This window comes from Falco cherrug, chromosome 2 (genome assembly GCF_023634085.1).
Source record: "Falco cherrug isolate bFalChe1 chromosome 2, bFalChe1.pri, whole genome shotgun sequence".
Classification (NCBI taxonomy): Eukaryota; Metazoa; Chordata; class Aves; order Falconiformes; family Falconidae; genus Falco; species Falco cherrug.
Window position 1 is genome coordinate 700,822 of NC_073698.1, and position 60,948 is coordinate 761,769.

Below are 60,948 nucleotides of genomic sequence, written 5' to 3' on the forward strand. Positions count from 1 at the left end.
TGCTCCCCACACCGCTGTTGTTGTCACCGCTGCAGGGTTGTAGGAACCAGTTCAGCCCCACGTGGGGCTCAGGGAACATCCCCTGCATCACAGACAGGCCAGCCTGATGGCTTGGGCTCTAGAAACTCTGTGAGAAGCAAAAGCAGAAAGTGAGGCTTGCGCAGTCCACACTTCCACCGGAGCCCGGAAACCGAGAAAGACTGAAAGTCGCTGCAGCCTGGATGTGTTAACACCAATGCTAAGTGCAAGCATGCAGCGACAGCCTGCTCTGCCTGCCCGGGTTACAACGAGGACCATCATGCAGCTGCTTTGCCCCAAGATCCAGGCTGCTGGGAGGAAATTAAATAATAGCAATGTGAGGAAACAAAAATAAAAATGAGAGCGATAAATAAAATCACTGAGTTGGATGCTCGAGCCTTCTGAGGCTTTGCCCACCCCTGGGATGGCACCAGCCACTTTGGTGGGAGAAGATGGGTGAGCACTGGGATGGCTCCCAGTTCCCATGGCATCCCATGGTGTCCCACAGTAAGGTCCGCCCAAAGGAGCATGGGACATGCTCCAAAACCCCAGGTAAGCTCAGCCAGAGGATGAAAACAGCATTAAACCTGAGACTTGGGATGGAAAAAAGGGATTAGATTAAAGTGGTGGTCCTTAAAATAATCTCCAATTAGCCCTGACTAATATCAGCTCTTGGGGTAAAATTTGGTAAAATCTGGGCAAGTCATTGCGGGTGGGGGCCTCAGTTTCCCCCCTCTGGACAATGCAGGCAGAGGATCTCATGTAATTGATACAATACACTGCCTATTTATGTAGACCATGGGAATATTAATCCTTGTGAATTTGACAGGAACTGATGTGATTTGAGTGCTAATCTCTTAATATCTATTGCTGCTCTTGAAGTCCCAGCTGGTGGGTTCATGCCATAGCAGGGGAGTAGTGGCATATCTACATAGATTTTAAGGCACGTTCTTCCCCTCTCCCCAGAAAAAGTGACCCTGGAGGGACGGAGAGATGCAAGGCTAGTGAAGAGCAACCAAAATAGCTCCTTTCGGTGCAAAATTTAATTACATGCAGCCGAGCTCCCAGTTTGGGGGTGTTTGGGGGTTGGTACCACTGTGCAGCACATGGAGAGTGTGCGGAGGATGCAGGTACCCGCAGAGGGATGCTGCTAAGCCTGCAGACCCCGAGAGACACTCCTGGGTTCGCCTGGGGTGGGGGGACTAACATCAAGGTGGCTGTACTGGAAGGTCCCTCGCCCCGTATTGCCAGTGGCCAAGAGATGCCAAGGGTGAGTGCAAGAGCAGGGCAAGGACATGCAAAACTTCCCCGAGTTCTCTCCTGCCCACTGACCATTCGGTGCTCAGGGATGACCCGAGCTACTGATGGTTGCTGTAGCATTGTGTACATGAAGATGCTGTCCTTAAGCCGTGTGAACTTTTACCATCCACAGCACCCTGAGGCAAGAAGTTCTGCTGCGGGATGATCTCCTCCCCCTCTTTGTCCATATTAGCTTCATTCTGATGTCTCTGCTGCTTGCATTGGGAGAAGCCAAAATGCTTAAATATCTTTAAAAGTCCAGTCTGCTCCTGCTCCTTCTTCTTGTGTGCCAAGAGATGTGGGTTTAATAGCAGACGAAGCCTGCTAGGACCCTGATTCAGCATAGGATGGGTGCCCTTCCCCAGTGTCCCTCCTGGAAGCACAGGTCTTCGACTGTGGCAGGTGAGCCCTGACTGGAGAGTGGCTGGGGCTGGCATTGCAGCAACTGTTGCCCTTCTCCAGCTGCTCTCTGCCACAGTCCCACCCAGGTGACAGCTCACCCTGACGGCCCCCATCCCAGGGAAGCCCAGGGCAGGAGATCCCAGTGTGGCTGTGGGGGACAAACCCACCCGATGTCCTGCAAGCCCAAATGGGCAGCAGCTCCTCCAACTCGGCCAAGACAAGCTCCAGTGGTGCTCGGTGCTGCACACATGCAAAGGGCTGTGGGCTCTCCCAGAGGGAAGCTGTGCTTTATTCAGGAGGTGACAGCATGGGCACAGGCATGGAGTGGTTCTGCAGGCTCCTGGGAGGCTCCGGCTCCTCCACCGCAGCCTTGTCTGGGAGCAGGCTGGTGCCTGGGGCAGGTTCAAGTGGGGTTGCAGCGTGGCCAAGGGCTCAGCATCCCCTTCCCACTCCTGGCTGCAGCTGAGCAATGCCACGGGCAGCATCCCGCCGCCAGTAGCTCCACACCACCTGGATGGGCTGGGCAGGCACCTGGTGGTGGGCATGGCCAGGCCTGTATCACCTCGCTGGCACCTGCTTGATACCACCCAGCGCCCTTACGAAAGGAACCTGCCTGCGGGTTGGGTTGGGTGCTGCCTGGTGCTGCTCAGTACCCCCGGGGCAGGGACCTGTGGGCTCAGTGCAGTTCCACATTGCTCTGTGTCACCCCCTGCCCCTGCCGAAGGAACATGTTGGGTCTCGTGATGCCCAGCACCCCCCGGGGCAGGGAACTGCCTGCGAAACCAGTGCTTCCCAGTGCTGCCCTGTGCTGCCCGATGTCCCCGGGGCAGAAGTGGCTTGCGGTCCCAGCAGGACCCGCTGCCCAGAGAAGCAGCTGCCTCCGCGGGGAGCGCGGAGGCGGGCCGGGCCGGCGTGTGCCTTGTAGACAAAGGCGGCGGCCCCGCGGTGCGGCGCGGCGCGGCGGGCGAGGACGGGCGCGGCCCGCGGCGGGCGGCGGCGGCGCGGCAGGTGCGGATCCCTCCGGCCCCTCCGCGGGAGCGGCTCGGCCCCCGCCCAGCCCGGCGGAGCCGCAGCGGCGCCGTCAATCAGCCGCGGCGCGCCCCCCATCCTCCGCCCTCCCCTCCCGCGCTGCATAGGGCTCGGTGACAGCAGCGGGCTGAGACACCCTCGCCGAGCGCGGCGGGAGCTCCGCTGCCAGCCGGCCGCCTCGCTGCACGCACCCGAGCCCCGCCGCCCGCCTGGCAGGGCTGCCGAAGAATGCGGAGCCATGGGCCAGGGCTGCGGACACTCCATCCTCTGCCGGAGCCAGCCGTACCAGGCGGCAGCGTCTGACCTGTGAGTCCCTCCCGCCGGCCCCGGGGCTGGGGGCACCACGCTGGGAGGGAGGGATGCTCCGGGGGTGATGCTGGGCGAGGGAGCGAGGGAGACGTGGGGAAGGCAGGAAAAAGTTCCTCCTGCCTGACAGCTGGTGGGGAGGGGGGTGGCAGGGATATGACAAGAGGCTGGTGACCCCCAGCCGCTGCCCCCTGTTTCCCCACTAACCACCTGTGTTAGCCCAGGGCAGGTGGCTAGCTGAAGGGCTCTGTGCTGGAGGGCTGGTGTGAGCAGCATCCCCCCATTTCCCGAGCCACCCTTGCCCTGTGGCAGTTTCTGGAGGGGGTGGAAGGCTCCTGGCCCGCCAGTGGGCTGCTGGAGAGGGGCGGGGGGGGGGTGGGGGGGAGGGCAGGTGACTTTGTGGAATGCAGTTCAGGCCTCAGGATCATGGTTTCAGCGGCTCCATGCAGGGCATGAGAAGCCACCCCCCTGCGCACCCACCCACGCAACAGGTCTGGGGGTCCCAGTGGCGCTGCACCCGCTTGCATGCAGCAAGGTGGGGAAGGGGCTCTGAGGGTCACAGGGACCTCATTCCATGGTGCAGGCATGAGGGGCTTTGCGTGAGAGCATGGGGTGACCTTGCTGAGGGATGACGGTGCTCCCTGGAAGCGGTGAAGGGTGATGCTCCACAGAGCCCACGTGGGAAGAGGGGCTGAGCTGGCTTAATGCAAAGCATGTGGTGCCTGAATTCCCATCACCCACGGGCTTGGCTAGGGATGGAGGAGACCCCCGGCTCTGCGCGCGCGTGTGTAGCACTCACGAGGCTCCACAGCTGCCGGCTAGCAGGCTGTGCACAGGCGATTTGCAGTATGTGGGTGCTCTGCCTCCCGGGTACCGAGAGATCTTGGGTGCTCCCAGCCTGCCCTGGTGGTTGCTGGGATCAAATCCCACATTGCCAGAGGGTTGAGCTGAGCTGGTGGGGAAGGGATGTAGGTGTAAGGGGACAAGGAGGAAGGCTGCTTGGTGCTTGGATTCCTTTGTCTGGCGGTGCCAGCTCCACATGCTCAGGCACTGGCCAAACTGCCTGGCTCGGCTGCGTACGCCGGGACCACCGCTCCCAGGGGCTGCCTCGCTGCATGCAGGTGTGCCCGGGAGCAGCCTCAGGTCTCCTGGAGTGGGTGCTTTGGGTGATTACAGGATCATTGGGGCTTTAAGTGATTACAGGATCATTGGGGCACAAGGGAAGCTGCTGCCCGCTCCTGCCCCAGTACCACACGTCTCCCTCTGGCATCACCAGGTTTTTGCACCTTCATGTCACCTTCAGATGAGGAGTTTGCCTCTCTATAGAAAATAGCCTCCAGCATCTCTCCTACCTACATGTGGTGTGGGGCTTAGACACACCTCCAGAGGCACCAAGAGCTGCTGATCCCTCTACACTGCTGTGGGTGCTGGGTCTGATCACCTCTGCGGGCAGCATCCTTCCCCCCCAGCTCTCCTGGCTCCCCTCTGGTGCTGTGCATGCTTTGTTCCCTGAAGAGATCCTTCATGCTGCCACCAGAACATGTGCCCATGTCCTTTTCTTTAAGCAAAACACACAAAGGTCTTGAAATGCCAGGCTATCCCCATGTTTCCTCTGGCTGGAAGGCCTCTGCTGACTTGCAGCTGCTGTTTAATGGCTTTTAAGAAAGGTAGATGCTATAGAAACTTAGTGTAGCCGAGGCTGGCTATGCCCCTCGAGCCATCCAGTATGGAAGAGGCAGGAATGGTGAACCCCATTCTTCCTCCTTTTAACCAGGACGTAACCTGGTCCTTCCCAGGAGATGTTTGTCCCCATTCCTGTACACCCCAAGGGGATATATAGAGGTGGAAAAGCTTCCCAAGAGCTTTCAGGCAATGCCTTTGCCCCTGCGTTTGGCCAGAGGGGGTGTCCCCAGTGAGGCCAGCGCTGCGGGGTGATGCTGCCTGCTCTCTGCCACCACTCGAGCCCCGCGTTGTTTAATGCTGGCTTGCCTTGTGCGCTGCCGGCAGATCTTAGCAATGCCGCTGCCTGCCCTCACAGAGCATTGCTGCCTGGGTGGGGATGCTGCGTGGGGCCGAGATCCATCGGTGGGCCAGGTCTCCCATGTGCGCTGTCGATAAGCTCTGATTTATTCCAGGGGAGTGTTGGGTGGCAGCCAGTCAAGTGCCATTTTCTGTTATCCAGGTCACGTTTTAACCCATTTCCTCCTTCATTTTCCCCCTGTGGGAAACGTGTTCCCAGGCGGGCGGCTCCTGACCCGGTTAGTGGCGGGTAGGATGCTGGCGTGCCCGGAGCTGCTGCTCTGACAGCATCTGACAGCAGCCGGGGCTGGGGGAGAAGCAGCCGAGCTCTGTGGATTGAAAACACGGAGGAGGAGATGATACTCTGAGCATCCCTGCAGGGAAGGAGCAGGCTCAGAGGAGGCTGGAGAGAAGTCAGGGCTTCCATCGGAGAGCAGACAGGGCTGCCTGCTTCTCATCCAGCTCTCTCTGCTGCTTGGTTCGCTTCTGGCAGCTGCCTGGCAGGAGCAGACGTGGGGACATGTGAACTGGCCAAGTGTCACCATGCTCAGCGCTGGTCTGATGATGAGGTCGGTGCCAGGCGCGAGACGGAGGAGGGACTGTGGCTGCAGCCACAGCTGGGAAGAGGGGCTCCATCCTGCCCGGGGAGCCCATGGGCACCAGCAAAGAGCCCAGTGTCCCAGGAAGGGACAAAGATAGTTTATGCATCTTTACAGGAGCGCATTAAGTCTCTGTGCCAGTTACACCAGGACCTGGACAGTGTGTTCCCATCAAGGCTCATGTAAGGGTGATGTGTAATGCATCATCCCCATTTTACCTCCCTGATGCACCCACCTGGCAGCCAGTTCCTCCTGGAGGGGCTGATGGCATGAGGTGACATTCGTGATGATGCTGATGTCCCTACCTGCCACTGCCTGTGTGACCTGGGCACATATCAAAGGGAAACTCTGGTCCTTCCCCACCTTGTGTGTCCTCGCCATTACTCCTGCTTCCCTCCCAGGGCACGGCCTGAAGGGCAGCACTGGCAGCAGAAATATGGCATCCACTGGGGTGGGACTAGTTGACCTTTAAAGGTCCCTTCCAAACCAAACCATTCTAGGATTCTACGTCTTGCTCCCGTGCCATTAACCCTGCAGGTACCCAGGGAGCAGCACTGGCTGGGATGCAGAGGGCACGAGCTGCCTGGCGAAGCGGTTCAGCCTACTTTCGAAGGTCTCCAAGCATCCGCAAAGCTGAGAGCAGGCTGCTGAGCCCACCAGAGCCCGTCCTGAACCTCTGCCTCGTGGTTATTGCCAGTCGCTGTGTTGCATGTTTAAAGTGCCATGGAAAGTACTGGCTCCATCTCTCCATCCAGCATGGCCGGGGCAGCTCTGCTCCTCACTGGGCACCCACTTACTGGGGCCAAGGGGTTCGGTGGGGCGAAGGCAGCCTGCTCCCCCGTTGCTGGGGTCCTTGGGAGCTGCAAGTGACTGCGTGTGATGTTCTCCAGGCTTTTTCAAAGCCTTGGGCTGTTCATGCCTCTGCCTTTTGCACAGCCTGGCGCCAGCATGTCAGCTGTGTCGCGTCTGGGGTGCTTCAGCATCACCCACCTGCGTGGGCACCTAGCCCTGGAGCTTGGAGGTGCCTTGCAGAGAGGATGGAGGGGAACTCCTGGCTTCTGGCACCCTGCATGTCTCTGTACTTGGGGGGGTTCCCTGGGGGGGAGGGACACCAGCCAGTAGTTTCCCCTCCAGGGCATCCCCCCTGAGCATCCTCAGCTTCAGAGCAGCGAGCGGTTGTAAAGTGTCAGGGAATTAACCTCCGGTGCTTGCCGGCTGCCGGCCAGATGCTAGCGCAGATGCAGGCAATCAGGCTGGCCCCTGCTCCGCCAGGCAGGCTGGCACACCACGGCCTGGCCACGGCCCAGGGCGGCAGCACCGGTGGCACCGCCGTCAAGGGGCTGCACCGAGCGTGCCCTGGCCGTCATCTGCAGCCGACCCCTGCGCATCCCCCCAGGAGCTGCGCTGCTCCATGAGCTCTGGGAGGACAAGCATCCCTCCAGGGTGGGAGCCAGCTCTGCGGCCACTCCTCTGTTGGGGATACAGGATTCCCTGGGGCAGTGGCGGATGCAGCAGCAGCCGCTTCTGGGAATCCCTCCTGCCTCCCGCTCTTCTCTGACCCCGGTCCCCACTTTCGCTTTTGTCTCTTTCCCAGCTTCCACGTGGCTTGCCGAGAGCTGTGCTGGGCTGCAGCCAGAAATGCAGGCAGGGCCCGGAGCTGCCTGGGACTTTCTGCCTGTCCAGCTTTCTCCTGCAAAGGGCTGAGCTGTCCTTGTTAATGGATGGGCCTGTCTGGAGGGGGGAGCGAGGGGGATGGAGAGCACTGGGAGATGCTTTGTCTGCTGCTGCGGCTCCATCCGCATGGCAGCGGGGGGTGGCAGGGGGTGTTAGATGATGGAGAACGGGCAGAGCACATGCAACGGGCAGCTTGGCAGCTTGGATCCCCCCAGCTGAGGTGTCAAAGCTGGCTGGGGGTCTCGCCTGCCTTGCAGCAATGGGTGATGACGCCAAGATTTGCTCTTTTGTGCGGGTTGGAGCCTGGATGGAGGGTCTCCAGCTGGTCCTTGGGCAGCCATTCCCTGTTGATGGTGGTCCCGGTGCCGTGGCATCCCCAGGCAGCAGGAAGGTGTCCCCAAACCTCGTCATCCACGTAGCATCCTCGAGGGATGGGACTAGCACAGCAGCCTGTAGGACTCACCAAGTGTTGGCTCAGAAATGTCCCATGGGGCCGGTTATTTGGCAGCAGCAGCTCTTAGTCCTGCTCCCATCACCAAATCATGTGCCCTGGCTGCCCTGGCACAGCCTGGCAGCTCTGCAATGCCAGCCTGGGGAGGCAGAGGGGAAAGGATGATTTTGAGAGCTTGCAGGGAGCATTTTGGCTGGGTTCAAGCCTTCTGGGTCTTTGGCAGTTTGTGTTTTCTGTAGTAAATCAAACAGAAAAAGGAGGTCGTTTTGGATGGGTGCATTTCCCACAGAAAATATTCAAACCTGATTTTTTGTCTGGGGCTCAGGAGGGGTTCAGGGCTTGGCTCAGGTGTTGCAGCTGGCGCGGATGACCTCACAGCGTGTTTCAGCATCTCCAAAGCCCTCTGCTCCCCAGATGCAGTGGAGGACTGGTTGCACCCAAGGAAGCAAAAAGCAAACAGCAGCTGCCGATGCAGCAGCCCCGTCACAGAAGTGATGACTTAGCCAGAAAGCCTCCCCTAGCTTGTAATCACTTCCCAGCCCCTTCCCAGTTCGTTATTAGCTTGCACGTTTCAGCTGGGTGACTCAGAAGACACCGAGGAGCTATTTATAATGAGCATTTGAAAGGCTAAGACTGGTGGAGGGTTTTTTTTTCTCCCCCTCCTCTTTCCTTGAGCTGTTGCTGCCCAAATGCAGCTGCGTTCCCCTTGGCCACAGGCAGACGTGGGGCAGGCAGCTCTGGAAGGGGACCCATCCATGTCCTCTGAGGTTCAGTGTCTGGTGGCTATGGGGTGAAGATGCTGATGCTCCCCTCTGTGCGGTATGCAAAGCTCTGTGCAAACCCCTCCTCACGGACGGGCACCCTGAACCTCACCCCGTGGTGGCAGAGCCCTGATGCTCCTGCCTGTGGGAGCCAGGTGCAGGCAGGGCTGCCAGAACACGCTGCTACCTGGGAACACAGGGATCTGTAGCCTAGGATATGAGCCCTCGCTGGGGTGGCACCCAGCCTGGGACCCAGGGCATGAAGCGGTGGGATTGAGTAGCCCAGTGAGGACGTCACTGGACCATCCCAAGCTGGAGCCTTTCCACCCCTCCAAATGGAGCTGGGATGTCCGTATGGCTTCACAGCAGTTCACAGCCTGGGGTTTCTGCTCTGCAAGGGGATAAGGACAGGGCTGCCCCGTGTCCCACAGCCGGGACGGGGTCCACAGTCCCATCCTTCAGCCGACACTCAGCTGGAGCCCAGCTGGAAGGACACAAGCCATGGGTGCTGCCGTGTTTTTCCTTGCTCTCCATAAAAAGTGGGCCTTTCCCTATTGTTTTTTACCAGTGATAACACAGCCAGGTTGATGGCAGCATCCTTCTAGTGGAAGGCATGCGGCCTTTCAATAAGAAATCAGGGCTGAGCAAGGCGGCTCCGGCAGTGGGGACGGGTGTCAGTACCAGCAGAACCTTTACTCTCCCAGCTCCAGCGGGGTGACGGCTCCAGCAGGGTGACAGCACCCCACCAGGGAATTTGTTCCCAGCTACTTGAGGCAGAAAAATCTCTGCCCTGTTGCTGCCCATGAGCCCGGAGCTCCTGCTGCTGGCCGCCAGCGAAGGGTCCCATGGCACAGCAGGGGCTGGGGGGCTCTTTGGGCCTGAGCACCATCCTCCCTGGGGGGGCTGCGGGACATGGGGACCCTCCCGGTCCTTCTGCAGCACTTGGGGTTCTTCTGGTCAGGTGGGAAATGGGGTGTGGGTATGTGGGGGGAGGCTGTTCTGGTACACAGCAGGGGGGCTCAGCCCCCCTCCGGCTGCTGCATGGGTGGGCTAGGGCTGAGGTCGGGGTTAGGGTCGGTTGGGGTCAGGGCTGAGGTCAGGGTTAGGGCCAGAGCTGAGGTAGGGGTTAGGGTCAGGGTTAGGGTCAGGTTGGGTCAGGGTTAGGGCCAGGGCTAGGGCTGATGTTAGGGTTAGGGATCGTGCTGACAATGTTAGGGTCAGGGCTAAGGTTAGCGATAGGGCTACAGGTAGGGCTAAGGTTGGGTTTAGGTTCAGGGCTAAGGTTAGGTTAGGGCTAGGACTAAGTTTAAGTTTAGGGATTGGGATACAGGTAGGACTAAGTTTAGGGTTAGGGCTAGCCGTAAGTTTAATTTTAGGGCTAGGGCTAAGTTTACAGTAGGGTTAGGGCTAGAGTTGAGGTTAAGGTTAATGTTAGGTGTAGGGGTAGGGCTAGGGCTAGGACTAAGGTTAGGTTTATCCTTAGGGTTATTGCTTGGTGTTAGACCTCATCTTAAGTTTAGGATTAGGGCTCAGGTTAGAACTATGGCTAAGTTTAGGTTCAGGGTTCCTGTTAGGGTTTGAGTTATGGTTAGATCCAAGGCTAAGGTTCAGGTTAGGGCTAGGTCTGAGGTTAGGGTGAGAGCTTGGGCTAGAACTAGGAGTAGGGTTGTGTTTCCAAGGATAGGGGTCCTGGGACCCTGCCTCTGCTCACTGCACACAGCTGGCTCCTTCCTCCCTGACAGGCAGCGCCGGGCTCACCCTGCGCGTATGCTTCCACCACAGCAGAGCCAGAGCATGGCTGGGACCTGCCACCTGCGATGGCTTCATCTCCCACCCTTCCTCACCTACACCCGGGGAGGGGGCCTGGTGCTGAGTCAGCAAGTGCTGGCGGGTGAAATTCCCAAAACTCGAGTGTTTTCCTAAAGCCTGAGTGAGAAGTGATGTGGCCAGGCTGGGGTACATCCACAGCCCGGGGACAAATCAGATCTCAAGGCATGAGAAGCTGCAGTGAGCCCAAGGGTTGGCGGTGGGGCCACCTGGGTGTCAGACACCAGGGTGATGGGCACCTGGGCATAGGTGAGGCTTCTGGCAGAGGCTTCTGGTTGCTCCAGCCCACACCTGCAGCTGCCAGCAGTGCCTGTGGCTGTGTGCATGCTCCGGCTCCTCTACTCCTTGCCTCCCGTAGCTGCAGGGGGTCCCTCAGGAGGGAGAGGATCGAGGTAGGCTCAGGCAGTGCCGCAGCTCAGCAGTGTGAGCCAGGAGCACCGTGACCTTTGTTAATTACATTTTTGCTCTTTGCTTTTCCCTGGTTCCCTCCAGTGCTCTGCACCATCAGAGGCTTGGGCTCCTCCAGTGGAGCCCTGTAATGTGTTAATTATGGGGTTTCTTCCAAGCCTGATATTGCCTGCCCGCACCAGGGGTGCTGCCACTGTGCCACTGGACAGCGGGTCTGGGCTCAGTCTGGCTGTGCTGGCGGAGGGCTGGAGCAACCAGAAACTTCTGTGAGTAAATGCCAGGCTCCTGCCCCAAAGGAAACCGCAGCCCAGCTGCGGAGGGTCGAGTATCCCCCAAAATAAGCATGAGGGCACTAAGGCACCCTTTGGGTCTGGTTTCCCTTGGCCAAACCCGGGATATGAGTGGAGGCACCTGCAGAGCTGAGCAAGCACCTGTCCCGGAGGATGCTGTGGAAAAAGGGGATGGTCATGGTGGGAGCTGGGCTTGCTGCACCCTGGGGGGGGACTCAGGGAGAGGCTGAGAGGGGCTGGCTCCCATCTTGCACCCGCCAGATGGACAAGATACCCCTGGGGTTACCCAACTGCCTGAAACCCCCTGGGAGAGCCGAGGTGGGATGCGTGCCATGGGCTGGGAGGAGGGGGCAGCGGTGCCAGCGGCTCCCTATGTATCCACACCCCAGGAGCTGCATCAGGGCAATTCCAGGGGCACATCTTTGCCCCCCACCCGGGTCCAGCCACAATTACCACCTCTTCCAGGAACTGGAGCAGGCTGTCCTGCTGCACTGCATCCCGTGGGAATGCTGGGATGGAAAGGGGGTCTTCTCTCCCCCAGCCCCAGGAATAGTGTGGGAGCCAGCTCCCTGGGTGCATGGGTGGGCTGCAGCTGCGCCTGTTTTGGTGAGGACGGAGGGGCTCTGCGGTGGTGGGGGCTTGGCAGGGACCCACGGTGCTGCTGGGGACCCCTCCCCACCGCGCTGGCAGGGAGATGGGACAGCAGGTCCGTGGGCTGGCGAGCCGGCAGCTCCGCGAGAAGTGCCAAGGCAGGCACGCCTGTGTGTCACTTGTGCATGGGCGCTGGCAGCGTGCTGGGAAGCGAGCCCCCTGTTTGAGCCCAGCGTGCGGAGAGCCCGAGCTGGGCACCAGTGCGGGCAGCGGGGACACCAGCCGTGCCCCCCGCTCCCCTCCCTCCTGCAGCCCCCCAGTCTGCAGGCACAGGAGAGGCACGCCAGACCAAGGTGCTACTCTGGGGACCCTGCTCTGTCCTTCCCTGTGCGGCTCGGTGGGATCCCGGCACCACACAGCAGCGAACCAGACCCTGTCATGGGGACCCCACCTAAGGGAAGAGGATGGGGGCTCTTGCTGGGTGACACCTGGCTGCCAGCCCTCCTGCAGGTGCCCTGGCTGGGCACGGCATGGCAGAGGAGCTGGGGCCAGCGGTTCACCCTGTGGAAAAGCCATTAATTCACAGACAGTGCGGTCCACTGCTACCAGCCCGACCCAGCCCCATGCTGGTGACACCTGCAGCAGGATCTGGCCACGCTGCAGAAGCCGATTGAAGTTCATTGCTGGAAAGCTGGTGCCAAGGGTGCTGAGCAGGGCTGTGTGGGGGCTTTGGCAGTGCTGGGGATCGTCACCAGAGGATGTGGCATCTCCGTGCCCACCCCAGGGCTGAGCTGCTTGCCTTCCCATCTTTCCCATCAGTGTCAGGACCTGTGTCCTCGCTGCAAGGGACAGCAGCAGGGCTGGGGACAGCTGCCCATGCCCCACCAAAGGAGGGGTCTGTCCTTCGCCACTGCTGCCCCTGTCACCTGCCACTGTCACCTTCTCCCTGGAGAGGAAAGAGGGATGGGGGGAAAAGCGAGTTCCTTGGGTAGGAGGCTTGGTCAGACATAAAAACAGCTTCATGGCTTGAGTAAGGAGTAAGACACACTGCTGTCCCCTGGGCATCGCAGCAGCCAGGGGTACACCCTTGTCCCACAGGGTTAGCGTGTCCCTGCATCTCTCTGTCAGCTCCATCCCTCCTCTGGTGCCCATGCCAGCCCTGGTGCCTGTGTCCCCACTGCTGGCCCCTGTCCCCAGCTGCCCCCTCCCTCCTTTCAGGCAAATTAAAAACTCAGCTCAGCTCAGCCAAACAGGGCTTTTAAGCAATTGGGTGTCAGATGAAGCAGCTCTCACCCTAACGAGCCTCAAAGGCACGAGCGTCTTTTAGCCATGTCCTTTCCCTTCCCTCCTCTGATGGTCTGGATCCCTGGGCTTGCTCTTGCTAATATTAATATTATGTATTTGCATGGCGCCTGCGCTGCGTTTAATTCCTTGACATGGAGACTTGGCTTGTTTTGGAGGGAAGGCCGCCCAGTGAGTGGCTGCCACTTGCACTGTGGTTACACACAAGAGGATTTGGTGAGATATCTGGGATCTTGCAGCCTGGGACAGGATCCCTGCTCCAGGGGGGTTGTGGTTTCCAGGGAGGGATGGGGAACAGACAGCAGAGGCAGGATGCTGGGGTCCTGCTCTATTCCCATGGAATTTTGCCGGTGGCAACGGGTGAAGAAGACCCTGAACTTGCAACGTGGTGCTGAGCCCAGTTATGCGCTGGGCAGGGATGAGCAGTGGGGCTGGTTGTGCCAGTGGGGCTAGTTGTGCGTCGGGATGGGAGGAGGACTCAGGGAAGGGGGAAAAAAAGCCAGGAAAGGGAAAAAACAGCAAACAGTTCTGGGAAGATAATGAACACATGCTAAAACACCACCACCTCCAGCTGCCTTTTTTTTAATTTTTCCTCTGGTTATCAACTAAACCTACTAATTGAAAGATGAGTTGGCAGAGTCTGTAATGCTGCATTTATCCAAGGACAATTCCTCGGAGATTCAGGGTAACCGTGTGTTTTCTCTCCCTGCCTTGTCACGCCAGGCGCTGCTTCTGCCTGGCTTGATGCTGGCGCTGCGGCACGGGCATGGCTCCCTCAGGGCGCCGGTGGCCTCGCTTGGAGGTCCCCACGGTGGTGGCACTCCTGCTTTCCTCTCCTCCCGGCGCCGGTGCTGCCATGTCACCTGGCATTCCCTGTGTTACCCCCTTGGAGACAGCTTGGGGCAGGCTGGGGGATACCCTCCTGCTTCCAGTGAGCTGGGTCCTGGCATCTTGGGGCGCAGTGCGATGGGGATGGGGATTTGCAGGCTTGCAGGGCTGCCATACAACGGGGATGGGGATTTGCAGACTTGCAGGGATACTGCGCAATGGATTTGCAGGGATACTATGCACTGGGGATTTTGCAGGTTTGCAGGGCTGCCATGCAGTGGGATTTTGCAGGCTCGCAGGGCTGCTATACCATGGGGATTTGCAGGCTCGCAGGGGTACTATGCAATGGGGCTGAGGATTTGAGGCTTGCAGGGCTGCTGTGCAAAGGGGATTTAAAGGCTTGCAGGGCTGCCAGGCTTTCCAGCCCCGTCAGACAGGGCTGGGCTGCATTCCTGCGGCTCCTTGAAGCCTTGGGGAGCTGCTTTTCCAGCCTGGCAGCGAAGGCAGCTGTCTGCACAGGACCTTAATGCTTAAGGGCCAGGCAGCATCCGGGGAAGTGCGTTTGCTGTGCAAACAGAACTCAGCCTTTCTGCAGACTTATCGAAGGCATTTAGGGCTCGATGCGTTTGTTAAGCAAATAAATCGCACCCGGCAAAGCTTCAGTGACACCGTTCCCCTTTCCCCTCCCGCGCTCCTGCCAGCTGGTGTGTCACTGCCCGGCATCCTGCAGCACCTGGCCATTAATATGCAGGCCTGTAATTACCCGGAGCTGATGATGGCTCCAAATTAAACATGGGAGCTCAGCAGCCATCCCTGCCCATCCTGACCATGGATGCCACGGTGATGCTTAACCACGGGGCACCCCGTGCCTGCGCTGTGATCCGTCTCTTGGATGCGCACAGTGAAATCCTTCGGCTTCAGGCTCGGTGACTGCAGTAAACAGGCAATTTTCTGTCGCTGCTTGAGGCTGGGGAAGATGAAATCCGAGTCGGCAGGTGCCAGCGTGGGAGGCTGACTGCCTCCGGGTGCTCTTCGCTGCTGAAGGATGGAGGAGAGGTCTCCTGGCTGTGCAGGGACCCTGGAGTTGCCCATCGATGCCTACTGCTCTGCCAGCCCGAAACACCTCGAGTTTGTGCTTCCCTTGCTCCAGGCTTTCCTGTGCCCCTTTGGCATCTCCCCTCTGCCCCATCGTGCCCCCACCCCCTGTCACACGCTGCCCACAGCAAGGGCTTTATTGAGGTGAGGGCAGGCACCATCTCCCGCCTTGCCTTTGCCTGGAGCCCGAGTTATCTGATCCCAGCCAGCCCGTGGGTCTGTCTGGCCGCTGCTCCTGCTGTCATGTTCCTCTGCTTCCCATTTATTTTTCCCTTCCAGATATACTCTCGAGCCTCAGCTGCTTGCAGAGCTGGGGCTCCAAGCCTGCTCCCCCCCCGCCTCGCTCACACCAGCCTCTCCCTTTGCCTGGCCACTGGTGCCTACCCAGGGCTGTACCCCCCTTGCAGCCAGAGTGATGGCCACCCCTGCCCCTAGGGACAGCCTTTTCCTCCTGCTCCCTCATCCCTGGGGCACTGGTGGGGGTGCCTGCCATTTGCCCTTGCACCCGGTGCCAGCGGGACTGCGGCGTGGCTGCTGGCAGATGCCTGTGCTGAGATGCGGCTGTGGGTACCAATCCGTCCTGCCCTCTCCACGCACTCTAGGCATCCTCTGCAACGAGCCCCAGCTTGGTCCTGTGCCCTGCCCGAGATCGCTGCTCGCTTTTCCCTGCAGAGTACAGGCAGCGGCCAGCTCTGCAGGCACTGGGGTCACTGCTGTCACCCCATGGAGACACCAGGTCTCACCCTGCTGAGGACCTTGCTGGTGCTGGAAGCAAGCCATCCTCCAGGTTTCCAGCTCTTCCAAAGTCACCAGAGTCACTTGTGCACTTATGGGCCACTAAGTGCTGTAATTACAGACATGCTTTAATTAACATAATTGCGTTTCTACACAAATAAAACATTTGGTGTAGTTAATTCCTAGTCTGCAGCTCCAAACCGAGACTCCCCCCCCCCCCAGGTCCTGCCTCAGTGGCAGGGGAGTGAGCAGCTGCCAGCAGTGGGGGCTGGCAGGGGTAGGAGAGCAGGGCTCTTGCCCCCCAGCGGGTAAATCCCTCTGCCCCAGCCAGGGCCTGAGCTGGATACCCCCCCGCCCATTGCCCCCCAGCACTAAGGGTGGCTGGGGTCCCCTTCCCTGTGGCTTGGCATCACTGGTGCGACCAGGACATCTTGCTGGCTTGCAGGGCTCTGCGGCACTGAGCTTGCTGGGATGCGGCACTGGGATTGCTGAGATGGAGCAAGGAACTTGCTGGGATATGGCACGTGGTTTGCTGGGATGCAGTACTGGGATCGTGAGGACATGGCACTGGGATTGCTGGGTTATGACACTGGGCTTGCTGGGATGGTGGCATTGGACTTGCTGGCACATAGCACTGGGATTGCTGAGATGCAGCGCTGGGATTGCTAGGATATGATGCTGGACTTCTTAGGACATGGCACTGGGATTACTGGGATGTGGCACTGGGCTTGCTGGGATGCTGTATTGGGATTACTAGCACATAGCACTGGGATTACTGGGATGGAGCACTGGGCTTCCTGGGACACAGCTGTGGGTTTGCTGTGACACAGCGCTGGGACTGCTGAGACAGTGCTGGGATTACTGGGACACAGGGCCATGTCAGCAGGTGATTGCCGCAGCCGGGTGAGATGTGGCCAGGCTGGGTGCTGGGGATCCAGCCCCTTAAGCCCACCCCGGTGCCTCCCCAGGATGCTCTGTCCCCTCCCAGAGCCCCCCTGCGCCAGCAGCATCACCCAGGTGCTCCCGAAAGGCTTTGGCTGGAGGATGCGAAAGGAGCCGAGGAGCTGCTGGTGGAAACATGCAGGGATGGTTTGGGAAAATGGCTGATGCTCACGTGCCTGCAGGGTTTGCTAAATGCCCTTTTCATTAAAAAAATAAAAAAAGGGGGGGGAAAATATTCCATTTTTCTCGAGCTGAAAATGAAAGTGATTATGTAATGAGCAATAAATTACTTAAAGAGAATGACTCATTAGAGCAAATACAGAAAAAGTCACCATGTATTTTTAGCTCGAACACCTCGTGCTGTACCCGGCATTAACCCTTGCGGGGTGCAGCCTGGCCCCCCACCTCGCCCCCACTGTGACCGGGGCAACACCCCCAAAGGTGCCATAATTTGTTCAATAAGGATTTTGTCCCTGTGACGTATTCCCGATGGAGTGTGGAAGTGATGGGGCCAGCGTGGCTGAGCTGTGGGTCCCCCACGCCGTGCCCCCCATCCTCGGTGGGATACTTGCAGGTGGGCCAGGGGATGCTGCTCACCCTGGATCCAGGTCCCTATCACAGATGAGCTCCCTGCTCTGCTTCCCATCCCAGTCTTTCCTGCTGGGATAATTAACACTGAACCCTTCCCAAGCAGCGCAGACCCCGTGTGCCGCTGTTATTTCCCTGCCAAAGAGCCTGATGAATTAATTTGGAAATAGAAGTGACGAACAAATTAATTGGAGGAGAACAAGCAAGCAAGTGAGTGATCCCGTTTTAATCCAGGTTAAATCAGCGAGTGAGTGCATTGTTAACAAAAGAGAGATAACGAGGGGGAATTGGAGCAGGCAGGTGCCAGGCGAAAGAGTGGCAGCAGGTGCCTGAGCGTGGGATTCCAAGGGATGCCCACGGAGAGTTGTCCTGAGAGGGGGAAGATCCTGGGGACACCAGTAGGAACCTGTACGAGTGTGGGGAGGAGTGAGAGCTGCGTGTTACCCCCACATCAGGGTCCCTGGGGATGGTCCTGCCAGGTCCCTGCCTGCGCTGCCCATGTCCCCACTCATCCCTTTGCCACCCCTTTGATGAAATGGAGCATTGTTTTGACCTGATTTGCCTCCAAGGAGGAGATTTCCACCAGGAGTGGGGTAGGAAGTGCCTGAAGGTGCTAGAGAAGAGCTGGGGTTCCCTTCTGTCCCCCTTCTATCAGATGGGTCTCATTGGGTCTAGAGGGGAAACTGAGGCACAGCATGTTTTAAAGTGTCAACACAGCAGGATATAGTGCCCGGGCATCCATGGTGACCTTGGGGACATGGCTGTCCTTCCCTGGGTATCCATGGTGCCCTCAGGGACACAGTTACTCCTTCCTGGGAATCTGTGGTGCCCTTGGGAATGCAGCTCTCCCTCCCCAAGCATTACAAGGGGGTCCTGCTGACGAGGGAACATGTTGGGGAAACAGAGGCTGAGCTGTGTGCGTTCGTGTCCCTGGAGCAAGAGGAGGGCTGGAGCAGGTGGCCTTTTGGTGAAAGTGTTTGGAATTCAGCCAGATCTGCCCTTCTGCCTATGCTGGGCTGGGGGCACAGATTCTGGGGGGCATGGGCACAGAGAGCTGTGCTGGCTACACGCACCCAGGCTGTGATGGCTGTAGTGGGGTACTGAGCATTCCTGGGTCAGGCTCAGAGCCTCCCTGGCTTAAGTGATGTTATAATTCAGATCTTCTTTTGAGAAGCCCATGGGATTTGGATGTGTGCGTGGGGATGGAAAGCCTGTTCCCCCTGTGCCAAATTTCTCAGGAGTCTCCAAATCTGATGAAAACCAGCCCTGCTTTCCCGTCCCGGGGCAGAGTCCCTGGTGCTTGTGGTGGCACCTCAGTCTGCTGTCACCTGGCAGCAAACCCACCACACAAGGGGCCAAGGCGAGCAGAAGGGACTACTGGGAACACGTGGCAGAAGTCTCATGTCCTGCAGCTGGAGTAGGGTCAGTATGAAGTGACGCAGCCCATTGCTAATGGAGATCACCTATTATTCTTGTATTTAATCTGGCAATAAATCCATGTCCTCCATATGCCTGGGCCGGTCTGGGGTCTTCCTTATTGCTGCTTGGCCACCTGGAATAGCCGGCGTGGCACAGTCATTAATGTACTAACGATTTGCCTAAGTGCTTCTGGAAGAACATTGCCCACCTGGCTCAGATGCTTCGTTTATTTTTCACCTAGAATGTATCAGAAGAGAAATTTACGGTGATAAAAGGTGGGGAAAAACAAGGCAACGCCAAATGAAGTTGCTAAATGAGGTTCCCATCCCGCCGGGCTGGGTCTGCCTGCACCCCTGAGCCGTGCCTGCTGTGTGGGGCAGCCCTGCGGGCTCCGCTGGGGGGGTCAGAGCTGTTTTCTCAGCGGGAAACTGAGGCACAGGGAGGCTGGAGGCAGGCTGGGCTCTGAGCTTCGTGCTCCGGAGTTGCAGCCTGCTGTCTGTGGCTGAAGAGCTCACAGTGGGGGCTAACGGGGCTGGGGCTCACCCTGCACCTTGCTGCGCTCACAGCACACGGTGCTGGGGGGGCTGCATGTCTGGGGGGGCTGGGCCCCCTGGGCACTTGCTGTCTCCCCAGTGCATGCAGTCCCCTGAATGCATGCCGTCCCCTCCATGCATGCTGTCCCCCAGGCACCTGCTGTCCCCCCTCCTCATGCATGCCCTCTCTCTAGGTACATGCTGTCCCTCCAGACACATGCTGTCCCTTCAGGCAGCTCCTGTCCCTCAAGAACACGTGCTGTCCCTTGACACACATGCTGTCCCTGTGTACACGTGCGGTCCTTTCAGACACCTGCTGTCCCTCAAGAACACGTTGCTGTCCCTTAAGACACGTGTTGTCCCCGAAGTGTGTGGTGACCTTCCATATACATGCTGTCCCCCAGGTCATGTCCCTCCAGACACACGCTGTCCCCCTGGATGCAAGCTGTCCCCATGAGTGTCATCTGTCCCTCACCCCCCCGAGCATGCAGCAGGTGTGTGTTCTGACCCCACGAGTGCAGGATGCTCGCAGGGGACAGGCTGCATGTGACAGTGGGGCTGAGCCACCCGGGGGTAAAAGCCCTTGCAAGCCAAGCTGGAGGTGTCCGTGGCCACCATGGGCAGCGCTTGCTCATAGCCAAGGACCAGCCAAGCTGTCTCCACGCTGGGGAAAGCAGTTGAGGAACAGGAGGGAGCTGCAGCCCCGGGGAGAGAGATGGAAACGGAGAGAACAGCCCTTTACACACCTTCCAGCCGGTCCCAAGGGGGACCAGCCTTCTTGGGAAGGGCAATCAGCTGCCGGGGAGCAGAGAGGGCTCTGCCACCCCCCCCACCCCCCTAACTAGCCCTTGCTCGCTGGCCACTGCCAGCGCCAACCCCCCACCCACCCACCCACCCCCGGCACCCCGCGCAGCTGAGCTGTCTCCATAGAGACCCTCCAAGGGCTCCATCACTTATTCATCACCCTCAGCCAGGTCCCTTCATTGCTCAGCTCAAAATCCACAGTAGTAATGACAGCAGCAACAACCAGTGCAAAACCATCCCTGCCCATGCCCAGGACTCGGTGCCACCAGGTTCCCACAGCTGGCATCTCCCGGGGACTGTCCCTGCCAAGGGGCCAGGTGCCAGGACACCTGCGTCCCTGCCCAGCCCTGGGTTCGTACCATGCCTCGGTTCCTGCAGTTGCATCCCTTTGGGTGCTGGGCATCCGTGGGGCTCACGATGTGCCAGGGGTGACAGGGTGCTGTTGGCTCTTGGGGTGGCAGCGATGGCAGGAGTGAGCCCGGTGACAGCTGAGGTGGGGACGGGGCAGGTCAGTGAGGCCTTCGCATCGCTCTGGGTAAGCTGGCTGCTCCCGGCCCGTGCTGGAAAGGGAAGGGGTGTCCCCAGCCAGGACAGAGCCCATACAAATGTAGGGATGCACTGGGTGCAAACCTGGAGTGCACGGGGTGCAAATGTGGGGCTGCGCAAAACACCGAGCTGCGTGGGGTGCAAACGTGGGGGTGCACAGGGTGCAAGCGTGGAGCTGCAGGAATGCAAACACCAGGCTGAGTGGCTCCCAGCCCGGAGGCTGACCCTGGGGGGGGGCTGTGGGGCTTCTGCTGCCCCTGGGGTCGGCCTTGAGGGCTGGCTGTCAGCGACGGGACATGGATGGAGGGAAAGGTGGGGAGTGTGTGTGTACTCGCATGCATGTGCACCCCACGCACATACATGTGATGCACACAAATACACACCTCCCACACATGTGCACTCCCTGTGCATACAACCCCCATCACCACACGTGCCCCCCAAGTGCATGCACACGAACACTCCCTGTGCATATACGCACCCTGTGCCTGCACAAACGCATGTCTCTTGTGCATGCACGCTCTGCATGCATGTGCCCCTCTCCTTGCACCCCTTGTGCATGCACACACAAGCACACCCTGCATGCATCCCTGTGCGTGCAACCCCCCGCCACCGCATGCACAGCCCCATCCAGGCACCCCATGCACACGTGTACACACACAAACACAACACCCCCCCATGCAAGTCCACCTAAGCACACATCCCCATGCATGCACGCCCACAGGGAACATGCAAACTGATCCGTACCCGTGCACACACACACGCACACACATGTCGCAGCTGCCAGCAGCTGCAGGAGCAGCCTCTGCCCTGCCAGCCCCAGCTCTCCCAGAAATGATCCCCAGCAGCAATGCCCTCCTGCCCCACTCTTTCTCCCTGCCCTGCTGCAGGTCTTCCTCACTCCTGGACATGCACAGGTCTCCTTGTGGGCAGGAGGCCCTGCCTGCTCCTGCCCAGCAGCAGAGACATCATCTTTAATGGGAGGGGAAGGAGCCAGCGGCTTCTTCCTTCTGCTCTGAAGCAGTTTGGCTGCAGCCGCCGGTGCCATCGATTGTCTGGGCTCACGGAGCCTCCCGGTACCCTGAGCCTTGTCCCCAGGGGTCGGTGGCAACGGACCCTGAGCGTCACCCTGGGGAGGGACGCTGCAGCATGCCCTGCTCTGGTGGGCAATGTAACCCTTGTGGTGCAGCCCCATTTTGGCCACCACCAGCCAGGGCTGCGGTGTTGGGTAGGATTTATTGGTGAAGAAGCCATCACCGCCTTCCTCGGCGAGCAGCAAATGAGATATTGATCGGCAGCTGCGTCCAGCGCCAGGTTACACCCCCGCGGAGCAAGCGGTGAGGCTTGGCTGCTGCAGAGAGCCCCGGCCGGGGGGATTAGCGGCCGAGCGGGAGAACAGATGGATTTATTTCCGCCTGAATTTAGAGCTGGCAGAGTCACCCGGATTAGCAGCTCTGGCGAAGTAACACCTCAATTTATCTGTAGATACAGCAGTTCGATTAGCGGCCACGTCCCCAGAGCTCTGCTCCAGCCAGCTGAGTCCGGGTTGCTTCCGTGGCAGGGACCGCGCCACAGGCAGGGACACTGTAGCCCCGGTGTCCCCGCTCCCTCGTCCCCGGCCACACGTCCACCGGACGTGGGGTGCAATGAGGCATCTTCAGTGCTGGATGCGACAGCCCCAGGCATCCCGCCCTGCTCCCCCCTGCCTCCCGTGGCCATGTGCACCCTGTCCCCATGCCTGGCCACACGGTGTGCGCCCCCCCCCCCCCCGCCCCCGTCAGGGATGCTGTGGGGATGCTCAGGGAGATGTCACTGTCCTTGTCCCAGCTGTGCTTCCCTGGAGCCACTACCAGAGCCAGGATCTGGCCCGGCAATCCACCCCAGTGCCACTGCTGCCACTTAATGAAGCTTCACTGATCTGACATGATTTACAGCAACGCTGGCACAGCTGGTAACTGCCAGGCCACGCTCCCCTCCCACGTTGGGCAAGGCAGCACCCGGCATCCCTGTACTCCCAGTATACCCAGTATACCCAACAATGCTGCTCTGGGGGCAGGTTTCTGCAGCTTTCCCTCCTAAACACAACCTGCAATGGGGCCTGGGCATGGGGAGAAACGCGTTGCTGGTGTTTTGGGGCTACATGGGCTTGGAAGGCTCAGCCTTGCTTCTTACCACCCCCACTCCCCCCAAATCCCCCGGCTTTGGTGCTTTGGTGCTGTTTGCTGCCGGCACCTCCTGCTCTCCCAGGGAAAAGCTGAGTCTGTGGGTCTCAGACACCAAAGGAGGTTTCTTGAGGCGTCTTTTGCGTGAAATAAGGGTTAATATTTACTAGCTTGCATGAACTTCGCTCCCTCCTATGCCATTAAACAACCCTCCCGCTGAAGCAGGGCTGGGATGCCTGGCAGGCTGCCGCCCCGAATCCTGGGGAGAGACATGATGGGCAGCACCAGTCTATCAACCCCAGGTCAGAAACATGGAAAAAAACCCACAGTCAGAGTGGAAACATAGGAAACGTGGCTGGGGAATATGCTCCTTTGCCTCTCCCCAGCACCTGGATTTATTCCCCAGCAGCTCCCAGCCCTATGCCAGGGTTGGGACAGGGGTGGATGCTGCATGTCCCCAATCCGACTGTGACACCCTGGGGACTGCATGAGTCAGTGAGCTGGAGCAGCTCGTAATTATACCGGGTTGTTAACAAGCTGGCCAGGGAGGTGGGCTCTGTTGCATGCACGCTGGCTGAGAGGCCGGGCCTGCGTGCAACCGTGGTGCTGCAGCCCTGCGCCCTGCAGCCCTGCGCCCTGCAGCCCCGTGTCCCTGCAGCCCTGTCCCCAGGCGCCAGGATGAGCAGCTGGGGACAGGGGACCTGGGGTCAGCCCCACACTGTGCCTTTGTGTGGGCTCAGCAATACCTGCCTGTCCGCCAGGCAGCTGCACTGGGCCCGTGACCTGCTGCCTGTGTGGCTCTGGTGACAATGACATCCCAAGCTCGGCACTGATCCTGCCAGCCCGGCAGCTGCTGCAGAGCACCCAGCTCTTCGGGGGTGATTCTGCCCCACGGGGAAATGTATCAGCCCCACTGGGAATTTGCTTCACGCACAGAGCACAGGACCCGCACCTGAGCCAGCAGGATCCGTCCAGGCTGGGCAGAGCTGGGCAGGCTGAGCTGCTGCTGGGGTCCCTGCAGCAGGGTGTCCCTGCAGCGAGGTGTCCCCATGGCTGGGGAGCCCAGGGCTTGATCATGGGGACTTGGTGGGTCCTGTGGTGGCCTGGTCAGGGTGATGGGCACAGGGAGACCCTGCCCCATGGGAGCTGACTCAGAGTGCATGCCCTGGAGTCCCCGGGGCAGGAAGCTCTGCCCTCACCCCCCTGCACCCCTCATCCTGCCAGGGGGTGCTGAGCCGTGGCCCTCCTGGCTGTGCCGGTGCCCCGCTGCTGCCTGCTTCGTTAAGGACAGCGGCTGACAAAGCTGCCCACACCCCCCCTTGCTGCCATCTCTAATTATAGCCCAGCTGGAGGGTGACTCACCAGGAGCAGCCCCCGCGGGGTCCTTCCCCCCTCCCCAGCTCCACAGCCATGACAGGGTGATGCACCTCCACCCACGGGGCTAGATCGCTGCCCCTCGACCACCCCGCTCCCCCTCTGTGGAGTCCCCATACCCAGAACCCACTGGGGATGGTGGGGTCCTTCCCCAGCCAGCACAGGGGTGCTGCTCCCCAAACCCAGGGTGCCCGGCAGCTGCGGCTCCAAAGCTGTTGGTGGCATCTGCTCCCGTCATGGTGGCACTTGTCCCCACTGCCATAGAAACAAACCCTGCCAGCGCCCAGATCCGGCCGATTCCCACTCGGTGAGAGGGGAAACTGAGGCTGGAGTGGAGGAAGAGCTATCCAAAGGGTTTTTCCTCAGCAGCTGCCAGGGCTGCTGCGTGGCCAACCTCTCCTTGGTGGGAGGAGAAGGACGGGAGCCAAAGCGACGGCTGCTGGGGCCAGGAGCAGAGCACGAAGCGGCTAAGGAGGTGCGAGGTGGGCAGGGGAGCGGGCAGCGGGTGAAGTCAGGGGGTGAAGGCAGGGGGTGAAGGGGGGGGGTGAAGGCAGGGGATGAAGGCGGGGTGCCTGTCCGCACCAGGGGGCTGTGATGGCCAGGCAGGGCCTGGGGAGGGAGAAACGTTCTCCTGGCACCTGCAAGGCATGAGGAGCTGAGCCCAGTGAGGGGCTGTTGCCCAGGGCTGGTGTGCGTGGCCTCGTGCTGTCACCCGGAACGAGGTGCCCATGGCCCTGTGCCACCCCCAGGGCAAGGTGCCCATGACCCTGTGCCACCCCTGGGGAGAGGTGCCCATGGCCTTGTGGCACCCCCGGGGCAAAGTGCCCATGACTCTGTGGCACCCCCAGGGCGAGGTGCCCATCGCCCTGTGCCATTGCCCAGGGCAAGGTGCCCGTCGCCCATCACCCATGGCCACGTCACCCTCCAGTCCCAGGACAATGCCAGCACAGCGCTGAGGCTGGCCCCCCCTGAGCCGAGGCGGGGGCTGTGTCCCAGCCTGGGGCACCTCGCCCGCCCCCCGGGGCAGGACCCCCGCTCTGCCCGTGGTGGCTTCTCCTGGGGGGCTGCGGGAGGGTGCCCCGGGGCACGGTGGGGGCTGGCCAGCCTGAGCCGCCCCGGCGTGGCCCTGTCCACTAGATGGCCCTGCGGCTTCGCCGGCTGCCCTGCCTCCCCCCCGCGGGCCCACCTGCCCGGGGGTGCGGGGTGCAGGGAGTGGGGTGCATCACGCAGGGAGCGTAGGGTGCAGGGAGTGGGGTGCACGGTGCAGGGAGCCGGGTGTGGAGTGCAGGGTGCATCATGCAGGGAGCATGGGGTGCAGGGAGCATGGGGTGCAGGGAGCAGGGTGTGGGGTGCAGGGAGTGGGGTGCAAGTTGCAGGGAGCAGGGCGTGGGGTGTGGGGTGCAGCATACAAGATGCAGGGTGCATCACGCAGGGAGTGTGGCGTGCAGGGAGCAGGGTGTGGGGTGCATCATGCTGGGTGTAGGGTGCATCACAAAAGCAGCAGGGTGTGGGGTGCAGCGTTCGAGGTGCAGGTTGCATTGTGCAGGGTGTGGGGTGCAGCGTGCGAGGTGCAGGTTGCGTTGTGCAGGGTGTAGGGTGCAAGTTGCATTGTGCAGGGTGTGGGGTGCAGCGTGCGAGGTGCAGGTTGCATTGTGCAGGGTATGGGGTGCAAGTTGCATTGTGCAGGGTGTGGGGTGCAGCGTGCGAGGTGCAGGGTTGCATTGTGCAGGGTGTAGGGTGCAAGTTGCATTGTGTAGGGTGTGGGGTGCAGCGTGCGAGGTGCAGGTTGCATCATGCAGGGAGCAGGGTGCGGGATGCAGGATGTAGGGTGCAGGGTGCCACATGCAGGCTGCAGGATTCAGGGTGCAGGTTGCAGCACACAGGGAGGGTCCTGCTGTCAGGCCTCCACCTCCCCAGGGAGCCTGGCCCAGCCCCCCAGAGATGCTTTGGAGCTGCAGCACCTCCCTGGGCCACTGAGAGGGGTTAGCTGGGAGGGGGGGGATGCAGCTTCAGTAACCCCCAACTCTCCTCCGCTTGGCCATTGCCCCAAGGTGGCTTGGCCACTCAGTCACCCCACATGCCCATGGGATGCCCATGGGGACAAGGGCACCGAGGAACTTTCCCACCCTTTGGAGATGTTTCTGCCTCCACCAGCAGCAGGGCTTTTGTGGATTTGGTGCTCTCCCCGTGGGTCTCAAGACTGTGCGAGAGGGGTTGAGCCCCTGCAAGCCACCAGCGTATCCCCACAGTGCCCTGTCCCTGGGGAGCAGCAGGACCCTTTGGCTCCCAGCAGATGGGAGGCATGACCAAGGACCTGTGCTTTCACTCCAGCCAAAGCTTCCCCTGCACAAAAGGCAGCACTCGCATCTGGCTGGAGTGGTGGGTGTATATTCTCTGATGTCTGATAGCGTGGCTGTGCACACAGCATTGGCACATAGGAGGCTCTTTGGGGTGTTTTGCAGAACCTGCGGAGCAGAGGTCCTGGGGACACCCCTCTGCAGTGGGGCTGAGCCCCAGTGCCATCGGGGGAAACACGCCAGGGGCGGCCAGCTCAGCTGGGGCTGCCCCCTCACGCCCACAGCAGCTGCAGTGTGGCGGCGGAGGGGATGAGCTCCGGAGGGTGGCTGATCTGGGGGGCTGTTGGGGCCTCACAAGCTGGGACACGCTGCCAAAACATCCCCGCCAAGCTGAGGGCAGTGCCCAGCGCCGGCAGGGAGGGGGCCCAGCACCCTGCAAGGGGCCCTGCACCCCCCGATTTCCCACCCCATCCAGCCTCCCTGCAAGCCGGGATGAAGAACTGGCTTAAGATCACACAGGCGATGGCTGCTGAGCAGCCCGGGGAGAGGATAAGAGCATGAGCAGCACTTAAATGGCTGTTACTGGCAGCTTAGGCCAGTTTAGCTCTGGTTTAGCTGATCTGAGCGACAAGGGAACGTGGAGCGAGCCAAGGGGTTCATGGGCTTTGGGGGAAGAGCAGGAGGTCTTCCTCCCCCAATCCAAGCCTTCCTCCTCTGCCCGGAGGAGATGGAGGTGGGATGGCAACCCTGGCAGGCCCTGTGTTTGTAGACTTTGGCACAGTGTCTCCTTCGCTTGCACATCTGCCTACTTTATTTCCCGTTTCTTCGTGTTTTCATTCGGTGCCGCTGCCTGCATCCCTCTGGCGGGTCACATCCCGGCTGCACCCATCCTGCCCGGCTCCTGGCCCTGGCTGAAGAAACCATCAAAGCACCGTCCTCTTGATCCACCACCTCCACCACCCCGTCTCTTTGGGTGGGCTCCCCGAGCTGAGCCCCGCTGTCCTCTGTGCGTGCTGTGGCACTGGGGTCCCTGTGTGGCTCAGGTTGTGCAGGGGGAGCAGCACCCCCAAAATCCTGGTGCTTGTCCCTGGGAGGGGAGGGGAGACTCGGCGTGTGTGTGCGTCACTTCTTACCGAAGGCGATGGGGGGGGGGTGGCTGGGAGTGAACAGCATCCCTGTGGGGGGTTCCCAAGTGGGGTCTCCTCCGTGTGTACAATGGGGGTCCCTCCCTGTGCAAGCATGGGGCGGGGTGCTGTTGCGGTGCAGGGCTTGCCAGGGTGCTGGGTGGGACATTCCGTGGGGATGGGAGCCGGGGTGGGGAGGGCTCTCTGCACCAAGCCCTGCAGCAGAGTCACCCCAGGGCCAGGGGTGGGCACCCTAAAAATGGGGGGAGGCTTCCAGGGAGGATGGGGGGACGCCCAACCCAAGGGCACAGTCTTTAAAGGGGGGGAACTACATGGGGAGGGGGGGGATCAGCGGGTGACCCCTGCCCAAAAAAGGGGAAGGCGCAGAGGAGGCACCTCTCAATCCAAGCCCTCTACCCCAACCCCCATGAGGGGAGGGTTTAATGGGAGGGTGGGGACTCCCCCAGACCCAGGGGGGGATACTCAGTACCTGCCCCATAGGAGAGCACTGCCAGCCCGCTGCCCCACAGCGGGAGCACCCCACCCCCCACTGGGGAGCAACACTCCTACCCCCTCCTCACACCAGAGACCCCTACCCCACAACAGGGAGCAATGAATGCCCTGACCCCCCCACCCCATGCGGGGGGTGATGACCTGACTCTCTCCCCACACTGCGGACCTCCACCCCACCCCAGGGAGCGATGCCTCGACCCCCTCCCCACACTGGGGACCCACACCCCACCCCAGGGAGCGATGCCCTGACTCCCTCCCCACACCGTGGACCCCCACCCCATATGGGGAGTGATGCCCCGACCCCCTCCCCACACTGGGGACCCCCATGCTGACACCAGCACCACCACCCCACCCCACCCCCGATACTGGGGACCAATGTCACTATGCCTCGACCCCTGCCCTACACCGGCCTCCCCTGCCCCGACCCCCACTCCGGGACCCCATCCCGCCTCCTGCCCAACCCCACCCTGCGATGTCCCGACCCCCTCCCGGCACCGGGGACCCCCCGCCGGGCCCCCGCCCCCCCAGGCCCCCGCGCAGCAGGTGCGGAGCGGAGCGCGGGGCGGAGCGGGGCGGGGAGCGGCGGGGCCCGCAGCCCCTGCCCGGGGGCGGGGAGCCGCGGGCCGAGCCGAGCCGAGCCGAGCCGAGCCGCGGCGGGCCGGGAGCCGGCATGGTGCTGGGGCTGCAGCATCTCCTCACCGCACTCCTTCAATTTTTCAGACGGGGCCAGCAGGTTTTCTTGAAGGTGGAGGACGCCGTGCCCGGCTCCGAGGCGCTACAGGTAGGGGCGGCGGGACCCCCACCCACCCCACCCCACGGGTGTCCCCTCGACCCCCCCCCCGCTCCCCTCCCACCCGGGACCCGCGACCCTCCCCCGACCCTCCCCCCTTCCAAAGTGGGGTCCCTGTTGCCAACAGCCTTCCCTTCCACGCGGGACCCCCGCCCCACCTCCATCTCCACGCGGGACCCCCGCCCCACCTCGCCTCCCACTCGAGACCCCCATTCCAGCCGCCTCCCCTCCCGCCCGGGACCCGGTTGGGATGACGGAAGCGGGTGCCGGGGCAACCTTGCTGAGCCCCCTCCCGGTGCCGGGGGTCCCCGGCTTTATGCTGGGGGGGGGGGGGGGAGGTGCGATGGCGGAGCCTGGGCTCCCGGGGCGCCGTGCGACCCCCCCGGGAGGGCGGGGGACACGCTTCTGCTCGGTGGGGAAACTGAGGCACGGAGCTGCGGGCCCGGCCCGGGGGAGGCTGGCCAGGATGGGGAGCACCGAGGGGAGTGGGCGAAGGGCGGTCGTGCCCCCCCGGACCCGCTTCCGCAGCCGGGGGGAGCTGGCCGGGTGCGCGGCGCTGCACGGAGCCGGCCGGGGTGGGGGGCCCGACTTGGGGGGAGTCAGGATGAGACCCCCGCGGCTCGGTGGCTCCCGGGGTATGGGAGTGGGGTGGGGGCTGTCCCACCGGGGGTGCTGGGGTGCGGAGCGCCTGGCAAGCGGCAGGGAGAGGGCTCCCGGGGCGGGGGCTGCTGTGTCTGTGTGGGTCCCTCGCCTTCCCCGGAGGGGTCCGTGCGCGTGTCCCCCACAGCCCCGCAGGAAGGAGGCGGCCGGGGGGGGGGGGGGGGGGCGGCCCGGATCCCGCCAGGCCGGAGGAAATGGGCTGGACCGGGTGGCCCCGATCCCGGCCCCGATCGCGGCCGCGATCCCGGTCCCGATCCCGGTGCCGGCGGAGCCGGGAGCCGGGGCCGCACCATGGGGAGCCTCCAGGACACCGTGAGCGACCCCGGGGCAGGGGAAACGGGGAGACCCTAGGGGGGTCTAGGGTGGAGAGGGCTGGGGGTCCCTGCGTGCGGGGGTCCCTTGTGTGCAGGGGGTTTGGGGGTGCGGTGTGGTTGGGAGCACCTGAGGATGTGGGTGCTGTGTGTCTGGGGGGGTTGGGGACCCCACTCCCCCCTGTCCCCCTGCCCTGCTTGCAAAAGGAGCCCCCGGTGCGCGGCTGCAGGCAGCCCTGCCTGGCCAAGGCAGGGGCAGGCAGCGTGTCCCACCGCAGGGCCGGTCCTCGGGGGTGGGGGGGGTGGGGGGTGGGGGGTGTTGGAAAGGGGGAAGCCCCATCAGACTCCCCCCAGCAGCACCCTTCCCTGAGACCCCCCTCCCTCCTTGAGTGAGTTGCACATTTTGTGGGGACACACATGGCTGCACCCCCATATGTGGATGGGAAAACGTTTGGTCCCTTTGTGCTCCTGTGCTTTCAAACACACCCCAGTTTGGGGAGGGGGTTGCTTGGGGGGATTCCCCCTCAGACCACAGCACTCCCACCCCTTCGTGCCGTCTGTCTGCCCTCCAGGCTGGACCCCTGACCCCCATGCTGGCCGTGCCGACGGTTTGGGGTGCAAGAGCTGTGGCCATGGTCCCACTGCCCCGTGCTGGGGACTCGGGCTGGGCAGGGGCTCCGGGGGGCTCCAGTTTCAAGGCCGGAGTGAGGCAGGGACCTGAGGCTTTGCACTGGGAAATGAAGGGAAGGAAACACTTTCCGGGAAACAGCCAGAAGCTGCTGACAGAGGGAAAGGAGCTGGCTTGCGCCCCAGTGGTCGGGTGCTCACCATGGGGTGCGCTGAGCCCCCAGGGAAGGGCAGGGTGAAGCTTGGGGACATCAGAGCTGTCACCTGGCACAGGGGCAGGATGTGTGACTCCTTACCGGCCTGGGGAAGGAGCCCTCTCTGCAGCACAGGGGGGACCCTGTGACCCCTCTTAGTCCCAGACCCCCAGCACCCAACCAGCCCTGTCCCAGGAGGGTGCTTACAGCTGGGTGGGCATCAAGCCCCGGCTGCAGCCCCCCAAGGGGACCTGGAGGTGTGGGAGAACCTGGAATAGAGCTGCAACCCCCAGTTCTGGTGAAGAAAAAGCCACCCAGATGGGGGGCCGGGGGGGGGGGGGGGGGGGCTGGGGTGGCACTGAGGAGGAGAGGGACATGTGACAGGGCAGAGCTGCCCCCCAAGCCATCCCTGGTGTGCACAGGGCAAAGGGACATGACGAGGGATGTGTGGGGGATGGATCCTGCCAGGCTGGCCCACTGCAGTGCACGCCAGCCCAGGGTGGGAGAGGAACAGCTCATCCCACCCCCAGCCCCAAAATGCTCCTGGACCCCCGTCCACATCAGTGCCCTGGGTGCTACCTGCGTTTGGGACCCCCTTCCCCGAGCCTGGGGTGTGTGTGTAGGGGATATATAGGGCTTGGGGCTTTATTGCTCACCCCAGCGCCAGCCCCCACTTAGACCACCCCACTGTGGGGTGAGGCTGAAGATGTCTGTGCCTCCTCTCCCTCCCAGCCGCCGGCCCCAATGCAATTACCCATTGACTGGCCCATGAATCAAACCCTAATTGATATGTGTTAGCAGCCTGGCTAAGCAGGAAGGAGCTGGGGGGGGGGGGGGGGGGGGTTGGGGGGGGTGGGGGCGGGGGGGGGGCACACTGTGCCCAGGGGCTGGGGACAGGGGGAACACACTTGGGTACTGCCTCCCCCCTGCACCCCATCCCACCCCAGGGGATGATGCCTTTGCCGACCTGGCAGGGCTCGGGGTGCCTTGGCTGGTGCTGCGGGGCTGCCTCTGCCTCAGTTTCCCCACGTGTGGGGCCAGCGGCCAGGCTCATGGGGCAGGGGACCTGTCGAGGGCGGTGTAGGGACATGGGTGTGTGGGCGTTTGTCCCGGCTTTGCTGGCGTTTCCTCCGGTGGACACAAACACATCAGCAGGGCAATAAAGGGGAGGAAAGGGCCGCGGCGCACAATGCGGCAGGGACGCTTCTTTCCATGACGTGGGGCAGGGCTGGCTTCCTCCACACCCCACCGAGCCGCAGGGCAGAGCGAGACCCCCACATCGGAGTGGGGCCACCCCACTGGTCCCCAGCCTGGGGGTCCCCACCGGCAAAAGCTCTTTCTGCACAGCTGCTCTGAGGAGTGACTCCTCGGGGGTGCAGGATCAGCCCGTGCCAGCCCTGGCACTGCTTTTGAGGGGGGACTGTGGGGTTCAGGTTGTGGGTCCTGCCCCTCCCATGCCCCACGGCATCACACGGGGCTTGCGGCTGCCTCCAGGGATGTGGAAGTGGCCCAGCCATGGTGGCACAGCCCTGCCTTGTCCAGGGGGGCTGCAGGGCGAGCCCAGAGCCTGGCCAGGCTGTGGGTGCTGCTGCTGCACCCTGAGCAGTGGGGCTGCGTGCAGGCATTGGCACTGGGAGATGCAGAGTTGGGTGGGGGGCAGCTGGCACTGGGGTGGGGGGTGTTGACCTTTGGTATTTGGTGGAGAGGAGGAATTTTTTGTGCTGGGTCCAGCAGTGCAGCATTGTCCTCCCAGCCACGATGGGTGCTGCGGCTGACCTTGGCTTTTTGGAGCCGAGCTGAGACATTTTGCTGGGAGGTGATGGCAGGGATCCCCTGCCTGCGGCCGGGCAGCCGAGCCAGCTGCCTGCAAGGCCAGGTATGGGGGGGGCTTATGTGCCTTGCGGGGGGTGAGCTGGCTGTGGGGACAGTGGCATCCGTGGCGGCACAGTGGGGAGAGAGGGGTGAATTCAGCAGGGTCTTCTCATCCATGCCACATGGCAGTCAGGGTGTTACTGGGAAGGGCTGAACCTGAGGCTCACCTGAGGCCCTCCCCACCCCCACCCCCACCCCCCCCCCGCCCCCCCCCCCCCGCCAAGCATCCACAGCCATGGGAAAGCTCATCCCTAATCCCATTCCAGGGTTGAGGACCCAGACCAGCTCCGGGGTGACCCTCTCAGAGGTTAGCCTGTGGACTGGGATCTGGAGCTGCTGGATCTTTGCAGCCACAGCCGGTTGCACCCTTAGCTCGGCTGCTCCACGGACGTGGAGGAGGAGGTGCTGGGGACCTGCCCCAAGGAGGACGCACGGGCAGGGAGATGCTGGGGGACATGGAGGGGAGCAGATGGGGAGCAGGGCTGGTTCCTGAGACTCCCTGTTCTTGGCACAGGAGAGAGGTGATCGCTGCTTCCAGCCTGGCTGCATCGGGGTGCTGCCAAAACCCAGAAGCAAATCCTCCCTGGCAGTTGTGTGTCAGCCAGAGTGGGGATTTTCTCTCTGCGTTTTGGCTCAGGCAGGTCTCTGCAGGTGCATCCCTCTGCCACCCACACACTGGTGTTTGTGGCCCTGGCAGGTGCATGGTGCCTTGCACCCTTGGGTGCCCTGGGCATGGCTTTGGAATGAGGCATAGACAAGGGGCTTGAAGACTGGACCCCCAGCTGGGTTCTGATCTGCTGAATGCCAGCACTGTAAACCTTCCCCCATGGGGAGCCATTTAAATGGGTAGCTTTGGGCTTCCCCTGGCCATGCCTCAGTTTCCCCATCTGAGTAGTGAGAGCGCTGCAATTCCCAGACGTGGCCGCGGTGGCTGAGAGCTGGATCCTGTAACCAAAACCTCTTATATATGGAAAATAAAAGAGGTCCCTGTGTGTACAGAGCAACCCCCCTGAGGGAAGCGGCTCTGCCAGCCCCCAGCCGCCCGGGCTGTGCTCTGAAGTGCTGCCCCAAATTAAATTCCTCCCCAGCTTGCAGATGGCCAGGAATTCAATTTTCCCAGATCCCATCAGAAGCTGATAAATGAGCTCCCTAATCACTGCGCAGATCCCATTGGTGCTGGCCCTGCTGGGGGGAGATGTGGGAAAGCTGCATCTTCCCTTCCCATCCCACCACTCAAAGTTGCCCCCGTGGGACCCAGCTGCCCCCAACCCTCTGAGTCCCTCTCCGGCTGCATCCTCGGAGTGCCTGGGAAGGAGGCTTTGCCACGATGCTCCTGCGCAGAGCCAGGTCAGGGGAGCCTCAGCACAGCTAACCTGCTGGAAAATATCTAGGAAAGTCCTTAAAACCCAGCCAGGAGATGCTGGTGGCCAACAGGGACAGGAGAGGGGACCGTGTGCCAGGGAAAACCTTCCAGGAACACCATGTCCCAGGGACATGCATGGTGCCAGCTCCCTGCCAGCACTGCCTGCAGCCGGGGCCCTGCGGCAGCGATGCTCAGCCCTGTGCCTGGCTCTGCCGTGGGTGCCAGGGCCAAAGGCTCGTTCACAGCTGGGTGCCAGGGTGGCCACGGCAGCTGCTATAAATGTCCGTGTCCCTCAGGGAGAAGGCAGCCGGGTGCCAGGGATGCTGCTAATGATGGAGCAGTTTTCCCTGCGGCTGCCTCGGGAGGATGGAGAGGGCTGCAGGGCTGCAGCTGTGGCGCAGGGAGGGCACTTGGTGCCTGTGATATGAGAGGAGGATTTTAGGGACAAGCGTGCCTTCACCCTCCTGCCCAGATGGCCCCCGAGCCCTGGCAAGGGGGTGGCATTGCCTGCCAGGATGCGGCCGGTGGTCCAAGCAGATATTCAGTCAGGACCGTTTTCTGATCCAGTTTTCCAGGATGGCCCCAGCTGCACCCCCAGTCCATGCATGGGATCACTCCCGGGGTCCAGCCATCCTCCTGGCCCTGTGTACCCCACAGCCAGGCTGGTTCCCCCCATCCCCACCTGCCCCCATCCTCTGGCGCGTTATTTATCAGCGCCGCAGCCTTGTGGGGTGGGCAGCTCCGCGCTGGGAACAGAGGGGCGGCTGGGTCAGCTCCCTCTCTAGGAATGCTGGGGTGTCACTGCAGTGCCACTGCACCCCTGAAACAGGCTGGGGCAGGAGACAGGGGGCTGAGAGGGGTCCATGTCCCCCTCCCTGACAGGGAATATGAGTTAGGGACAAGTGATATGGGGCTGAGTGGGGTCCGTGTCTCCCTCCCTGCCAGAGGATGTGGGTTAAGGACAAGTGACATGGGGCTGAGCAGGGTCTGTGTCCCCCTTCCCGCCAGGCAGCAGCTGCCCTGCGGGGCCACGGGGATGGGGCCCGTTGTCCCTGGGGCACGGGGGTCCCTGTGGCAGGCAGGGCTGGCTCACCAGCCACGTCTCTGCTCCTCCTGATTTGTTTCCCACCGAAATAACAACTTCCTTCTTTTCCTGGTGGGAGAGACCCCCGGCCCTTTCCAGCTCTGCTCTTATCAACAGCTAATTAGTGGCAAATCGTTTGGCCAGCCCGGCCAGGGACTGCTGTTCCAAGAAGGCCGCGATGTTCTTGGGGACGGGAAATCCTTGAGGAGGAGGGCCGCGGTCCCGGCCGTTTGTCCTGCACGACAAAGGGACATCAACAGGAAGCGACCTTGACTCTGGCCCTGCTCCGTCAGCCCTGAGAGGCGAGGCTGGGATGCGGGGGGATGACCTGAGGAGCATCCCCGAAGGTCTCAGGGCATGGTGGAGGTTGGAAAATTTGCTTGCAAAACTCAAAAGCCTCGCTCGGAGACCACAATGTCCGCAGGGAGCATCAGTCCACGTGGTCCCAGTCTGTGCAAATGCCCCATGCAGACGACCTGGGCAAATGCTCCGTGCAAATGGTTTGCACCACCTGTGCAAACTGGCATGTGCAAGCAGCCAGTGTAAACTGCCCTGTGCAAAGTGTCTGTGCAAACTGTCTTTGCAAAGTGCCCTGTGCAGTGTTGGTGCAAATGCCCCTTGCAAATGGTTTGCGCCACCTGTGCAAACTGCCCTGTGCAAACGTGCCATGCAAACTGACTTGTGCAAATAGCCTGTGCAAATGGTTTGCGCTGCCTGTGCAAAACGCCCTGTGCCAACTGCCCCATGCAAGTGGCCTGTGCAAATAACCCATGCACACTGTCCTGTGCAAACTGCCCTGTGCAAATGGCCCCATGAAGCCCACCTTGTGCTAACCACTGTGGCCCACGAGCCGGGCTGCCCACCATGTGCCTGGCAGGGCCATGCCATGCCAGTGCCACTTCTGTCGGGCTCAGCTGTGATTATATTGCAGCCTTGTCAGCTGGGACTCTCTAATAGACCAAGAACACCTGAAGTGACTTTTAAAGTGCTATTTAAGGAGAAGCAAACAGCTCGCACTGGTGCAGTTAGCTGGTGCTTTGTGCCTGTTGGATGGTGTTTAAGGCTGTGGTTAAGTGTGGCAGGCTCAAACGAGGGCATGGGTGGGGGGGTCACTGCTAGAGGGTTGCACAGGGCTCTGGGGTCAACGCTGGAGGGATGTGCCGGGCTCTGGGGTCGATGCTGGGCTCAGCACAGCCCTTCCCATCTGGGTCTAACCCCAGTGCTGCCCCGAGCTGGTCCTGCACAGCTGTGACCCTGCATGGCTGGGGAAACTGAGGCAGGTGTGGGCATGCAGGGCTCCTCGTGTGCTTTTTTTTGGGTGGCTGTTCACACAGGTTTGCATCCTCCAGCCCTGGGAAGCCTGAGCCCAGCATCACTGGGTGCCAGGGCGGCTGGGTGCCAGGCTGCCACCCTGCAGCCCCTGCCTGCGGCACCCAGATCCTCATTTATCTGCTGCAACAGGACCCTGGGCAAACGAGCATGGGGAGGCAAGAGATATCCCAGAAGTGTTTCCTTCCCGTTGATGCTCATTATCCCCCTAGAAAAGATGAGGTAATTAAGGAGTTACCTCGAGTTACAGGTTGTTGTTGCTTGATTAGATTAAAGCAATGTAATTTGGGACTGCAAGCAGTGCTCTAATCCAGGATGGGCAGGCAAGGAGGGGATGGATGTCTTCCCGGCTGGGGTTGGACACAGAGCTGCCTGCTCTCCCCTCCGTCCCTCTGTCCGTCCATCCGTCATCACTCCATCCTCTGCTGCCCTGGTCCTTGCCCCAGGGCTGCTGGCTCCATACCCCCACCCGGATGGAGAGGATCCCCTGGGGAATTGTGGCTCTGGGGCTGGGGAGGAATGCTGGAGCAGCGTAGGGAGAGGGTGACAGGGCCATCAGCAGTGTCACTCAGCCCACTGCAGAGCTGGCGACAGCAGATCTCCTGCCTGTGGTGGGACCTGCTGCCTTCCCTGCTCCATGCCTCAGTTTCCCCACTTGCACTGCAGCGTTTGAGCTCGACGATGCTCTCTGTCTGCGCGGGGCTCCTGCCTGGCCCTGCCTGCTTGTTGTCAGCTCCGCGTTGCTAACACACAGCTAGAGCTTGGCTATATTTAACCACCGCGGCCGGAGCACGGGCCGTGCAGCCGGGGGGGCAGCGGGGAGCAGCCCCCCGGGGAGGGGAGCAGGGCTGGGGGGCTCATCATTGCCGGAGGCGAGGGGGAGGCAGGAGAGGAGGATGAATCATGGCTCAGGGATATTTTTAACGCCGCCAGATTGCCTGGCAAATGCTTGGGCAGGGCGGCGCGGGCGCCAGAGCTGGGTGTTTGCTTGCAGCCACCGGCTGCTGGGGCTCAGCTTGGGGGTGCTGGGGGACCTGGAAGGGGGTTTGGCCATTCCCCTGGGATCCTGGGGTGTGAGCGTGGCATTATCACCTTGCTGCCACACATTGGAGAGGTGGCAAAGGCAGGGAGGTTTGTCCCTGTGCCTTGGGTGCAGTCAATGGGGGCAGAAAGGGGGGTCCTGGACCAGCATCTTCCTCTGCAAAGAGGAGGCAGGAGGGGAGAAAGTGCCCTGGCAAGGGGAAAGTGATGGGGAAAGCCAGAGTTGTGGCACGGGAGAGGATCTGGGTGTCCCCACCTGCGGGTGCCAACCCGCTGTCTGCAGGTTTGGGGAGAGGCAGGGAGCCCCTGGGGCTGCTCTGGCCAGGGAAGGTGACCCAAGCAGCCGGGTGTCCCTAGGCTGGGGACACGGGGACCGGCAAAGGGCCATGCTGGTGAAGGCAGGCTGCCTCCCAGATGGCAGCGAGCGGCGGCAGGAATACAAATGTGATTTGCTTTTTGCCTCTCAGACGGGAGAGCGTAAAGAGATCCAGAGGCAGGCGGCTGCGGCTGAGCCAGTGTGGGCTAAAAATGCATCCGATGGGAAGAGCCCCCAGTAGGAGGGCACCGAGCCCCCGGCCCTGGCTCTGCGGGACTGCGATGGGGTGACCACCTTGGCCAGGCTCCTTGGTGCCTGCCTGGAGCGGCTTTGCCCTGCTCAGCCTGGAGATGTGGTCGTCCCCCTCCTCGAGGGCTGTGCACTGCCGGGGGTGCACCGGTGAGGTGAGAAGCTTTTCCCTGCAGAAGGTCCTTGGTCCTCGGTGCCTGCAAACACCCTGCAAGAGGCAACAGGGCTAGTGTGAGAGGGGCTGGGGGTTAGCAGGGGGGTCCTGCCTGCTCTGGGGCTCTGCTGGCTGTGGGGCTGCCATCTCTCACCCCGTCTACTGCTGGAGAGGGCTAAAGGCAAGGCAGTAAACGGGGTGATGGGGTTTTCCCTGACCCAGACCCTGCCCTGCTGTACCTCACACTCTGGAGTAGCCCCATCCCTTTGCACCCTGAGCCAGCCCAGCAAAGACATGAGGCAGCATCTGCCTACCGATGGGGATGGTATCCATGGGGTGTGGGTACTGGGGAGGGAGGATGTGATGCCTGTGGGCACGGAGATGTGCGTACTCAGCATCTCGGATGCTCTAATTTAATTTGGGTTCCCCAGCTCAGGGAGTGAAGTCGTCCAGACGGAGAGATGTCCGGCTTCATCCCGAAGGCAATCGCTCACAGGGAGGCTAACGCACTAATCTACTTACAGAATTAATTGGGATCATTTCCCTCGCGTTCCCAGGTGGATAAAGTCCTGGGGGGGGGGGGCGGGGGGGCAGGAGCCGAGCTCCGAGGGCTTGTGGGGAGACGGGCTCCTCCAAGCTCGAAGGGTCACATCGCTCAAGTAATTTACTTGCAGTTTTTATGGCAAAGCTGGGCTGGAAGCTCAGCTGGGAGATGATTCATTTCCTCAAGGTTCCTCAGCCCCGCAGCGGGCAGGGGCTGCTGTCCCCATGGGGACAGCAGACGGAAGGATGCAGCAAGACCCTGCTGCTGAAGCCTGGGCTGATGCCAGCATCCCCTCTTGGAGCCATCACCCATGGGTGCTGCCGCAGCGATGGCAAGATTTGCAGATCTGCCCCCCCGCCCTGCCCAGCTCAGGACCCCTGTCTTGAGCCTGGGAGCTGGGCAGGGCAGGGTGAGGGTCCTGCAGCATGGCTCTGCATCCCTCTGGGAGCAGGAGGCTCCCAGGCACTGGGTATTGCTGCCTTGCTTTCTGTGCCTCAGTTTCCCCTTGGTTAAAGAGGAGCCCAGTGGGTGGCAGGTCTTGCATTTCAGCTCTTGTTGGGGCTAACTCCACTTGTAAAGTGCCCAGGTGCCCCCCTCCCGCGGAGAGGGACCCCAGCTTCCTGGTACCCCTAAGGGGGCTGAGCATCACAGCGGGTACCTTGGTGCACTGGATCCAGCCTCTGCCTGTTCCAGGGGGGCTCCTCCTCACCCTGGTGGGGGCTCTGGGCAGGGGACCATCACCCTCAGCTCCCTCCCCGGGAGGAAAAACCACCTCCACCCATCACCCAGGAGCGAGGCCAGGGGAGGGGGCGCAAGCCCTGAGACCCAGTGAAGTCAGCGTAGGATCCCCAAGTCGTGTCTTTCCCCCTCCCCTCCAGTCCCTCTCCCCTTGGCAGCCGTGAGAGCAGCCTTTCCGGAGAGGAAGCCAGTCAGGATGGGATTTCTCTATTTTGTAAACATCCAGAGAGGCCGGGGAGGGTCTGGGGGGGGGGGGGCGAACCCAGCACTGTGGCCAGTGGGGATGAGCAGGGGGATGGATCTGTCCCAGAAATTCCCACCTGGTACATGGCCACACACCAGCCCCGAAAAAAGCCATGTTTTCACTGCCCGTGAATCCCTTCTGCTGGAAAAGACACTTTTCCATCCCAGTGTGGTCTGTCGGAGCCTGGGGAGCCTGGGATGAGTTGGGCGGACTGTGCTGGGGGTCCCCACCATTGCATGGCTGGGTATGGGATGCTGCCACTGCTCTCCAAAAGGCAAAAGGGAATAAAAAACAGAAGGGGAAAATAAAAAGGTGCTGTTTTCCACAGGGAGGAGAGCAGCCTGTGCCCTGGCCGCCCGGGCCATGGTGAGGTTTGGCTTTGCTGAAGCTGGGGAGGTTTGTGCCGTGCGGGGCCGCGTTGTGCCCTGGCTCGTGTCAGAGCAAAGACAAATTGCTTGCTTTAATGAGATGAATGGCTTCATTAATCACCCAGTGGCTCCGGCGGGAAATATTCAGGCATTGTGCCGTGCCAGGGGATGCTGGCATGCCAGCCGTGCGGGAGCCAGCAAAATCCCTGCTGGCACCATGGTCCCATGGGGCACCTGGGGGGTCAGTGATGGCACGTGGGGGAAAGCACCCAGTTAGCTTGGGTGTTTGGCAGAGTGGGAGCAGCATCACCATCCTCCCAGGCCAGCGCAAAGGTGACAATAGTCACAGGCTGATGGAGCCACAGCTGTTGTCTGCACTGCTGGGGACAGTGATGGGGACAGCGACGGGGACAGGCGCTGTTTCCCTGCTCTAGCCTGCTCTTTGGGAGCAGCATCCTCAGCTCCTGGGGTTGTTGGTGATCCCAGCGCCGTGCTGTGTCCCCTGCCTGCCATGCCTGAATGGGTGCTGGAGCTGCTGCTTGCACCGAGCCCCCAGGGCTGGCCCCAAATCCCCCTCCGTGCCCATCTCCTAGCATCCCATTTCCAGGTGGTGTTTTCTTACAGAGGTGCTGGGCATGCAGACCTTGGGGTGAGGGTGTCAAGCTCTGCTCTGACAGCTGGGAAATGCAATCGCTCCGTGCTTCTCCCCACTTCGGTGATGTTAATTAACCCGCTGTGCCCTCCCGGGAAGCATTATTATTGCTCTGCCCTCCAGGGAAGCTGGGATGCGGCGCAGGCACTGGCAGCAGCAGATGGCAAAGCCTCTTCCAGAGGGTTCTTTGGTCCCCTGCCCTGACAGGTGCAGGTCCAGGGCTGTGGTCACCCCAGCTCGGTGGGTCCCGGTGACATCCCCAGTGACAGGGATGGGGTGGCTGATGGCTTAGTCTCCCCACCAGGCACTGGATCATCCTGCTGTGCCAGGGGTGTGTGTGCCAGCGTGGCCTCATGCAAACTCCCCAGCCAAGTGTCCATGGAGCCAGGGATGGATCCGGAGAATCCCTTGTGTCTTTGGGGTGGTGTCTGAATGGGCCCTGTGGTGCGGAGTGCCAGGAGCGAGATGTGGGGGACCCCGTCCCGTTGCTGCCAAGCTCCATGTCCCAAGGGATGGTGAAGCAAGCTGGACTCACCATGCAAATGGCGGGCTTTGGGAGGCTAATTAGCCCCCTAATTAGCTCCTTGGCAGGAATGCATCTGGATTCCAGGCTGCGGAGGGCATGCCAGTGCCATTGGCACTGGGAGGTGCTCCCTGTGCGGTTTGGGGGTGTGTAGGGATGGATCCTGCCCCCACCATCCCACTGCAGGCAGTGTACGCTGCCTGCAGTGGGGACCCTGTGCTCTGCTGCTGGGGGGCACGCACCGGGAGAGGCTGCCTGCACCAGGGGGACCGTCAGCCTGCCTGCACTGGGTCACTGCAAGATGCTGGGGGGATGGTGACACCCCCATCCCATCCGTGCCCCACCTCCAGTTTGCATGACAGCCCCAGGATGCGTGTCACCTCCCTGGCAAAGACAGGGACCGGGCACATCGCATCCTGCTGGAGGAGGGACCCCCTTCCCCACCAGGAGGAGGAAATTAGAGGGGGGATATGGGCAACCCTGTGCCCACCCCCCCCCCCGGGTCTTTGCATGGCTCCAAGCTCGCCCAGTGCCCTGGGTGCTCGCAGGGACTCGCTGCTTCAGCTCCCCAGTAGGGTCATTAAATAAAAGCAATAAAGGGAGCTGACAGCGGGGCCCCAGTTGGGCTGAGCCTGCAGTGCAGCCGTCCCGAGGCCATTGGGAAACACTATTTATGGCGATACATGGGATGGGATGTGGCTGGGCTGGCGGCCCCAGGCGCGCTGGCTCCTTGCCCAGCATGGAGCAGGGCCGCATCCTGGCCATGGAAGGGTGCAGAGCCCTAGCTGTGGCTCCGCAGCATCCCCAGGGCTGAGCAGTACTGGCAAGGGGCAGCTGGCAAAACCTCCCGCTCCGGGCTGGGGGGAGCTGGGCTGGAGCAGGATGGGTGGGACGAGGTGGGATGAGCAGGATGAGTGCAATGAGTGGGAAGAATGGGATGGGCGGGAAGAACGGGATGAGTGGAACGAACAGGATAAGTGGGACAAGCGGGACAAGTGGGATGAGCAGGATGAGCAGGACAGGTGGGATGAGCGGGGCAAGTGGGGTGAGTGGGATGAGCAGGGTGAGTGGGATGAGCAGAGTGAGTGGGATGAGCAGGGCAAATGGGATGAGCATGATGAATGGGATGAGCGGGATACCCTTCCCAGGCCAGCCTTGCTCCCCTGCCTCCTCCCTGTGCAGCCAACACTCCCGCCTGCCTCCGCCGCTCTCTCTTCATCTTGGGGATGTTTTTTTTAGCTCCTGCAGTTTTTTCCACCCCCTCTGGGACGGACCCGGATTCCCAGCCCTATTAAAGCCATCACCCGTGTCCAGCTGCCATCTGTCCGTCTCCGCGCCGAGCATGCCGCCAGCATTTGATGCTCTGAGCAGTCCCGGGGGTCCCACTCGGCCTCTGCCCCATCTCCCCCTGCACATGGTAGGGATGCTGAGCTGACACAGAGGGACCAGAGGGACAGCAGGACGGACAGCTGGCCGAGGCCCGGCTGTATTCTACAGTGCATGTGTCTCCAGTGTGAGTAAGCGACTGGAGATGCAGCCCTGTTGGAATAACAGCCGGCGCCCATGTCTTCAGCTGGAAGCACCCTCATCGCCACCAGCCATGCTCCCACCTGCTGCTCGGACCCAGCCCTGTGGCCGAGGATGCTCCCGGAGCTGGGGGGTGGCACAGCCCTGGTGAGGGGCTACGGTCCTGGCCAGGCTCCCCTGGGGTGCAGGGTTGAGGACAATCCCCAGGGGGTGACACTGGGGCCAGTTACCAGTGCAGCTGGGGATGGAGCCTGGAGCCACCTGGTAAAACCAGGACCGAAGGGAAGAGCAAATCCCGATGCCGTTAGCTGGTGCCTGACTCGGAGCCTCGACCCGTTCCCGTAATAACAACAGCCTTATCCTGGTCTCCCAGACAAGGGCTGCAGGCAGGGGCAGGGGTCGTGCTGCGGAGCCCCCTCTTCCCCCCAGCTTTTCCATGTGTCCACCCCAACCCCTCCCATCATTAATTTCAGATGAGTGTTCAGCCCCTGCGACATGCTTTATCCAGCGCCTCTTCTTCCTGCCGGTGATTTATGGCGGAGCTTGGCAGGGGAACGGCAGGAATTTTCCTGCCTGCGAGGCTCCCTCTGGGTGTCTGGCAGGAGCCACGGTGGTAGCCACGGCGGTGGCCTCCGGCAAACCCAAGGGCAGTGGGGGGGAGCAAGGGGGAGCGTGGTCCCTCCATCCCCTGCACCCTATGGATGCTGCAGGGTGGCGTGGGATGGGGGAGCGGGGGCAGATGCGGGCTGGCCCCCTGCTTGTCAAAGCCGAGGAACCAGTGCTGACTCGGATATTTAAGGGCAGGGAGACTGTGTCTGCTGCCCTGCCTGCCCTGCCTGCCCTGCCTGCCCTGCGCGCCCTGCCTGCCCTGCCTGCCCTGCCTGCCCTGCCTGCCCTGCCTGCCCTGTCGGTGGCATGGGCAGGAGCTCAGCTGTGCGTGGAGGATTGAAAAAGTCTGGGGATGAGGAAGGAAGCAGCAGCGCCTGGAGGGAGACAAAGGTGTTGATGTGGCTAGTGCAGGCACCGACGTGGCTAGTGCAGGTGTTGGCATGGCTAGTGCAGGCATTGATGTTGCTAGCACTGGAGTTGCCATGGCTAGTGCAGGCACTGACGTGGCTAATGCAGGCATTGGCATGGCTAGTGCTGGAGGTGGCTTGGCTAGTGCAGGCGTTGACACAGCCAGTGCAGGTGTTCACATGGCTAGGGCAGTCGTGGGTGGGACTAGTGCTGGGGGTGACGTGGCTAGTGCTGGCAGTGGCAGCCTGGCGCAGGTGCTGGCATGGCATGGGCATGACAGGTGCAGGCAGTGGTGTGGCTAATGCAGGCACTGGTGTGACTTGTGCCACCATCAGCGTGGCTTGTGCAAGGCCGTGTGTTACCCAAGCGCGGCTTTAGGGCCACCATCCTGCACGCATGGCTCCCTGGAGGCACCCTCCCTGTGCCAACCGTGTGGGGCCAGATCTCCCACCCAGTGCTCCCAGTATGCCAGCATGCTCAGCCCAGTGCCCCCCTCACCCTCCAGTGTTGAAGCCTCTCCGTTTTTGGGGGACCCCTGGCTCCCCCGTCACGGGCATTGACCGAAAAAGGGAGGTTTTGACCCCAAAAAGGAGGTGGGCAGGCTGGAGACTGCTCCTGGGGGTCTAGGGGAAGGATAACTGTGCCGTGGTGACCTTGGGGACAGGATGGAGAGGATGACTGGTTCTGTGGTGCCCCTCACTGTGGCTTCAGGCCACCGTAACCCTCCCTGCCCTCCTCTGCTCTCTCCCCAGGATGCCCTGCTGAGCCTGGGGGCTGTCATCGATGTCTCCTGCCTGCGGGATGCCCTCCGCCATGCCCTGGTCTCCCTGCTGCCCAGAGTGGTAGGTGGGCGCGGGGCGGGGAGAGCCCCGGGACCTGGGGGTGGTGGTGCTGCGGGATTCTCTGCTGGCTGATATTGAGGTTGAGCCTGGGATGGAGTCTTCTCCTGCCCAGCCCACCTGGATGTCCTCCCTGCCCCGAAATGGGCTATGGGTCACTGGTCCCCTATTTCCATTTTAAGTGTGAAATGGCTCTTGGGTTGGCTTTCTGAGCCTCACTTGCCAGTCACCGGCCACCTCTCCACAGGGAGTGGCTTGGAGCCCCCCAGGAGCTGCAGGGCCCCTAATGCCCCTGTGAGCCCAGTGGGCTGGTGGCCCTGCTGCTGCTGGTGTCTCTGGTGCTCATGGTGGCCCTGGTGCTGTTGATAGCCCAGAGATGCTGGTGGTGCTGGTGCTCATGGTGGCCCTGGAGCTGGTAGCTCTGGTGCTGCTGATAGCCCAGAGGTGCTGGTGACCCTGGTGCTCATGGTGGACATGCAGTGCTTGTGGCCCTGCAGTGCTGGTGGCCCTGGTGCTTATGGTGGCCCTGCAGTACTGGTGGTGGCCTTGGTGCTGCTGATAGCCCAGAGATGCTGGTAGCCCTGGAGCTGGTAGCTCTGGTTCTGATAGCCCAGAGGTGCTCGTGACCCTGGTGCTTGCTCATGGTGACCCTGGTGCTGGTAGTGGCCCTGGTGCTGCGGATGGCCAGGCATGGGGCAGGCATCATGGGACCCCCTGAGACATTGGGCATCAGGGCTGGGGTGCCCTGGTCATGGGGGCCTGCAAAGTGGGGGGTGAGTGCACATGCGTGTGCGTGATAGCAGGTGTGTGTGCACGAGTGTGCACACTAAGGTGTGCACATATGTGTGAGCATGCACCTATGTGTGCCCACAAGCACGTATGCAGGTCTCTATGCATGTGTGTGCACAGGTGCATATGGTGCACGTGTGCAGTGGGTGTGCATGTGTGTACATGACTGTGTGCATGCGTGTGCATGTGTGTATTCATGCGGCTGTGCACGTGTGGGTATGTACATCTGTTTATTTACATACGTGGCTATGTACATGTGTTTATGTACGTATGTGGATATGTATGTGTGTATGTACATGTGTGACTGTGTACATGTGTTTATATGTGTGGGTGTGTACGCTTGTTCACTTGTGTGGGTACGTGTTTTCATGTGTGGATGTGCACATGTGTTTATGTCAATGTGGGGGTATGTAAATGTCTTTATGTGTGGGTACATATATATGTTTATGTACATATGTGGGTGTGCATGCATTTCTATGTACTTGTGTGGGTATGTGTGTTTAAGTATATATGTGGGAGTGCACATGTGTGGGTATATATACGTGTTTATATACGTGTGTGTGTACATGTGTCTGTACATGTTGGTATGCACATGTGTTTATGTGTATCTACATGTGTTTATACATGTGTGGGTGTGCACGTGTGTTTATGTATGTGTGTTTATGCACTTATGTACATGTGTTTACACACATGTGTGGGTGTGCATGTGTGTTTAGGTGTGGGGTGTCATGACCTTTGCTCTGGACAAACCCTGTGCACCTGGGGAAACTGAGGCACGCAGCCCTGCCTGGCCCGGCTGCTCCCTGCGGAGTGGGCAGGGGGTACCAGGGGTGGCGAGGGCTGGCTGGGCTGTGGCGTGGGTGAGGGGCAGGGTGGGGGTCCCGACCCTCAGCGTTGCCCACCCCCGCCCCCCCCCCAGGAGCATGTCTACATCTACCTGCTGGATGGGGAAACCCGGCTGATCTGTGATGACCCCCCCCACGAGCTGCCACCCGAGGGGAAGCTCAGGTGAGCCCAGCCCCCCCCAGCCCCCGGGTGTGTGCACACACGTGCATGTGGCCCAGTGAGTGTGCATGTACACGCGTGTGCATGAAGGCCATGAGGTTTCACAGGGGACCTGGCATTGGTACACACCCATCCCTATCCCTGTCCTCATCCTCATCCTCATCCCATCCTCATCCTCACCCCATACCCATCCTTATCCCATCCCCACCCCGTCCCCATCCTCATCCTCATCCCCATCCTCGTTCAATCCCTGCCTTCATCCCATGCCCACGTTCATACCATCCTCATTCTCATGCCCATCCCCTTCTTCATCCTCAGCCCCATTCCCATCCCTTTTCCCTTCCTCATCCTCGTCCCTGTCCCCATTCCCATCCTCATTCTATCCCCATCCCTATCCCTGCCCCTATCCTCATCCCCCTTCCCTTCTCCATCCCCATCCTCATCCTCATCCTCATCCTCATCCTCATCCTCATCCTCATCCTCATCCTCATCCCATCCTCATCTTCATCCCATCCCCCCGTGCATGTGCAGCAACATGCACACATGTGTGCAGACACTGTGCATGTGCAGAGACACGCATGCGTGTGCAGGGGCTGTGCGTTTGAGAGACATGCACACGTGTGCAGGTGCTGTGCATGTGCAGGGACATACATGTGCAGGGACACACAAATGTGCAAGGGCTGTGAATGTGCAGGACACACACGTGCAGGGACATACACATGTGCAAAGGCTGTGAATGTTCAGGGACACACATGTGTGCAGACACTGTGCATGTGTAGAGACATGCACACATGTGCAGGGACACACGTGCACAGGTGCTGTGCATGTGCAGAAACACGCGTGCATGTGCAGGGGCTATGCATGTGAGAGACATGCACAGATGTGCAGGTGCTGTGCATGTGCAGGGACATGCATGTGCAGGGACACACAAATGTGCGAGGGCTTTGAATGTGCAGGGACACATACATGTGCAGGGGCTTTGCATGTGCACGGACACACAAATGTGCAAGGGCTGTGAATGTGCAGGGACACGTGTGCGCAGGGGCTGTGCATGTGCAGAGACATGCACATGTGTGCAGGGGCTGTGCATGTGGAAGGACACATGTGTGTGCAGGGGCTGTGCATGTGCAGGGACACATGTGTGTGCAGGGTCTGTGCATGTGCAGGGACACACATGCATGTGCAGGCACTGTGTGTGTAGGGACACACGTGTGTGCAGGGGCTGTGCATGTGCAGGGACACACATGCATGTGCAGGGACACACGTGTGTGCAGGGACACACATGCATGTGCAGGCACTGTGCATATGCAGGGACACACGTGTGTGCAGGGGCTGTGCATGTGCAGGGACACATGCATGCACAAGCGCTGTGGGTGTGCAAGGGACACGCATGCTCAGGTGTGCTGCACAGCCCTGTCCCCTCCCCGTGTGCACAGGTCCCCTGCCCAAGGTGCCTGGGGTGCCCCGGCCTGGGGCGGTGGCTCAGGTGTCCCTGTCCCTGCAGGGATGCGGTGCGGAAGCAGAAGCGGCTGGAGTGTGGGGGGCTGCCCCCCGCCGAGCTCCCCAGCCGGCAGCTGGGCCCCCTGGCAGCACCCCTGGCCCCTGGCACGCAAGGTGGGGCTGCAGGGGGGACATAGGGGTGTTGGTGGGGTGGGAGAGTGGGTGGGTATGGGGGTGGGGGGGAAAGTTGGTAGGTGAGTAGGTGGGTGGGTGGATGGATGGATGAGCTGGTAGGTGAGTGTGTGGGTGGATGGATGGATGGGTGGGTGGGTGGGTGGATGGGTGGGTGAGTGAGTGGATGGATGAATGAGTTGGTAGGTGGGCAGATGGATGGATGGGGGGATGGATGAGTTGGTATGTGAGTGGATGGATGGATGGATATGTTGGTGGGTGGGCAGATGGATGGATGGGGGATGGATGGATGGATGAGTTGGTATGTGAGTGGGTGGATGGGTGGGTGGGTGGGTGGATGGATGATGAGTTGGTAGGTGGGCAGATGGATGGATGGATGGGTGGATGAGTTGGTAGGTGAGTGGGTAGATGGGTTGGTGGGTGGATGGATGGATGGGTGGATGAGTGGGTGGATGGATAAGTTGGTAGGTGGGTGATGGGTTGGTGAGTGGGTGGATGGATGGGTGAATGGACGGATGGAAGGATAAGTTGGTAGGTGGGTCATGGGTTGGTGGGTGGGTGGATGGATGTGTGGGTGGGTGGGAAGATGGGTGGGTGGATGGATGGGTGGGTGAGTGGATGGAGGAATAAGTTGGTAGGTGGGTGGATGGGTTGGTGGGTGGATGGACGGGTGGCTGATTGGGAGAACTGAGGTGTGAGTGGATGGATGGGTGTGCACAGGAGTGGTTGGATGGGTGGGTGGGTGGGTGGGTGGATGGATGGGAGAATGGCCAGGTGGGTGGGTGGGTGACCCATGGCGACACAGGGATGACAACATGCACCCTGAGGGCTCAATGCCGCAGCCCCAGGCTACCCCCGATGCCCACTCAGGACTGACCCTCTCTTGGCTTGCAGTGCGCATCATCCCGCTGGTGGACAAGGAGAGTGGGGCTGTGGTGTGCGTCATCCTGGTGAGTGCGAGGATGTGGGCCGGGCTCTGGGGGATGGGACAGTGTGCAGACACTGGGGTCCTCACACTACAACCCTCCAGGTACACTGTGGCCAGCTGAGCGACTCGGATGAGCAGAACCTACGTGCGTTGGAAAGACACGTGAGTGACCCCAGCTTGGCTGTGGGCCCCGGCACCTGGGGACCTGCCACCTCTTTCCCCAAACCCTGCTGTCCCTTGTCCCTTACGCCCCTCCTTGCAGACCCTGGTGGCATACCGGCGCCTGCAAGCCCTGCAGAAGCTGCAGCCCTGGCCCCAGGTCAGCCTCTCCACCAGCTCCTCCCAGAACTCCCTGGCCAAGACAGAGAAGGCACCTGAAAGCAGCTACAGTGACCTGGACTGCAAGATCCTGCAGCTCTGCGGTGAGGCCAGGGTGGGGGGCAGCAGGGGGGGTGGTGTGTGCCGGCAGGGTGGAGCTGGGGCGTTGAGCCCCTCATGGTGTTTGTGCCCCTTGTACAGGTGAGCTGTATGACCTGGATGCTGCCTCACTCCAGCTCAAGGTCATCAACTATGTGAGTAGTGACCATGCTGGCCCCCCTCGCCCCCAGCCTCAGGACACACAGAGCACCTCAATTTATTTCCAAAAAAAGAAAATCCCCCAAAGTAAAGAAAAACCTCAAGCGTCAGCTGCGCAGCCATCAGTAGTGACCAGAGTGAACAGCCTTGTCACAACTGTCAAGTCTCCAGAGTTAACATAATTAACAGTGCCATCCGTGCCACAGAAACTCTGAGACAGAACCTCCAGGTTCCCATCAGGCTCTCTAGCATCCTGTACCCAGCCCTCAGTAGCATCCAGAGTGAACAGCCTCGCCCTTGACATCAGTAGTCTCCAGAGTGAACCTGATCAGCTGCAGGGAAGAGGTTCTCAGAGGGCACCTGATTCTGTGTGGCACGTGTGGGTGCCCTGGGCACAGGGAGGCAGAGGAGGGGCTGGATTCTGCCCTGGGGGGGCTCAGGGCAGGCTGGGGTGCTGACCCCCACCCTTCACCCCCCCCAGCTGAAGCAGGAGACCCAGTCACTGTGCTGCTGCCTCCTACTTGTCTCTGAGGACAACCACCAGCTCTTCTGCCAGGTGGGTGCCACCGGGCTGGTCCCCCCACCCTGTGGGGCCAGGGGGTCCCAACTGCACCCCCCAAGCCATGGCTTCATGGGGCTTGACCACCATCCCATGGCAGCTCACCCCCCAGCTGTCTCTTCCAGGTGGTGGGAGACCGTGTCCTCGAGGAGGAGATCAGCTTTTCGGTGAGCAGAGTGGGGGATGGTGAGTGGGGGATATAGGGGGGCAGTGGGTGCCATGGGCTCACCCATCCCCTCCACCCGCAGCTCACCTTTGGGCGCCTGGGGAAGGTGGTGGAGGACAAGAGGTCCATCACCTTGAAGGACATCAGCGAGGTGGGTACCAGCTCTCCTACCCTGGGTGGGGACTCTGTGTGTGTCTCCTGCACCCAGGGACATGGTTCCCCAGCCCGGACTGGGGACTTCCCGGGGGTGGGGGTCTGGTTTGGAGGTGCCGGTACCAGCCCCCTCTCACCTCCTCCCTGCAGGAGGAGCACAAGCAGCTGAGCAGCATGTTGGGCAGCGAGGTCACCTCCATGCTCTGTGTCCCTGTCATCAGCCGGGCTACCTCCCAGGTGGTGGCATTGGCCTGCGCCTTCAACAAACTGAGCGGGGGGAGGTGAGTAACCGTCTTGGCTTGGGGAGGGGGGGGCAGGATCCAGCCCTCCCACCTTCCCCTCTGCCCTGAGCTGGGGCTGCCTTTGTGGGTGGTGGAGCATTGTCACCATGGAGGAAGAGGGTGCAGGTGTGGGGACCAGCAGGGACAGGGGACAGAGGTGTGTGCCCCACCACGATGGGGTCTTGCCCTTCTCCTCTGATGGGGTCTTGCCCTCCCCCCAGTTACACCAAGGCAGACGAGCACAAGATCCAGCACTGCTTCTGCTATACCTCCACGGTGCTCACCAGCACTTTGGCCTTCCAAAAGGAGCAGAAGCTCAAGTGCGAATGCCAGGTGAGTGCCCGCAGGGCTGTGTCACACCGGGCAAACACGTGTGCGTGTCCCATGTCACGCCAGTTACTGACAGCATCACCTCTGTCCCCACCAGGCCCTGCTGCAGGTGGCGAAGAACCTCTTCACGCACTTGGGTAGGTGCACGCTGCAGGGAGCACCCACGCCCTGGGTGGGGGCAGAACCCCCTGCACAGCTCCAGGGGACAGTGGCACTGGGGTCCCCTGCCCCCAGCCTGGGGGGACCTTGTCCCTTGCCCTGCCAGCCCTGGCCCTGCCTGGGGGATGATGGCAGGAGGGCAGCCGTCAGCTCGCCCAGAGCCTTGCTTGCGCTGGTGATGCACAGCTGCAGGCGTGCACACTGCATCAGCACAGAGTGCTGCGTGCACTTAGAAATGTGTGTGCAGACATGCATTGCTGCATGTACTGCTGCCGGCGCACACTGCTGTGCACACAGAGCTGCACATGTGGGAACTGCTGCATGCACACATGCACTGTTGCACACGCACACATTGCTGCATGCACACGTGCACACTGCTGCACATGCACACACACACTGCCATGCATGCACATTGCTGCATGCACGCACAACTGCTGCATGCATGCACTGCTGCATGTGCACACACACATTGCTGTGCACACACACTGCTGCAGTTCATGCTACACACGAGCACCCTGCTGTATTGCATCTGCTGCTGCCCACTTGCACGGGCTGTGTCACCCTTTGGTGTGCATGCATGCACGTGTACACACGCAAACATGTACATGCATGCACACGGTCTGTGCAGACCCCACTCCTCTGTGCCCCCCAGGCCTTCCTGCCGTGCCCCTGGGGTGGGCTGTGTGCAGGCACAGCCCACGCTGGGGACAGACTGAGCTGAGACACCCCCTCTTTCATTGCATGGGTGGGGAGATGAGGTGGGCAGCAGCTGCTTGGCTGGGGGCTCCCTGACCCTTTCCCCCCCACCCCTTGCAGACGACGTCTCTGTTCTGCTCCAGGAGATCATCACAGAGGCCCGAAACCTCAGCAATGCAGAGATGTGAGTGGGCCTGCCATGAGGGGGGGGGACACAGGGTGGGGGGGCACAGACCCCCCTGGGTGCGAGTGGCATTGGTGTCTCTTGCAGATGCTCCGTGTTCCTGCTAGACCGGCTCAGCCACGAGCTGGTGGCCAAGGTGTTTGACGGTGGCGTGGTGGATGACGAGGTGAATGCAGGGACAAGGGGATGGAGTCTGGTGGGGGGTCCTGGGGTCCTGCCCCCTCCAGCCCCAGGACCATGCTGGTGACCTCCTCTCCCTGCCCGCAGAGCTACGAGATCCGCATCCCTGCCGACCAGGGCATCGCCGGGCATGTGGCCACCACTGGCAAGATCCTCAACATCAAGGATGCCTACTCCCACCCGCTTTTCTACCGGGGGGTGGACGACAGCACCGGCTTCCGCACCAGGAACATCCTCTGCTTCCCCATCAAGAACGAGAGCCAGGGTGAGGGGCACAGGCAGGGCGCCGTCCCCCTGCATGGGGACCCGGCACGTGGGGGATTGTGTACCCTGGGATGTGGGCATGGCACGGTCCCCTGGCACAGCAGCATCCCCCAGCCCGTGGGAACCATCCTGCCCCGGGGGGCACGATCCTGAACACAGCATGTGGATGTGATCCTGTCCCCAGCACGTGGACATCATTGTGTCCCCAACACACAGGCACAGTGCTACCCCCGGTACTTGGGCGTGATCCTGATCCTGTCCCCAGCACATGGGCACAGCAGCGTCCCTGGCACTTGGGCACAATCCTGTCCCCAGCACACAGACATGATCCTGTCCCCAGCACGTGGGCATGATCCTGTCCCACGTCCATGGCCACGATCCTGTCCCCAACACACAGGCACAGCACTGTCCCCAGCACATGGCCACAATCTCGCCCCCAGCAAAGAAGTATGTCCCCCAGCATAGGGTCATGATCCTGTCCCAAGCCTGTGGGCACAGCGCTGTCCCCAGCACACAGGAACAATCCTGTCCCCAGCACACGGGCTTGATCCTGTCCCCTGTCCCCTGTCCCCACTCTGCTCCCAGAGGTCATCGGGGTGGCAGAGCTGGTCAACAAGATCAATGGCCCCTGGTTCAGCAAATTCGACGAGGACCTGGCAACCGCCTTCTCCATCTACTGTGGCATCAGCATCGCCCATGTATGTGCCCGGGGGGGTCCCCAACCCTGGCGGGGGAGGGCAAGAGCAGCCCTCTGTGCTGCCCCGGAGCTGGCCACAGTGCAGAGGGACGGGGTGGGGGGATGTGTTTGGTCCCCGTTCCCTGGGGACAAGCAGTGGTGGGGATGGGATGAGCTGGGGTGGGGGAGGCCACGTGTGGGGACCAAGGATGTGCTGGGGGGCCAGCATGGGCTGGGGGTGCTGAGGGGGCTTGGGGGGCTCTGCACACCCCCAGCACTCCCATACCTCCCTCCCACCCTGCAGTCACTGCTGTACAAGAAGGTGAATGAGGCGCAGTACCGCAGCCACCTGGCCAATGAGATGATGATGTACCACATGAAGGTGAGGTGGCACGGGGATGGGGGCAGGGACACGGGCTGGGACCCCCCCTGCCAGCGTGGTGCTGCCACACTCCACCCCAAGGTGGTGGCACAGTGGGGTGGCGGTGATACCCTGGGTTCTCTGCTCTCGCTGGGGCTCACGTGGCCCAGGACACAGCTTGGGGACACCCTGGGGGCCCGGTCACAGCGTGGACCACTGGCAATGGCTCCTTCAGGTGTCAGACGATGAGTACACCAAGCTGCTGAGCGAGGGAATCCAGCCCGTGTCCACCATTGACCCCAACTTTGCCAACTTCACCTACACGCCACGCTCGCTGCCCGAGGATGACACCTCCATGGTGAGGACTGTGGGGACGGTCCCCAAGTGCCACCGTACCCTGCCTGCTCTGGGTCAGGTCACAGACCCCAGCCCTGGGGTGCTGGGGGGCTGGAATGGGGGGATGTGGCTGCACCCCTGAGCATCTTCCTGCCTGCCAGGCAGGGGCAGGGGTGGCACGGCAGGGGGACAATGAGCACTGCCACTCACCCTGTCCCCTCCGCAGGCCATCCTGAGCATGCTGCAGGACATGAACTTCATCAACAACTACAAGATGGACCGTCAGACGCTCACCAGGTGGGTCCCCATCCCTGTCACTATCCCCACACCTGCTGGGGACACCTGGGCAAGACAGAGGTCCCCAGGGGGTGGGGGTGGTGCAAAGACACACACCACACACCCCCCATGGCCCTTCCCTCCCTGCCAGGTTCTGCCTGATGGTGAAGAAGGGCTACCGTGATCCCCCCTACCACAACTGGATGCATGCCTTCTCTGTCTCCCACTTCTGCTACCTGCTCTACAAGAACCTGGAGCTCGTCAACTACCTGGAGTAAGGCCAGACGCCGTCCCTGTCCCCGGCCGGGGCGCTCCCCGCCCTCCTGCCTGCCTCATATTCCCTCCTTCCCCCCCCAGAGACATCGAGATCTTTGCCCTCTTCATCTCCTGCATGTGCCATGACCTGGACCACAGAGGCACCAATAACTCCTTCCAGGTGGCCTCGGTGAGCCGAGCCCAGTGCTGGGACGTGCCTGGGTGGGGGGGATGGGGACAGAGCTGGGGGGGTGGGGGCGTGGGTCTTCACCCCCATAGCTCCATCACTCTAGCCGCTCTGCCTTGCAGAAATCGGTCCTGGCTGCGCTGTACAGCTCGGAGGGCTCCGTCATGGAGGTAAGGTGCTCCCCAAAACCTCCCCCTGCCCAACTCTCTGGGGCTGCGGCTGGGTGGCAGCATCCCTGCCTGCGCCCTGCCTGCACCCTGCCTGCACCCTGCCTGCGCCCACGGCCCCGGCTTCTCCCGCAGAGGCATCACTTCGCCCAAGCCATTGCCATCCTCAATAGCCAAGGCTGTAACATCTTTGACCACTTCTCCCGCAAGGTGAGCCCCCCTGCCTTGGCACCTCTCCCCTGCCACCCTCCTGCCCAGGCTGAGCCTGCTCGTCCCCTCTGGACCCCCTCCCCAGCTCTGGATCTGACCCTTGGGATACAAGGGCTGGCAGGGGCACGGAGCTGGTCACGGCAGCTACCATGCCTGGTCTTGCAGGACTACCAGCGCATGCTGGACCTCATGAGGGACATCATCTTGGCCACTGACCTGGCCCACCACCTGCGCATCTTCAAGGACCTCCAGAAGATGGCAGAAGGTGAAGCTCCTATGCTTGGGCTTAGGGATGCGGTGGGAACTCATCCCCCCAAGTCTGGAAGGTGGCACTGCAGGTCCTGGCTGTCCCCAGAGTCCTTACTTGGGGAGCTGATGGGGGCTGTGGGGCTCCTTCCCGAGCCCCCAGCCCTAACCCCTGCCCTGCTCCCTGCCTGGCAGTGGGCTACGACCCTAAGAACAAGCAGCACCACAGCCTGCTGCTCTGCCTGCTTATGACCTCCTGTGACCTCTCCGACCAGACCAAGGGCTGGAAGACCACCAGGAAGATCGCGGTGAGTGCCACACCATGGGGCTGACCCCCTGAATGCCACCCCCTCCCCCGTCTTGGGGCACCCGCATGGCCCCAGGCGCCAGGGACCAGCCTGCCCCTCACAGTGGCATCGTGGCCTGTGGAGGGGGTCCCTGCCTGGACCACGCAGCAGCCCCCCGTGCCGGCAGCATGTCCCTGCCCAATGCAGAGCTGTGGAGGGGGTGTCTGGAGGGCAATTGGGGTAGGGATGGCACCCCAGGCATGCAGCCCCCTACTCTGACAGTCTGTCCCTTGCAGGAGCTGATCTACAAGGAGTTCTTCTCCCAGGGTGACCTGGTAGGTAGCACCAGGGCTTGGTGCGGGGTTGGGCTTGGCCAACACTCTTGGCAAGCACCAGGGGGGCCCAGATGAGGTGGGGGGGGGCGGTGGACAGGGAGGTCTTGCCCGGGAATGGGGAGGGGATGGTCACTGGCATTGACACACACCCCCTCACCATTGCTGCAGGAGAAGGCCATGGGCAACCGCCCGCTGGAGATGATGGACCGGGAGAAAGCCTACATCCCCGAGCTGCAGATCAGCTTCATGGAGCACATCGCCATGCCCATCTACAAGTGAGCCCCCAGGGCTGGCGCCGGGCTGGGGGGGGCTGCTGCTATCACCCCTGCCTTGCCATGCCAGGGTGGGACAGGGGGTGCTGGGCGGGGGGTCTTGCAGATATTAGGGGGGTTTCCAAGTGGTGGGGATGGGGGGAACAGGGTTGCATCCAACTAAGGGGGTGCAACCCCGTGTTGATGGCGTGTGGTGTCCCCTGCCCCCCAGGCTGCTGCAGGACCTCTTCCCCAAGGCAGCGGAGCTCTACGAGAGGGTGGCCAGCAACCGGGAGCAGTGGACCAAGGTCTCCCACAAATTCACCATCCGGGGTTTGCCCAGTAACAACTCCCTGGACTTTCTGGATGAGGAATATGACCCGCAGGCCCCCGACCCCCAGCTCAACGGCTGCCTGGAGCCCGAGGGGGGGCAGCCAGAGGCAGGGGCTGAGTAAAAGGGGCAATGAGGGGGGCTACGGCCACAGCTGGACCAGGAGCATCCCCAACCCTCATCCCCCAGCCTATGGGGAGGAGGTTTGGGGGGGGGACATCAGTGACTCTGGACCACAACAGCAAGGTCTGTGTGTTGCCAGCACCCACCGCTGGTCCTTTCCCACCAGTGGGTGACTGTCCCCTCCCTCCGGGGCAGGTATTCAGGTGTCCCCTCCACCTGGTGGTCCCCTGGACCCCTCTTTGCTAGGACTCTGCCTCTGTGGCCGGGGACACCGGGGGACACCGTGGGGCTGAGGGATGGATGTGCTTTAAACTGCCTTAAGGCTGCAGGTCGTGTCCCCATGGGGTGACAACAGGGACGATGCCCTCGGCAGAAGCACCCCTGGAGGGGTTGTCCCCCTGAAAGGGGGCTGTGGGTCTGCCGGGGGTCAGCGGGATGGAGGGGGACAGTGTGGAGCAGGATGGCGAGGAGCAGTGGGAGTGCTGGGGGTGGGGTGGGCTGCAGGGCACAGGGGTGTCCCCATAGACCCCAAAGTGGGGCGTGAGGCTGTGGGAGGGGGCTGGGAGGTCTGAGGACAGAGGAGCCAGGCTCAGGCCCATGGAAGGAGGCTGGTTCTGGCTGGAGGAGGGAAGAGGCACCCAGAGCAGGATGGCCATGGCCGTGGCCATGGGGGTGCTCTGCCTGCATCCCCTGCTGCCTCCCAGCAGCTGCCGAGCATCTGTTGGCTAAAAGCCCCCCCAGCCCCGGGACCCCTGGATCCACTCACCTGTGGAAGGACTCGTGTCCCTCGCCCAGCCTGGTCCCACACAGCTACGTCCCCTGCAAGGGCTAGATGCGTGCCAAGGCTGGAAGGGCTCCTGCTCCTGGTTTGCACGCATGGGGGGGGGTGGGTGTGTGTGCTGCGCTCCCACAGGGACACTGCAGGAGGTCCTGTCCCCACCGTGTCCCCTCAATGTCCCCACCACGTGGGTGTTTCTCTAGCTCAGCACTGTGGTGCCCGCCCAGGAGCCTCCTGTCTGCAAGCAGCTGCACCAGTGACCGATGTGTCCATGAGCATCCCCAGCTCACAGTGGCTTCACAACTCCTGCCATACTGACCACCATGCATGGACCCTGATGGTCTCCTGTGGTCCCTCTGGTCCTGCAGACCACCGTGCATGGACCCTGATGGTCTCCTGTGGTCCATCTGGTCCTGCAGACCACCGTGCATGGACCCTGATGGTCTCCTGTGGTCCCTCTGGTCCTGCAGACCACCGTGCATGGACCCTGATGGTCTCCTGTGGTCCCTCCAGTCCTGTTGACTGCTGTGCATGGACCCTGCCAATGTCCCATGGTCCCTCTGGTCCTGCAGACCACCATGCATGGACCCTGATGGTCTCCTGTGGTCCTTCTGATACTGCAGACCACCATGCATGGACCCTGATGGTCTCCTGTGGTTCTTGTGGTCCCATCAACTGCCATGCATGGACCCTGTCATCCTCCTGTGGTCCCTCTGATCCCACTGACTGCCATGCCTGGACCTTACCATCCTCCCATGGACCCTCTGGTCCTACAGGCCACCATGCATGGATGGTGATGGCCTCCTGTGGTCCCTCTGGTCCTACTTAGCATTGTGCATGGATCCTGCTGGCTTCCCATGGCTGCTCTGGCCATGCAAAGACCCACCAGTCTCCCACCATCCCTCCTGCCCTGCTGACTGCTGTGCATGGACCCTGCCATCCTCCTGTGGTCCCACTGGTCCTACAGACCACCATGCATGGATGGTGATGGCCTTCTGTGGTCCCTCCTGTCCTACTGACCACCGTGCACAGACCCTGCTGGTCCCTCCAGTCCAACAACCCAACACGTGTGGATTGCCTCAGCCCTGGGGGCTCTGCTCAGCCAGCCTTCCCCTTCCCCCCCCCCCCCAGGGTCTCTCCAACTGTGTGTGACCCAGGTCTTTGTTGCCCCAACCAAAGCCACCCGAAACAGCCATGAGCAGGGGAACCAGACCATGGTGAGCCGTGGTGAGCAGCTTGCTTTGCTGGGGTTGAGCTGAAGGGGGGCCGGGGATGAGGGTGGATGCTGAGCCCCCAGGGACTGGGGTGCACTGAGCCCCCCTGGCTGCATCACCCAGCTCATGGGAAATGGCAGGGTCACCATCACAGCAGGGGAAGGTGATGGAAGTGGCACAGTGAAATCCTGGCACTGCTGGGGTCGGTCCCACCAGGATCGGTCCCACCATGGTCAAGGGCAGCCCGGTTGCAGCCATGGAGCCATCTGCCGCCCCATCCCCACTCTTCTGCAGCATCCCACGGCACCACCCCTGCGCCGAGTCCCAGCAGTGCCGCAGCAGGTCCCCGCGGTACAGTGGTGCTCCCAGTGCATCCCTCCGGGATTTGAGCGATGGGGCGGCTGCTCCTCTCGACATCTCATCTGTAAGAAACACCACACACATTTTCTCGGGGTACCCAGAGTGTGCGTGTCTGCAGGAGCAATGGGAGACCCCAATGCTGAGCTGCTCCCCGGGGACGAAGTGAACTGAATTCCTTTTGCCTTACCTACTCGGAGATGCCTTTAGCAAGATGCTTTGCCCAAGCCCCGGTAGGACCTGTCTGGTGACCGTGTCTGGCTGCTGGCCCATGGCTTCGCCTACAAGACCCCCTCAAAACCTTCCCCCTCCGCATGCTGCCATGCGATGACACTGAGCGGGGGGCAGGGATGGTCCGAGAAGGCAGAACCCCCCCAAAGTGCAAGAGGAGGAAAGCAGCTCCATCCCTGGCATGATGCTGGCATGGCTGCAGTGCCAGTGTGCCGGCGGGCACGGCTGCTCCCAGCCGGTACCCACAGCCCCCTGCCAGTCCGCAGTGCCTGGTGATGCAGGGGTCTCGCCATCCCAAGCTGGTGCTGGTGAATGCGGGGAGTGGGGGGGTCCTGCACTGGGGTGCCGCATCCTGGGTACCATGCCACAGAGAGGGGCACGCAGGGATGCCCGTTTCCCAGCTGTAGCCCACTTCTCCAGCCCCCGCCGCTGGTGAGCATAGGTGGTCGATGCTTTCCTGGCTCCCGCCCCTGTACATACTCCTATGGATACTGGGGAGCGCAGCTGGCACCCAGCCCCGCTCACCCACGAGTGTGCGCGGGCGTGCAAAACCTCCTCCAGCTTTTTTGTCCTCCCCTCTTGCAGCGCTGGTTGTTCTGGGCTCCAACGGAGCCCAAGGAGACAACTCTTCTCCGTCTTCTTCCTCTCCTCCTTCTTCTTCTCCTCCTTCCTCTTCCTCCTCCTCCCTTTTTTTTTTTTTTTTTTTTTTTTGTGGGTTTTGGTTTTCCTAAATAAATTTCATACGTTGATCTCCCCGCGGCAGGTCGGTAGGTGCCTCATGTTGGGGGTGCCAGTGGATGTTCTGCAGTGGGGTGGGTGTGGGGATGTGTCCGTGTCCCCAAGGATGGTCAGTGGCACCAGGGAGGGACAGCTTGGGTTTGGTGATGAACCTGAACTTGTGTGAGCTGTGCAAGGTGTGGGCAGCAGGGGGGCTGTGGGCAGTGCCAGTGAGGGGACAGAATGGTTTGGGGGTGCAGGGAGGTGTTCCCTTGTGAGGAGACCCTGGGCCACCCCCAGCCCCTGTCACAGCCTCAGTGGGGACTGGGTAGCTCCAGCTGAGACATGCACACCCCAAAAGTGCCCTTGGGCGGGGGGGGGGGGGGGGGGGGGGCAGACGTGACAACTCCAGCTCAGGATAGGAGGCTCTGACCCCACTGGGATGCTCCGGTCCCTTGGGATGCTCCCATGCCCCGGGATGCACTGACCCCCCCACCTTGCTCTGGTTCCCCCACTGCCCTGTTCCCTTCTGAAATCCCTGACCCACAGGATACTGCAATCCCCTGGGATGCTCTGCGTCCCGCCCCCCCCCCCCCCCCCCCCCATTCTGTCCCCCCATCTGCCACGCTGGGACCACCCCAGCCCTGGGCAGCAGCTGGAGCTGGGCCCAGGGCAGAATCCAGCCTAGACCGGGACTGCAGCAGGATCACAGGCTGGGATGCGGGGTATGGCCCATGCTGGGATGTGCCTGTGCTGGGACTAGGGCAGGATGCGGCCTGGAGCAGGACCCCCCCCCTCCCCAACCTACGCTGGGACTGGGGTGCAGGATGCGCCACCCCCCGCGACTGACACTGGGTCAGGATCCAGCCCCGCTAGGACCAATCCGTATCCAGCCCAGTCCTGGCCTGTGCCGGGATGGGATGGGATGGGATGGGATGGGATGGGATGGGATGGGATGGGATGGGATGGGATGGGATGGGATGGGATGGGATGGGAGGACCCCAGCGGGATGGGGTTCCCCCCACCCCACCCCCAGGATCCCCCCGGCACTGGGATCCCCTACCCCTCAGGCTGGAGGGCAGGATGAGGCCAGGACCCTGTGCCCATGGCCGGCCGTGGGTCACGCTGCCCTTTGCAGTGACACGCCCCAAGTCACCCAGGGGCCCCTGCCCACAGCACCCTGGGCTGCGGGGTGCAGGATGTGACCCTAAGCTGCCCTGCTGGGTCCAGCGGCCGCCCCTACACAGCCCCGGTGGGACAGAGCTCCGCTCTGCCCATCACCTTCACATCAGGGCTGTGGTTTTTATTCCAGCTCCTGGTCTGACGAGCCATC

At 61.6% G+C, this 60,948-nt stretch overlaps 1 protein-coding gene across 2 annotated transcripts; it reads left to right on the plus strand.

The window, feature by feature from the left end:
* The first annotated feature begins 2,836 nt into the window (after positions 1 to 2,836).
* On the plus strand, positions 2,837 to 58,856 carry PDE2A (phosphodiesterase 2A). 2 transcript variants are annotated; one of them, XM_055702958.1, is made up of 31 exons: positions 2,837 to 3,054; positions 28,654 to 28,714; positions 44,289 to 44,378; positions 46,084 to 46,172; positions 47,674 to 47,783; positions 48,696 to 48,751; positions 48,832 to 48,891; positions 48,992 to 49,151; positions 49,249 to 49,301; positions 49,787 to 49,861; positions 49,990 to 50,031; positions 50,113 to 50,181; positions 50,334 to 50,464; positions 50,686 to 50,797; positions 50,892 to 50,931; positions 51,770 to 51,833; positions 51,921 to 51,999; positions 52,101 to 52,278; positions 52,863 to 52,975; positions 53,258 to 53,335; positions 53,550 to 53,672; positions 53,877 to 53,947; positions 54,078 to 54,200; positions 54,284 to 54,371; positions 54,491 to 54,538; positions 54,671 to 54,745; positions 54,911 to 55,010; positions 55,187 to 55,299; positions 55,575 to 55,613; positions 55,782 to 55,888; positions 56,097 to 58,856. In XM_055702958.1, exons 1-31 carry the CDS (start codon positions 2,987 to 2,989, stop codon positions 56,317 to 56,319), a joined length of 2,838 nt encoding a protein of 945 aa, XP_055558933.1. In that variant the 5' UTR covers positions 2,837 to 2,986; the 3' UTR covers positions 56,320 to 58,856. The 2 variants fall into 2 exon arrangements, with proteins under 2 accessions (XP_055558933.1, XP_055558934.1); XM_055702959.1 differs by lacking the exons at positions 2,837 to 3,054; positions 28,654 to 28,714 and adding an exon at positions 29,604 to 29,695.
* Positions 58,857 to 60,948: the final 2,092 nt, after the last annotated feature.

What these genes read in the sequence shown, in the direction of transcription:
- PDE2A (XM_055702958.1), top strand. Translation starts at nt 2,987, where the DNA reads ATGGGCCAGGGCTGCGGACACTCCATCCTCTGCCGGAGCCAGCCGTAC. An exon ending in AACAAACTGAGCGGGGGGAG is followed by an intron (nt 50,465 to 50,685) that starts GTGAGTAACCGT and finishes CCCTCCCCCCAG; the next exon opens with TTACACCAAGGCAGACGAGC. An exon ending in GTGGCATCAGCATCGCCCAT is followed by an intron (nt 52,976 to 53,257) that starts GTATGTGCCCGG and finishes CCCACCCTGCAG; the next exon opens with TCACTGCTGTACAAGAAGGT.